We start from the raw sequence: 72,089 nt of genomic DNA on the forward strand, positions 1-72,089 counted from the left end.
TGGCAGGCGGTCTATGTGAGGCGGGCTAGCATACTCGGGAGCTGCGTCATCTAAGTATGAGGAAAGAAAAACATCTTCTGCTGTTCTAGGATGCCCTTTAGGATGCATTTTTATTGGGAACAATGGGGGTGGCAAGTCTTTTGGTATCTCCGGAGTAGCCTTAGGTAATCCCTCGGCCAGGAGGGGATACATACCATTCATAAGGGCATTTCTTTGTCTGTCTATTTGTTCTGATTTCACTCGTGTACCTTCTTCAATTAATAGATTTTCTCGGACTTTATTTGAATTCTCTTTATTTTTCTCTTCCTGTCGAAGTGCTTTTTCTGTACGTCTATGAGATTCTTTACGCCATAACTCAACGGCGTCTTTCTGTGACTGTCTAACTTTCCTTTTCCATAACTCTTCCTCTACTTTCATGATGCACTCTGCATCCCAGGTCCCAGCTGCGGGCCACCTCTGACTTTCTGGTAATTCCTTGGTGTAGTCTACCCATAAATCAAGAAATAATATAGCGTCTAAGCCATGTTTATGATACATGAAGTACCCTGGAGTGTCCCTAGGAGGAATAGGAACAGCTTCTTCGAGTACCCCTTTTCTTGTTGTGATCTGTCTTAATTTCGAAAAGAGCGGCATATTGAGAACTGATCTGATACTTGATCTTGAACAAACTTAATACAAATAAACACAATAATGAACAGTCATTCATACCACAATATGCAGAACGTATTTAAAACATTTAACATTTAACATTTAACTGAGCAACGCTGATGATGACGATCTAAGGAAACTGAATCACTAAACATAATACTCGACATTAACTGAATTATTCTGAATTTATATACTTGATATACTAGATATACTGCTAAACAGTACAGATACACTGCTGAAACAGTGCAGACCGGATTTGTGTACCCAAACCCGTCTTGACCGGCACAACCTATGTGCACGTCAGAACGCCTCCCCAGTAATGGTACTCACCGGGTAGCTCGGAACGGAAGGCCTCGGAACTGAACGGAACTGGACCGGACTGGACTCGACTCGAAAACTTCGGACACTTCGGGACTTCGGAAACCTGGTGGGCCTCTGTATACCTCGGATCTTGCTCTCTCAGCTAGGCTCTGGTCGGGATACTTCGCACTTCTCACCGCCTCGTCTGGGTGTTGATCGCAGCCTCAGTCGCCCCCGCTTGACCGGAGGGAGATACAGGAAATCCTGCTGGTACGCGTTGTTGTCCGTCCAGCTGTGGCAGGAGACCGGGCCTGCAACGCACCGCCGGCGCGTGAGATGAGAAAGTGTCCCTGTTCGGGCGCCATTCATGTGGTAAATAATTTAATTACCGGGACTTAATTTGATACAGAAACATAATAAAAATAGCTCAGTAAATAAGAGGCAGAATCCGTGGTATTAGAGGTTCGGAATGGGCTTTATTCCAATGGACGATTCGAATCGGTTGCTCCAAGTTCCATCACCACGAAGGTTCAGGAAGTGAAGTACATACTTTATTGATAAGTAAACACTTTTATACATTAGGCATTACAGTGAAGCAAATGCAAGAGGCGTAACAATTGATAGTGTAGATAAAATATACATACGTAGCAAAAAGTGGGCGTAACTAGGTGTGACTAAAGAACGTCATCAGGTGTGATGTCATAATAGGGTGGTTCCATGAAAGAATTTCGCAATGTCAGCAGAAATATTTGGCAGAAATGCGCGCGCAGCAACATGACGTGTGATTGACGTGCAACTAGGGGGTGAAGGGGACTTGACATTTAGCTCTACATGTGGCGACAGAAGTCTGGAGGGTCAAGTCAACCTAATCCCAAATCATATCTAACATCCTATGTTTAAAGAACTATGTTATCCAAAAGAAAGGTCTTCTTAGAGTAGAATCTTATTCTATACTGACTATACTGACTGTTAGTGCGTGTACAAGCGTCTAAGTGTCTACACTAGATGCGAGGGCAGAAGTCTTCCATAGTAATAGGGCTATGAATTACTTGCATAAAGACAGAGAAGCCGGGCCTTTGCTCGGTAGCTGGAAGAATGTTTACTTAAACTACTAGACAGGAATGCATTGGGCAGGGAGCGGAGCAGATAATTTCGAAGGTGAAATACAGTTTTTGGCAGGCAGGCAGGCAACAGGCTGATGTCAGACTTCGTGAGCCGCGCAGGGAATGAGACAAAGTTCATGGTCACAGATGCAGGCTCAGACTGGAGCTTTCAGAGGCAGAAGGCAAGAAAAGCTTGATGACAGAATCAGGGCCTACTTGCCTGGACTGTAAAATGGCATAAGTGAACCATATAAAGCCGGTGGCCTTTCATACTTAGGAATGGAATATCCGGCCTATTCATGGCGGATCTGAAAGAGGACATGTTGACGGTGGACGCACATGTGTTTGCGTCTTCATAACTGGAACTGGAGGGAACATACATGTACTTGTGATTCATACATGAAACCGTTGGGGTCCAAGATAGGGGACATAACTGATCATAAAAATCCATATTTCCACAGAGGGAACATCACTTGAAGTCTGCAATGTTTTCTATAGTAGCTGAGGGTCTACCTAGTGCCTAAAAGAATGTCTGCCTTCTGAAACAGGGAGTCTGCAGGACTGCAGAAGGTGTGACTGTCTAGGAGGAAAAGCCTAATGTGTTCCCCTATTAAGGAACAAACAGAGAAAACTAGGAACAGACTGATCTGTGAGTGGGTGTCCTAGTCTCTCTCTATGGTATCCTCTGATAACTGTATCCAAAAGACTGCTCAAATTCCCCTAAGCTGCTGTAGGCTGTGATTTTTTCCTACAACCACTAATGCTGTCCAAAGTTGTGACGCTGCTATAACCGTGACACTCCTAAGGGAGAGGCAATCAGCCTAGAAAGGCTGTGACTGCTGGGAACAAACACCACCTGACCCATATGCCCACTGGGCTCATCTGCAATCAGTCAGTATAGGGCTGCAACCGCTGAAGAGGCTGTGGTCACTGCAACAAGACCCACCAGGCAACATTCACCAGTTAACCCTGTTTCACAGGCATGCTATGACTGCCAAAGACGCTGGCTGCACCTGACCACCCCATCAACCACAACAGAACCAATATGCAAGTACCTGGAACGAACTACCCCTCAGCATACGATGAACCCCCACACTGCAAGCATTCAGGAAGAGTCTCAAGACCTGGCTCTTCGGATGTCTCGGAGCTGCCTGATATACCCCCCCCCTCCCCTCCCCAGCGTCTTGAGACCCTCACGGGTGAGTAGTGCGCTTCACAAATCCCTGATTGATTGATTGACCGCAAGCTCCACTTGTGGTCAGAACTAAGAAACCGCAATGCTGTGTCTTAATTGTGAGGACTTGAGAATGTTTATGCCCACATCAACAATGATGATAAGAACCAGCACACTGATTGCCCATTAGTAATGTGCAGAACGTGCAGTGCACCCATGCTTAATTCATGCATCTGCCAAAGACTACCAGGCACTATAACTGATAGAGTCACCTGAATGTGAGAAAGCGCAGGAGCGATGGCTGGTGTAGGACCCACTGGGATGGTCGGGATATTTATCACAGTTATCACCCTATATTTGCAAATTTGTTTGTGTAGTATTTAGTTCTGCTATGTGAATAAAAAGCTCTTTAAAAACAAAAAAGACAAGCACTGGGTTGGAAATAAAGGACCAGAATTATGATATGATGGGCAGCCCGTTTCTCCACCAGGGTGACAGGGTAAATTATTCAATCGCCCTGGTGGATTCAGAAATGCAGTTTGAGCCCTTGACGTAGCCCTCACAAAACTGTTTTCATTTTTCTTTTCGAAAAGAAAATACCGAAGCAGGATTTTCTTTTCGAAATGTAAAAAGGAAATCTTCCTCTCGCCATGGGAGTCCTTTCCCATGACGAGGGGAGCATTTAGCAGTTCTAACTGCCCTTTAGCGCCAGATTTCAATTCCATCTAAATTAAGTGGGTGGAAATAGTGATCTGCCTCAGATGGCCCTTACTCCACAGGGCTGTCAGAGGGGTTTAATCACTGCGGAAACTGAGTAGTTTCTACCGTTACTAAACCAAAGGTCCGCCCACATCTACATTCGGTGGGTGGACCATTATGTTGGCAGTAACCATACTCCGTAACAGTTGCGACGGAATATGTTTACTGCCAACATATAAATCTGGCCCTAAATTACTGTGCTTGTTGGTTTATTATTAAGGTCTGAAACCTTCCTCTCTGAGAAACCTGTGGCTGTTTGTGTTCATTACTCCGAGAGTCAAGTGCGGAAAGGGTTGTATTTGGCCTAGATCGCAGACCCTTTGTTGGATGGACCCCAAGACACCAGTGGCCAATTACTTCAATCACCATGGTGTGCTCAGTAGCCCCTGTCTGCCCTGTGCATCCCCATCCCCAAATGAGGTATGACATGAAGGTTGGGCTTTTCCATGATGTTCCAACCCCAAGATCACTGTCAGATAGCCTCACTCATCCATCCATGTAGTTCTCATATGTCCATGAAATTCACATAGCAAGTCATTCTCTTTTATCCATTCACTCACCCATTTCCATCATCCATCCAACCATGCACTCATTCTACTAAACGTGCACTAATTTACCCACCATTCATGGCTCCTACCCCATGTATTGCAGCTTCTACTCTACAGCCCTTCCCCACACCATGCCGCCTTTATTCCCATCATATATATTCAACAAAAATTAAATGTCGGTGGAAATGCAATATAGTTGATCATTTAGGCTGCCTTAGGTTTAGTTAATAAATTAACAATCAGACCTCAGAATGAGGCTGACAATGCCTATGTGGTTTGAATATATTCTTTTAAACTTTCTAGTGGGATGTGCTTTGTGCATGCATATGTGCTTGCAATGAAGCAGCAGCAACATGAAAGATTAACATTCTTTTAATTTGTGTGCTTCTCAAATGTTCCCCCACAAGTAGGTGAATCCTGTGAGGTTGCTAAAGTTGAGGGTACACATTTTCATGTCGGATACAGATCCTGCCATGCCACCTGTGCACAGTTGCCAGGGTAAAGCTACCCCCCTTGACTGTCTGGCTCTTGGAACTATTGGACTGAGTGGCCTGTGGGATGTGCCTGTGATCTGGAGTGGTAGTAAGCCCGAGAGACACTGAGAAGCATCCCACTCCCCTCCAAACCTACTTTTTACTCTCTGCCGATGTTGGCGAAGACTCCAAAAACACATTTGACCAGAGCTACAATGCACTGGCTGTATTAACCCATGGCGGACACTCTACTACCTGTGATTAATTTAACGTGACTGTAATGTTAAACTGCATCTACCATATTTTATCTGGGAAAACTTGCTTTTATGGCAAGCAGTATATTCCCCTTCCCCTCTTAAATGTAAAGGTCTTATGCCATGCCTGTTAACTTTGCCAACACTTGTATTTAAGGAAAGGTGTATATTCTATGATGTATTGTTCTTATAATTGTATTGGAAAATCAATTGAATCTGGCTTATAAGTAAAAATGCAAGTCAAACCTGTTGACTTTGTAATTTTTATTCAATATCAGAGATGGACATCTCTCCTCATAGCGGCTAGGATGAAGTCAGGCTGGCAACAGCAATGACTGGGCTCAAGCCAGCAATTTCTTTGGTATGGAACTCTGTAGCAGATGGACTGGCTGGCAGCAGGCTAAAGCAAAAGATGGAAAACTAAAGAATTGTAACAACTCAGTCAATTATGGGGAGCCATTAAATATATCTCTGACAATGATGCACCAGCATCACGAAGAAATGCGTAATTTTGTAAAGGCTATTTCAGAGAACACCATCTTTCATTTAGCTTTTTAAAAAATAAGTGAAGTGTATTCAGCAAGAATTAGAAGCTTTTCAGAAACTGAAGATTACCTGAATGGATCCAAAAGTATTGCCTCCCAAATCAGCTAAAGACACCAGAGCCCTCTTAGTATAAAGGTGTGACTTTCAAGGTAAGGTTGAAGATCTTGAATCTTTGTAAAGGATACATTATTTAAGGGTCTATGAAATATAGGAAGGCAGTGAGAAACGGGATCCTCAAGATTACATGTCTGATCTGAAAATTATGGGCCTCATTTAGAGTTTGGTGAAGGGGGCACTCCATCACAAACGTGACAGATAGCCCGTCCGCCATATTGCAATTCCATTGGTGCCTATGGAACTTGTAATGTGGCGGACGGGATATCCGTCACATTTGGAACAGAGTAACCCCTCTGCCAAGCTCTTAATCAGGCCCTAAGACTTTTCCTGACTTAACAAACTACACAATTTCTAAAGAAATTCAGAAAACCCACCAGTGTCTAGCACAACTCTGGAAAAACAATAGTCAGGCTCATCCCTTTCCTTGTATGACTTTGTTTTACACAATGTTTTATGCAAGACAGCAGGCCCAAGGAATCAAGCATTTTATAGATGATGCACATTTCTTCTTTAGATCAGATTTCCCGCTTGTTGCAATGTAGTTCAAAAGGCATGATTGCAAGTTCAAGATGATGGATGCTAATGTAATTCTACAACAGCCTTTCAGTTTGAAATTGGGGTAAACGACATTTTGCTACCTAGAGCTATGAGCTAGTGCTGAAATACTGAGATTAGAGAAAGACAGGAAAACTCTACATGGGGTGGGTCTGATTACATGAAGAAGTAGGGTTTGTACTGAAGGATATGGAAAAATGCAGCAGTTGATCTGCTAGAGGTCAACTATATCTATGCACTGTTTCTCCTAAAATGTGAGTAATAATAAAATGCAGGCTAAATGATGAAGTAAAATTCTGAGAACTGTAAGTAAGCCTTGCGGTAAGTAAAATTGGGTTTGTTGGACAGAAACTGTTGGAGCGTAGCATCGGTAAGTACTATAGGCCACTGGGCATTGATAATGCTTTTAATGGCATTGGCCTGTTTGCTGTAGGGTGATATGAATCTGCAGGCGACCTCTTCTGAATTATTAGGAGACACAGCCTCATCTGCAGTTACAAGTGGAGAGATAGCGGTAGTAGCTGGCCTGCTGTAGGATTTGAGTAACGACTGTCTATCCTTGCTGTTCGCTTTTTTCATGGCTATGTCCAATTTATTGGAATTATAACCTCTCTCCATCAACCTCTCTTTGGCGGCATTCTGTGCTGTGACTAACGTTTCATTGGTGCTACACGCTCTGCGAATACGTAGAAACTCAGCATAGGGGAGACTAGAGATAGTATGGTGTGGATGAAAACTTGTGGCATGTAGCAATGTATTGCCAGCTGTAGGTTTCCTGTACAGACAAGTTTCAATTGCTCCATTTTCAATATACACTGTGATATCTAAAAAATGTATGGATGTGGAATCAATGTGCTCCGTAAAGTTTAAATTGTAATCATTCTGGTTTATCTCATCAATGAAGCTACAGGCCTGAACATGTGTTCCCTTCCAAATACTGAATATATATATATTTATATGTATATGTATATATATATATATATATATATATATATATATATATATATATATATATATATATATAACCTACTGGCGGTCGCCAGTAGGTAGTTATAATTAGGACCAAGTTTCCATAGGAAGAGCATTTTTTGTTTAGCTTATAACTTTGGCGTCGTTTGATGAATCTTCATGAAATTGTCCAAACTAATTCTTTGTTCACATCAGCTCCTATGTTGAAAGTTTGGGGGTGATTCGTCAAGGGGGGGCCGAGAAGAAAGGGGGGTCCCAAACCGTGTTTTCTCCATGCAACTTTTCGTAGGAAACTTTAGACAAGGCAACAGGTCAAACGGGTGAACGGAATTACCCCAAGTTTGGTAGGGAGAAGGGTCTTGGTCTAGAAAGCACTCTTTTGTTTATTTGGTGTGAATCCGTTCAGTAGTTTTGGAGAAATATCGAAATTTACAGATATCGATATTTGGGTGTTACGAGCACGAGATTGCTGGTTATTGGCTGCGAGCGGTTGCAACTAGGAAGTGTTGGCAGCCATTTTGTGATTCCGTTGAAGGGAGTAAGGGAAAAAAAAAGGGCGAAAAAATTAGGAAAGAGGAGGGTAGGAGCGCTGTGAGCTCTGTGGGGCTGTTAGGTTGTGCTCTACAGGGAGTGTGAAGCGAAGTATTCACCCTTACCGGTGTGAAAGTGCTGTTTTGAGTGAGGTGGTGCTGAGGTGAGGTGCCGGTACACTCGGGGATGAAACCATGAGCAGATTGCTGTAAACTGATGTGCTCTGGGCGCTGTAGCATACTGGCCGCTGTAGCATGGCTGTGCAAGTGGTGTTAGACTATAGCGGGAGTGAGAAGCAAACTACTCACCCCTACCGGTCTGAAGACTCGAATGGAGTGTTTTAGCAAGCAGGAATAAAGAAATAATCCTGAAGAATATAATGCAGAATGTTGCAATGACACAGAAGACAAATGGTGAAATCAGGTGTGTTTAAGTAAGTGGCTGTGTGTATTAAAGCGATGGAGTCTGCAAGTTATATAAAACGTGTCTTTATTTAAGTGCCATTAATGGACCCACTGGTGCAAGAGCTAAGGCATCCAGCAGGGGCAAACTCCAACCGCTTCTGCTGCATTCAAACCTAAGCTCCTGCATCAGTCAATTCCACATTACATGTTACAGTTCCATGTGACATAAACAATACCTATTAGACATGAATGACTGTAAATTGTATAATGAAAATAAAGGTAGGACACGATTACCACGCTGTGCCGACCAGTTCCTAAACAATGCCGTGTTTTTTTATCTTGATCGCCAGCTCGTGAGCAGAGACTGAGGATGAGCTGATTTGTGTGAAAGGGCTTCGTGGATAGCAGGCAGGCAGAGAGACGTGTGCACAAAGAATAGACATGGTTTCAAAATGGATATCGGGTTTAGGCTAATTTAGTAAGTAAATAGCGTATTTGCATAGGCCATAGATCACCCATCCCTGGTTAGGCTGGAGACGTAAGGGGCAATAATGAAAACAGAGTTCAAATGCGTAAGCATACTTAGAAAGTTATTATATGAGAATAGTTCAATTGAAGTGTATTAAAAAAATTTATAGGAAAAAGTCAAAAAAGTTGGAAAAAATAAATCCAAGAATAAAGTGAATTTCTTACAATTCTTGGAGATTGCAGTCCAGAAGTTCTTCAGCGGATTGAGATGCGTAATGTTCCAAGAGGTGATTGTTGCCATTGTGTGAGAAAAGCGAAGCGATCCAATTCATATCCTCGAAGGGACAGTAATGTTCCTCGAATGTTGGAGAGGCAATTTGAATTGGCAGGCAATCTGCGATGTTGTCAAAGGTCGCACATTGCAGGAGATCCTTCGTGGCTGCGCAGAAATCCCATTCCGCCAGGATACCTTTTTGCGTTGCATCCACCATTGCTCCACAGCCCGAACAATAAAGTTCATGGTTTTCAAGATACACCATTACCTGCTGGATATTGGGAGCGAATGTTGGGATGTTGGCAAGGCATAGATCCATTCGCCAGTCGAATGGGCAAGTTTTGTAATAAAAAGATGCTTGCACGCAGATTGCATATGTATAAATAAATGTCAAGTTGTGGCTGATCATAGATAGAGGCAGGCAGCCAAAAATGTGTTCCATTTTTTCACAGTATTGATGTAGCTTCGCGTAGAGGCGTATTCTGTCGGACATGTTTGTTACCATAGGGAGCGCAGCCATTGTTTACAAACAAAAATAGTAGTAGGATGGCCGCAAACAGGGCGAGAATTATGGGCACTGTTCCTGTTATTCCAGAGATGATCAAATGAATGAAATCTGGTATTATACCAAAACCATTTTGAAAGCCTGTGACAAGGCCAGAGGAGACAGTGTTAAAAAAGTGTGCCAGAGCTTAAATATCAGATGTGTTGAAAATGGTGTAACAATTCACAAAGTGTAATAGGAGGTTCATATTTAAAAACGACTGTATTTTACTTGAAGTTCGTGCTATCTGCAGTCGATAAATTACTTTTGCAGAAGTGAGGGACACCTCTGTTTGAAACAAAAGCGGTTTCAGTTTGCTCAGTTTAATAAAATCTGCTTTCAAAGTAGGTATTGAAGGCCAAGTTGAACTGTGGGAGTTACTTTGTGTGGGTGGGAATAGACATTGCCACAGGAAGTTGTTCGGTTTGAAACAGTAAGGACATATGGTATGCCAGCTCACATTCCATAGGAGTCCATGTTATTAAGAACCAGATAACTGCAGTTAGAAAGCTGTGTGAAATGTTGGTCTGATTGTGGGAGTTGGCGTGCTTTTAAGAAAGCACGCATGATTGGGGGCTGTAAGCTTAGAAGCGTCGTGCAGTTGGACATTCTTGCATAGTAATGAATGACTGCCATTGTGGTCGCACTTTTCACCTGTGAGAAAAACTTCTGTATCCTCTTTAAGACAGTGATATGTAAATGGGAGAAACCACTGCTTGTAAATAAACGCGCTACCTTATATAATCACATACAACATGACAAACAACATGTACACCTAGCAGACACAACAACACTACGTACTCTGGGAACCGTGGCTAGACATGCCAACAAACCAAACATGGCATAGCACCTCTGTCACACAATGCAGAATGCGGGGAGAGATGGGAGCAAAGTATGTGCGAAGGTCGCAAGTGATTCTCGATTATAAAAGTATACAATGCAAAGTGTTATGGGGATGGGCCGGACAGACTTGAGTATGCAGAGCACAGACATGTACATGTGAAGATACACTGGTGGTCTATTGAGTGAAGTGGACGCAACCATGATAGTACAGTCAGTAGGGATGATTACGAAAACATAGCGCTTACGGGGCCCCTCGCCCCCCCCAAATCTTTAGCATAGTGGGCTGACTTCGGCATACGCAAGGCTAGCGTAGGGGTATGAATAAAAGGCACATTTCTCTGGGTGTGGTTTTCTTCCGGAATGGCGAACATGTCCACCAGGTCTGCGCAGCTTACACCGCCACGAGGCTGACGCCGTGAGCGAAGGTGGCTGCGTGAATAGTGCTCTCAGCCTGCTGGTACCCAGAAACCACCATGGCCGCTGCTACGCACATATGCCCCACAGTTCACCTTTCGAAATCGCCGTATGTGAAAGAGGGCCCACCACGTGACGGCGGAAGCTTTTGGGCCGAAGTCTGCAAGCTCGGAAGGCTCCTGAGATCAACGCTGGCTACCGCGACACAGACACACAGGGCCCAGCCTGAGGCCCAGCACCGTGGAGTGCTCTGTATACTACTAACACAGTAGCCCAACAGGTGCCAACAGTGGAACGGTGTCTTGATACCACAATGGACGATGTTAGAACTGCATCTGTGAGTGGAGATGAAGGTACTCCCTTCGACCAGGTGCAACCAACTCTAGGTCCCAACAGTGGAACGGTGTCTTGATCCCACAATGGACGATGTTAGAACTGCATCTGAGAGTGGAGATGAAGGTACTCCCTTCAACCAGGTGCAACCAACTCTAGGTCCCAACAGTGGAACAGTGTCTTGATCCCACAATGGACGATGCCCGATATTACCTGCCGCTTGCTTTTCACAGAACTCCCTCCGTTGAGGTGCATCAGACTCTGTACTTTCGTAGTTAAATGCTGCACATGATCATTGGGCTTGGCTGACTGCAGTCGCTAGAGTACACCGCGGTACTGCAGGTCCGAACAGCGAAACGGGGTCTTGATCCCACAATGGACGATGTTAGAACTGCATCTGAGAGTGGAGATGAAGGTACTCCCTTCGACCAGGTGCAAACAACTCTAGGTCCCAACAGTGGAACGGTGTCTTGATCCCAGAATGGACGATGTACGATATTACCTGCTGCTTGGTTTTCACACAACTCCCTCCGTTGAGGTGCATCACACTCTGTGCTTCCATAGCTAACTGTTGCACATGATTATTGGGCTTGGCTGACTGCAGTCGGTGAAGTACACCACGGTACAGCAGGTCCGAACAGTGAAACAGGTTCTTGATTCTGTGATTGAGGATGTCAGAAGTTAAAGTCTTTGACGATTGGTGTGTACCCCCTCTGATCAGGTGCAACCAACTCCGTGCTTTCGAATCCAACGGCACGTGGCTGTGAGGCGTTAATGACCACTGCCTCTGGCCTACACTGCGGTCAGCAGGGCTCACAATTCAGATCGAGTGGTGATTGTTTAATTACAGAATCCAGTAGGAACTAACTACAACGTCTATTGAAATATACACAATATCCTTTTAGTATACTTGCTTGAAGAACTTTTTTTAGATGAGTTATAGGTTTAGTACAATGACCAAATTCTTCTTGGTAGTGGAAAAGAACACTGAATAACAGCATACACTGTGGACAGCAGAGAATGCAACTCAAATTGTTTTGATTTATTTATTGCAGAGTTTTTTGTAATTTATGTTGTTGTATTTTGTGAAGAGGAAGTGAGAAAAAGTATTCATGGATGACTGTGCTGACTACTGCCTTCAATTTACACTGCAGACAGCAGTGTTCGCAATTCAGATCGAGTCGCTATTGTAGATGACGCAGTCCTGTAGACAAAAGACATTGCTCCAGTGCGCTCTGTCCGCACCACGCATACGCATCATTGCAGGGTCCGCACACGGTTTTTGTTGCTTCGCGTATGGCAAACTGTGCAGCTCAAGTCAACGCCACGTGGCTGTGGGCCCTTGCTGACCGCTCTCTGGCCTACACTGCAGACAGCAGTGTTTACAATTCAGATCGAGTCGCTATTGCAGATGAGGCAGTCCTGTAGGCAACAGACATTGCTCCTAGTATGGCCCGCCCACAGCACAGATCATCGCTGGCTGTGCACATGCTGAATGCTTTTGATGTGGCTATCTGAGTGCACTAGAACTGATGGACCCTTTATGATACAATCTTTTTGTGTATTATTTCAGATTTAATGCCTGTATCTCAGTATACCACAAGTTATGGTCCCTACCTTACTGCAGCACAAACTATGGACCCTTTTATTATTGAATCTCTCTGTGTGATCCAATGATTATTGTAGTTGATGCTAGCCGCAACCATTCCCTGAGGGCTGGTTTACACTCACCCCACACGCATCCAGCACAGACGTCACTGGATATGTGACCCTGGTAATAAAGAGGAGTCGAGCGCACGTGCCCATACCCACTTCCACTATCTATCTGTGTCCGCGTGTTAATTATCTATGCATGATACTGCCCCTGGGCCATACCACATTACCTTGTGCTGTGGACAGCGTATGCAACCATGTTACCTCTGGCAGTGGGGAAAACTTTGGGTATGTAACTTTTAGGAGCATGGCTATCACAGGTGGAAGGCTACTTTACAGCGCATGAAAATTGATGAAGATGATGGTTGTGTAGTGTCAGATATGTGTACTTAGCAAAAAGTTTTCAAAAAAGCTCTCTAAGCAGAAGAGGAGTTTCTCATCAAACGCTGTAGAGAGAATGACTAAAATGGGTGGGGTCCTCCAACTGTTACAATGGGAAATGTTATGAACCAATCAAATGCTTTTCTTTAAGGTCACATGGCAAACGCGCACCGAGCTCGCAAGGAGGCCGCACCCAACGCGACTTTGAGAAAATATATTTACCATAATATAAGTTTATTACAGTTAGAAATATATAAATGTTTAAAATATTTTAGATTATCGCTTGTCCTCATATACACTTTAACCTTATTTAGATATAGTTTTGAGACCAAAACAAATGAGGGAATGGTGTACCCGGCGCGACACCATACGTCTATGATGTAACACAGGGCCTGGCAGCGTGCACTTGTCGCATACACAACGTGCAGCGTGCGCGACCCCATACGTACATGACATAACGCATGACATAACGGCTTGGTACTGCATATCTGTCGCATACCAAAGTAGCAGCTGGCGCGACCTCATACGTATATGATGTTACGCGGGACGCGGTGTCACGAACTCGTCGGATATGAGATGCGCATCATTTACGAGTTTAGCAATATGGCGGATAGCGTGCTGATGGAGCTTGGTACACTACCGGTACGGGACTCCAGTTTTCTAAAAATAAAAAAAAAAGATAAACATTTTTTTGGAAGATATAAAACATTACATAATTTTTAAAAGTAAATAAAAAAAGGATAATAGAGTTCCAAAATATTACACACAAAAAATAGAAAAAATATAGGTTTAACAAATATTAAAATATGAAATTAACATTTAAAAAACCTTCGAAATTCACTGAAAAAAAACCATAGGTTTTACAAACGTTATAGTTAGGAATTAGCATTTAAAAAAACCTTAGAAATTCACTACAAAGCCATAGGTTTCAGGGACATTATAGTTGGTTGGACATTTGACTCATATAAAACCAGAGAAATTCGCCCGTTATAGTTGTTTGAGCTAACTATAACTCGCGCGCCTGCAATGCACTAGTGATGACCTCACATATTACATCACTCATGACATGGTCAGTGACATCAATGATGACATCACTGATGACATCTCAAATGACACAAAGGTGTTGAAACAAAGTCATGATTGATTCAGTTATATACTGTATATTTAAATAAGAATTTATCGTAATCAATGATTTAAATACATGATATTTGTGTACAATAGCATTAAATGATTAAGAATGTAAACCATTACAAAATGGCGTGTGCGACAAGTTGGCCGCCATCCCTCTTTTGTTTCAATGCCCAATCATATGGCGTTTAAAAACATGGCGCCTCTCAGTGCAATATGTAAAACACTGATGAAGGATTGATTCCAAAATGCGTTTGTTTTGCTGCGCTAAGAAATAAATCGAAAACTGCTGTAACTTATCCCCCTGAGTGCTGGTATCCTTTCGTGACAAAAGAGGAACTTTGGAGCAAGAATAACTTGCGGAGCACTGCCGCGACAGAGCACCCACCCTAAGAGTGATGCGTTACATCGGTGCATGGGAGCAGAATATATATATATATATATATATTCACTGAAAAAAACATAGGTTTCAGACATGTTATGGTTAGGAATTAGCATTTAAAAAACCTTTGAAATTCACTGAAAAAAACATAGGTTTCAGACATGTTATAGTTAGGAATTAGCATTTAAAAAACCTTAGAAATTCACTGAAAAAAACCATAGGTTTCAGGGGTGTTATAGTAAGCTGGACATCTCAATCGTACAAAACCATTGAAATTCCTTTGTTATAGTTAGTACTACTAACTATAACTTGCGCGCCCGCAATCCACTGCTGATGATGTCACATATTACATCATTCATGACATGGTCAGTCCTGTGCATAGTACAGAGAAAATCGTTCTTTTTGGTCCTTAATTTTGCCTTTTTTCTTCGTGAAAAATCTAAGCTCGTATATACAGGACAAGGGAGGGTTTTTAAGAACACTTGCAAACATCGCATGGAACCTAAACTTGATTATGGCAATGATTGACGTCGATTCACTATATACCCCAATAGAGCACAATATGCGTCTACAAGCATGTGCATATTTCTTAAAACAAAGAAAGATCACGGAACTTCAACATTTAGCCATGTTGCTGACAATGACCAAAACCTGTCTAAGTAACAACATCTTCCTCTTCGACCACCAGCGATACCAACAGCTCTGTGGTACTGCAATAGGCATTTCCTTCTCCCCAAATTTTGCTAACCTCACGATGGAGTGGTGGGAGAAGGAAATAGCCTGGGGCCCTGAGAATCATCTAGCTTTGGAGAAAATCATATTATGGATACGATATAGAGGTGATTTATTTATAATTTGGGACAGCAAAAAAGAAGACTTCATGAAATATTTCAATCAACTGAATGAAAATCAAATAGGATTATCCTTTACCTGCACAACAAGCAAAACATGGATACATTTCTTAGACACCACAGTGTACATAGATCAAGGAAAAATACAAACTACCTTGTATCGGAACAAAACAGCTACAAATAGCATTTTACATGCCAAAAGCTTTCATCCCCAATCACTCTTAAACAGCATCCCATATGAGGAATTTTTGAGAATTAAAAGAAATTGCTCAAAGGAATGTGACGCAACTGCCCAAATAGAAACCAACACCAAAAGGTTGAAAAACAGAGGATATAGACAAAGAACTATAAACAAAAGTAAAGGAAAGGTAGAACAAAAAACACACGAGATTCTGATGTCAAAAACAGAAAAGGAACAACAAAAGAAGACAGAACAAGAAAGAGACAAAGCAGATGAAATCTTGCCTAAAAATGAAAACAATGAAGAAGCGGGTAGGCTAATCCTGACGTACAGCAAGGAAAGTGCAAAAGTTACTAAGATCAAATATTGGCACTTATTAGTACAAGATAATGACATTGGAAAGATAATTGGAGAAAGACCACAAGTCACGTATAGAAAAGCAAGTTCAATAAAGGACAAAATAGTACAAAGTCACTTTCAAACACCAACAAAAGAGACATGGCTCACGCAACAGCAAATGGGTTTAAATTTTTTTTCCAATTGCAAGGCGTGCAAAATTGCCACAAACAAAAAGGAGATAATGGACCCAGATGGGAAAATCATAAAAATAAATCACAAAATCACGTGCACAACACAATTTGTAGTGTATGCAATACAATGTGCATGAGGCAAAAAATACATCGAAAGTACAAAGTGCATGCTTAAAAAATGAATATTGGAACATATTAGAGCCGTGAAGAACAGAGATACCAACTATGCAACATCAAAACATCTTGCTAAGTGCCAAAATAATGATTGGAGAAGGATGGAATATTTTGGGCTGGACACAATCCCGCCAAATGAAAGAGCAGGGGATAAGAAACTGCGACAATTGGAGTCAAAGTATATCATACGATTGCGGACGAAGACTCCTAAAGGTCTTAATAACGACGAGAAAATGTACATTCACTTGTGAAGCACAAACTGAAACAATTGGAACAAGAACTTTAACTTCAATCAGGAAGGAAAAGATCAAATTTTACATTACAAGAGTAGCAACCACTCTATGTTTATTTTATGGACATAAATAAATGGATACTAATCCAATACTAGCAGATGAAAGGAACAATCGGTATATGAAAAGCAAAATTATGTACTAGACGAAAAATGACAACTCTGAAAGGCAAAATTAAGGATCAAAAAGAACGATTTTCTCTGTACTATGCACAGGAGAAATTGAGGATGTCTTGATACTAATCAAAGAAGAAAAGTCAAACATATACAAACAGTTCCACGCATGTGCAAAAATACAAACATGTCCAGTACTAGGTCAAAGTACTATACAATTGATCTTGTCATGAAAGTATACATATAAAATGCAATGTCACACTAATGTCGTAATATAACTAAAATGTGTTTTCTGTCATTGGGATACAATGTTGAAAATCACTACAACTCCCATAATGCAATGGGGTTGGTTTTAAACAGGAAATACTATAAAACGGATGATAGTAGTGTCTCCCTAGCGTGACAAAGGCCGCCAGGCCGAAATGCGTCGGTTGACAGACTGGCTCTGTTTTTTAAATAAAACTTGTGAACAGGAAGGATTGGCGTGTGCGACAAAATTTTGCGAAAAATTGATTTTTGACCTTTGGTCCGGCCTGTAGTCTTCACCCGCTGCTAAGCGCTCTGACCACATTGTTGTTGAATATATATATATATATATATATATATATATATATATATATATATATATTCACTGAAAAAACCATAGGTTTCACACATGTTATAGTTAGTGGAAATTTTACTGATAAAAAACCAATGAAATTGCCCCGTTATAGTTAGCGCAGGCAACTATAACTCACGCGACCACAATCCTCTGCTGATGCTAATACTGTATTTAGACACTTATTTGCCCATGTCTTCTTCCATACATTTTTAGCTATACATATATTACAAATATTTTTTTTTCATAAAGACACATATGTCATCAGCAGAGGATTGCGGTCGCGTGAGTTATAGTTGCCTGCGCTAACTATAACGGGGCAATTTCATTGGTTTTTTATCAGTAAAATTTCCACTAACTATAACATGTGTGAAACCTATGGTTTTTTCAGTGAATTTGCAAGGTTTTTTAAATGCTAATTCCTAACTATAACGTGTGTGAAACCTATGGTTTTTTCAGTGAATTAGTACGGTTTTTTAAATGCTAAGTTTTTTTCCCTTATAATAAGCCCTGTACATTTGGTGGCCTACGGCCACCAAAAGCACAGGGGGTGGGGTAAGTGTGGATAGTGTTTTTTTCCATTGTAATAAGCCCAGCACATTTGGTGGCCTTCGGCCACCAAAAGCACAGGGGGTGGGGTAAGTGTGGATAGTGTTTTTTTTATTTTTATTTTTTTACCGTACGCTTACCGTAAGCGTACGGTAAGCGTACCCCGCGAAATTGCCGAAAAAAAAATAAAACCGTTTTTGCACTTGGGGGATGTTTGGGGACTCCCTCAACATGACTATGTGGGAGGGAGTTGTCAAAACAGCCCCTTTACATGTTTTTGGGCTTCCGATTTTAAAAATCTCTCTCAGTGCGAGAGACAAAATGGCGGCCGCCGCTTCCTGGTTTCGGCCGATTCGAATGTTTACTAAGATCTAAGAGCCAATCAGAATCGCGCTCGCGCACGCCACCGTACGCTTACCGTAAGCGTACGGTAAGCGTACCGTAAGCTGGCTCAGATATATATATTGATTTAAAGGCTATTTTCTCAGAATCTACTGAACAGATTTACACCAAACCTACAAAAGGCACTTCCTTGACCTAGGGACTACCTCTCTGCCAAATTTTGAGTAATTCTGTTCAGCCATTCGGGCTGTAGCTCGTTCTAAAGGTCCTATGGAAAAATGCATGGGAAAAACGCGTTTTGGGACCCCCCTTTTATCTCAGCCCCCGCTTGACGAATCCCCCCGAGACTTTCAGGGTAGGAGCGGAGCGTAGCGCCCCACCTATTTTGAGAAATTCGCGAGGATTCGTCGACCGGCGCCAAAGTTATTCAAAATAGAATGTTGAGGTTTTCCTATGGAAACGTGGTCCTAACTATAACTACCTACTGGCTATCGCCAGTAGGTAATATATATATAGTGGGTCCCCTGGTGCCCACTTGGAGAACCCACAACCTTTTTCTAAAGTTGGGGGTCATGGTACTCCTTCCATGGCTTCCGAGTCTTCTACCAGCTGCCCAGCCGGCACCCATAGTGAGTGCCGGTGGGAACCGTTATTTTATTTTAGCACTGGGTGGCCACCTGGCACCCCCAGAACATATTATGAATCTGAACCTGCCCGTCAGCTCCACTTACATTATAGTTGGCTGCCCCAATTGTCATCTGGGGCACCCAATAATGGCTCCCTCTTTGGGGGGTAGACTGGTAGCCCTAAGGCCCATACTGGATGCTGGAGTGAGCCAACTCCATCACTTTGTTCTTGCCCGGGAAGGAGCAGCTTTTATCTCTGCTCATGCCTGGGCAGGAGCAAAGCTGTATTCCTTTCCCTGGAGAGTGCGGTCAGGGAATTGATGTCTACTCCCTGCCCGCACTCTTTGGGACAAGGAACGGCAGTGTTCTATGGGATATAGTTCCCAGAGCACTGCAATCAAGCTACGATCTTCAGGGAGGGTATCTCTATGCATGCCCTCTCCCCCCAAAAATAAACTGGCTCCGAGGTATAGGATCCCTGGGGCCTCTTTGAGGCACCCCTCCCCATTTTATTAATACTGAGCCCCGGAGAAGGCGTCCCTGGGGCCTCACCAAATCTCTGGGAAAGATACTGCATGCCCACCTTCCCCAAAAATTGCAATGCGCCGTCCCCGTGCCCTTACCCACCCTGGGATTTTATTTTAAAAAATGGCAGGAGACAGCTGGTGCCGATTGAAAAAAAGAGTAAATAAATAATGCAGTTTCTGTCATATGTATATATATATATATATATTCCAAAACCCAGGTTTCTCGCTCCCCAGGAACCTTTTACAATAGAGCGCACTCAGAGCCATCAGCGTTTCGTAAGCAATATTTCCATTTATTTTCGTCTCAGCTGCTTGCAAATAGACAAACGCGTTTCAGCGTAACCGCCTTCGTCAGTGTCTATTCGATAATTGCATTGTGAGTGTTTTAAATAAAGTTTTCATGCAATTCATAGAAATGGAAAATAACGTTTTTAAATAAACATAGAAGAAGATCCAGTGATGCAGACATTTGTTTTGTTAAAACAGCGGCCATCTTTGAACGGTCAATACATTACATTCATGTATAGGTTCATAACTTGAATCTGCTTATATATATCACTTATTAACATTACATATGATTATTATTCATCCAAATAAATTTGTAAATGATATTATGGTTTATTCGGCCGCATTTCATACCAATTACGCCCTGTATGGGCTTATCCTCAAAGAAGTCTGCATTATTACATCAAATGGACAATACGATCATTTCTGTTATAACCTCTTCATGGGATGCGGAGAACCATCAATTTAACTTATATGGACCCACATTTCCTCTTCATTATTGAGTCCTTTCGGTATTTTAGTTTGCAACTTTATGATATACTTGGATTCAAGAATACGTAATTTCTTCACCTGGTCTCCTCCCCTTTCAGATTTGACAATCTGGTCCAGGCAGAAGAACCTGAGAAGATTACTGTTGCTTTGGTGTTCCATTTCAAAATGACGGGCAACTGGGTAATTATGGTCTTTATTAATAATTGCCCGTAGGTGTTCTAAAATTCTTTTTTTTGTGGGATGTATCGTACTTCCCACATATTGTTTTCCGCATGGACACACCAAACAATACACTGTATGATCCGAGTTGCAATTTAAAAGCTTTGAAATCGGGGTTCTCCCTGTTTTCCCTGGTATTGTATAATCCTTCACTTTGTGGCTGTTTTTACAAGCTTTGCATTTCATGCAAGGAAAGAAACCTTTGACAGGTATAGGTTTCTTCCTCTTAGCTACATAGTGACTTTGAACTAAATGATCTTTCAAAGAATTTCCTCTCCTGTATGTTACCAGGGGATTGTCAGTTAGCATTTTACCCACTATAGTGTCAGATTTCAATATTCTCCAATTTCTTTTGAGAATTTGAAATACCTCAGGTGATTTTTCAGTAAAATTAGTAATGATCCTGATTTTCTCATCTTTGCTTTTAATCTTATCCACAAGTAAGACGCTTCTTTCAATAGAATTGCAATGGAGCTCCGCTTTATTCAAAATTCCATTGCAATACCCTCTTTTCTGAAATCTCACTTTGGCCTGACTAATTGCTTTGTTCAATTCCGGGGTCTTGGAACAGTTTCGTTTCATTCTCAGAAACTCCCCAAGTGGTATGTTGTTAACTACACTCCTCGGATGACAACTTCCTGCATGCAGGATTGTGTTTCCTGCTGTGGGTTTACGATAAAGGGCTGTTTCTATAGTGTTCCCTTCAATATACACTCTGAGGTCAAGATATACCACCTCCTTACTGCTGATGCAACTAGTAAATTGCAAGTTTTGGTCATTAACATTTAGAGATTTTATGAAGTCCTCTGCATCGCTCTGTGGACCACGCCACAGGATGAACAAATCATCAATGTACCGTGTCCACAGAGCGATGTTATCCATCCATTTAGCATTGGTACCGGTCCAGGCAACGTGCTCCTCCCACCAGCCCACGAACAGGTTAGCGTAGCTGGGGGCGAAGCACGTTCCCATCGCCGTACCTTGTCTCTGCAAATAAAGTTGTTCAGAGAAAATAAAGATGTTATTTGTTAAACAAAACTCCGTCAGTTCCATCAGCATCTCATTGTGCTTTCGATATTTCAGTGGTCTCCTCTTCAGAAAGAAGCTTATAGCCTCTAAGCCCTTGGTGTGATGGATCGATGTATACAAACTGACAATGTCCAAAGTTATCAATAGCATACCAGGTTCCCATGTAATGCCTTGTATGATACGTAGAAAATCCTTAGTATCACGTAAATAAGATGTTAAATCCCTCACCATAGGAGAAATAAAACTGTCTATGTAAACGGAGGTATTCTCCAAGAGACTGTTCTTAGATGAAACGATTGGTCGTCCAGGAGGCCAAGTTTTGCTTTTATGCACTTTCGGCAAATGATAGAAAGTTGCCAATTCAGGGTGTTCACATTTCAAGAAGTTCCAATCCTCCTGATCTAAAGTTCCTTCGTCCCTCCATTTTGTGATCAAAACGTGGAAGTCCGAAATACTCTTAATGTACTGCTGTTTACTGATCGGAGTGTAATGCTCCAACTTCTTCAATTGGGATAATGCTTCATCTTCATATTGTGTTCTCCTGAGGATAACTACATTCCCCCCTTTATCAGAGGGCTTTATGATGATGGATTCATCTTTTTTTAAATCCTCAATTGTTTCCCATTGTTGTTTTGTTAGATTTCTTCTTTTGGCATTGAATTTGCTTTTTTGAAGATTTTTTAAGTCTTCGATGACCATATCCTGGAAAGTATCAATCGCATCATATGCTGTTCTTGGTATCGTTTTGGATTTATGTTTGAGATTACTTTTACATGTTTTTTGTGGGATGCCACTTTCTTCCAATCTCTGAGTTACGGTAATATCTTCTTGTTCATCTTCTAACTCATGAAGTAACACAATGGTTGAAAGATCGGCTCCTGTCAAGTCGTCATCAGCCTCCGTTGCTGTTATTGGCGGCAGGCTCGCTTTGGGATGTAGGAGGTGTAATTTCATCAATTTCACTTTTCTGATTCGTATCGAGGAGGAAGACGAGGAGGGGCAAAAAAAGCAGAAATGGAACGTTCTACCCCGATAGTAACACGCAGCAAATGAGGGGGACGATGGAATTAAAAGAACAAACAGTGATTAATCTGTCAGACAGGAATCTGACAGATACCGAATTGGATATTTTGAAATTAGGACTCACTTTTTGCCCCACACCAGCATTCGACTATACGCAAACACGTATAGATATCTATAAATTCATCAGAAAAGTAAAAAATTGATGAAATTACACCTCCTACATCCCAAAGCGAGCCTGCCGCCAATAACAGCAACGGAGGCTGATGACGACTTGACAGGAGCCGATCTTTCAACCATTGTGTTACTTCATGAGTTAGAAGATGAACAAGAAGATATTACCACAAGAACAATCTGAATGATTTAAAATATTTTGTGATCGATGCAGTACCTAAACCGATCAGAGGAGGCAATAGAGAAAAGCGCCTTAGGCAATTGGAAACCCAATATATTATTTTATTAGACACTAAGATGCCTAACGGCCTTAACACAGGCGAAGATATGCACACTTTTCTTTGAAAATTAATCCAGGAAATTACATTCCCTGTGTGCACTAATAAATCTACTGGAAAAATTTCACTGCAAACTCTACTATACTGCATTAATCACATCAACTTTTAGATGATCATAATCTACTCAGCCTACATCTATAACTGCTTTATGAAGATTACTCCTGTTAATACGTCTACCCTTGGGGTTCCTTTTGGGGTACATTCTAAATTCTCGCCTTGGGCCTGATAATGTGTTGAATTGGTATGTATAAGTAATGAAAGGCTACTTCGAAGGTTTTTTAGTCTTGCAGCCCCTGTGTACATGTGGATTTTACTTACTGTGTAAATTTGACCCGTCTAGTCAAGTTCCATTCTCTGTTTCTTAATAACTTTTTTGTGCTGCTATACTACTCTGCTATTTGCACATGTGTTGCCTATTTTGCACTAATGCACTTGCACTTTATTTCCAGTACTGTTGTTTCTAGGAGAAATTGTCTGTAGCAGGGCCATTTGACTATTGTAGGATTTATCCTTTATACCGATCCGTTACACGTATTGTTTATTTTGTGTATTTGCACATAAAACGATCGGTGCCATACATGTCTTTACTAGCACTGAGGCACTAGCACTTTATCTAGGACACAGTATTTTAACAATGCATTATCTATTACAGTTTATTTGCATTTTATAATTCTAAACTGGTTTTATTAGTTGCGTGCAAATATATAAAAAATATATATCAATATTTATATATGCAGGGATTTTCATGTGTAGATTGATGTCATTTTGTAGTTCGCTGCCGATTTTGTATGAAGGAACAATTGAATAATACAGTATATATCTAGAGGGGAATTATCGAATAATGGTCTACATCAATTTTGCATTATGTACATTATAGGGCTTTATAGGTTTATGTTGAAGAGGTTCGTCCGCATGTAGTGATTTTTTTGTTACATAATATTTATAATTTTGAAATTTTGATTCCTTCTAGTTGTCTCATATAAGGCAAATGTTAAGGATATGCGAGCACATTGTTTTACTTCAGGGTACGTTTTATCTGTGTAACCACTATGGTATAATTTGGTTTGATTTGGCTATCCAACATGTTTCAAAATTTTGCACAGTTTGAGTATTTCTTCTCTTTTTTAGATCACCCTTGATGTAATGTGGAAGTTTGCTGTTTTGTATGCCGCTATCCCACTGGCTCATATATGAGGGAGGAGTCAACATTTTACTATATCTGATGTGTATGGTTCTTCAGGTGTCATGTGATCAAGGCTGTGGCAACACGGCTGAAACGCGTCATGCCTACTGACTCTAACGAATAAACCTGTTCGTAATACATTTCTCAGCGTGTGGTGGTCTGTACCTGTTCCAGCTATCTACTGGAGTCTGGGAACTCCTGTTGTTATATATCTATATATATATATATATACATACATACATACACACACCTGCGCAGAAGATTCATCAGCTGTTCGCTATTAGGGCATTAATAATATGAAATATATTTTGTTGATGTAAGACACTAAAGGACACATTTAAAAAAAGTGAATTTCATGATTTAAATGAGGTATGTCTGCACACACAAATAATAATAACCAGGAACTGGAACAACTTTCCATTGATCATCAGTTCTGCCCCCAAACCCTCCTCACAGATGACACACCTGTTGAAAGAAAACTAATTCACAACCAAGTAAGAGTCCTCTTTCGCTCTCTACTCTTAACTGTGTTTGCCTTTGACCCTGTACAGTGCTCCAGTGTCTTTTGAGCAGTTATGCACCATACAAATACTACAAGCATGCATACAACAGCTTATATCTGCAGATATGACTCTGCCTTTCAGTCTATGCCTCTCACATTAACCCATCAACCACTTCCTGCCTAGAAGGTCTCCTGCTGTCCCCTACCACCAAAGAAGACCACTGATTCTAGGATATGCAAAATGAAGGTTTTATTCGAATGCCAAGCAGCATAAGGCAGGAACAGACAGGTAGTTCACACAGGGAGATGAGTTCTGTCTCCTCGGCTTAGCCTTCTCCTGGGTTACCCCAGCTAGTGGTGGAACCACAAGCATCCGTCAGATACTGTGAGTGCTGGAGACAGGCACATCGGTGGCTTCAGCGAAGCGATGCAGGGAATGAGGAGCTGCAGGATGGACCTGCTCCTAATCATCAGCCTCCAGGGGTTCTTCTTCCTGGACCTCCCTGCGATTCAGACGGTATTCGCAGATAAAGGCTTGCTGCGTGTTGCAAGGTAGGTCGTTCCATTTCCCTGTATCTGAAAAAGAAATACTCAGTGTGAGGCAGGACCAAACATCTAGGGGCAAAGAAAGTGTAGGAAAGGGCTTGGAGATTGGGGTTCTAGAAGGATTGGGGGTTCTAGTAGAGTGTGGGTTGGACCGAAACCAAGAGGAGAGTGTGTACCAATAGTGACATCAGCTTCACTGAAAAAGGTGGAGAAGGCAGGAAGCAAAAGTGAAAATTAGTATAAAGATGTCTGGAGATGGACTGATCATAATATGTATGTAAGGCGAAAGATGGAGAAAATGAAATACTTGTCTTGAAAGAGCAGATATGGTAAGTAAATCCTGGACTTAGATCTTTATTATCCAATGTAGTGAATCAGACATGCACAGTCGTACATACACACATGGGCACAGTCATGCATGAGAATGTGGTACACGCTGTGCAACCCCACTCATAACAAAGTAACGTGTTCATTCGTGGGAACCCTGGTCAACTGTTGTGATTCGGATAGTCGCCCTGTGTATGGAAAATAGATATTTGAAGCTGTTGGTGCATCATCAATTTTATAGCTATCTAGAATGCCATTCCCCAAATTTTGGAATGTTATTTTCTATTAAAAAACAAAGAAACAAAGGGTTGCACTAAGATGGCGTCCTAAACCAGCCCTTTTAACATAATTCAAGCCTGGTCCAAATGAAAAAATATAGCTTTTTTCCCCACATGCTAGTAGCTGAACAATTAATTTCTTGAGTTCTTCAGTAACTAAAGTCAAAGTCAAGCTGGGTCTCCATATTAGTGTCAGCCGCTACAACACCATCTCTTTGCTACTTGTGGGAGGTTCCATCAGCAACTACACCTCTTCTAATGAAAATTAATGAAATAAGGAACTGTGTGTCAGCGACTGCCCACCAGTCAGCTCCCGATCCGGGGGCATATTTGTGAAATGTTCACATTACGCAGCACGCCACTTCGCTGCACTGCACTGCACGAAAGGGAGAAGGCAGGATAGGATCGTATTTAACATTATATGGCACATTCTTGCTCTCTGCCTGCGCTGGTGCACAAACTGCTTCCTAGCACCAACGCAGGCACTCTTGCACTATGCTGCAAAGGTGCCTGCGTTATAGGCAGAATTGTTTTTGTGCAGGAAAGGACACCACAGAGGCATTTTCCTCTTTCTATGTGTACTGCAGAGTGCAGCACAAATAGAAAGAGGACACAACGAGGAGAAATAAGCATATTTCTCCTTGTTAAGCCTTTCCTGGGGAGACGCAGCATTTTTACGCATTCCCAGGTCAACCACTAATGGTAAATCTGGGAATGCGCCAAACTCCATGGTTGGATGCATGGGAACACCCACGGAATGTCTTTCTGGGGCAGAGCAACACAAGGCAGTGACTCAAACTGCCTTGCGCTACTCCACATTTACCAAGTCAAGCAGGGCCATGCAAGGTGGTTTGCGTGGCTTGGGAAATGATAGTCTAGATTTTGCGTCCCATTGCCTGGCGCAAGGGCGATGCAAAACCAGGATAACTATGGCCCCCTGAGTTCTCCCACACAGGTGAACAATATCTTATCCTTAGCATACACCACCCCTGCCAAGAGGAACGCAGCCCAAAACTCCTGAAAGAATATGCGAGTATCTCCCTTTCAAAAATTCTAATTTAGGGGCATATTATCAACAAACGGCGTTAAAATCATCGCCGCTTTAGCGGCAGAAAACTGCCACCAAAGCGGCGATAATAGGCTTGATAATATGCCCTGGAGAATTCCCATAGAAGCCCATGTTCTGGTGTCAACATGGGCTTCTATGGGATTTCTCTGCGGCATATTTTAAAGCCCATTATCGCCGCTTTAGCGGCAGTTTTCTGCTGCTAAAGCGGCTATAATTTTAACGCAGTGCTTGATAATATGCCCCCCAGAGCTCTCTAATGTGGGCACAGTTAGACGTTGCAGTATTAGCAATAATTCTAGGGAAAATCGTTGTCACTCAACTCCAGTAGCATTTAAACAATGACATTTATCATGGTTCTGGGCTGCTTCTCCCGTCTTCCATCAGGCTCCCACTCAAAGGACAGCACAGGAAGTGCTTGGATAGGTTCCTGGTGCTGATGCCCTTCAGATTGCGTGGATGACGTCATGTCCGCCTCTTTGTCATGTTGGATCGGTTTACTGCGTTTGACACCACGAGAAGGCTGTCTACAGTTGCAAGAGCGGAGATATCACCTTCAGATAGTTCACACCTTTTCTCAGCAAAAGATCTCAGAAGGTCTCCTTGCTTCGTTTTCTTTTTTAACAAGCATTTGCAATGCAATAGGTCTCGCATTAGTTAAATGGAGGGCTATTGCCTTTGCAAATGGAAAGAACTGTGGCGCCCGCATGCATTTGAAAGCTCATTACAGCATGGGTGACACTGGTTGACACTTCATGTTCCTCAGTTCGCATAACTGGAGTATGCAGAGAAATAGCTGGGGATGGATGAGTGTTGTGCTAAAGACATTCAGCCTGAGCCTAACGAGACAAGGCAGCATGAGGAAAAGAGAAGGAGGAAAGAGGGGCAGAGGAAGGGAAAGGGGGAAGCGAGGGGGAGTGAGAGAATAAATGAGGCGAGGCGAGAAGAGAAGCCCTGAAAAGAGAGCGAGTGAAACAAAGAGACTGGAAAGATAGTATTGGATCTACAGTTATGAGGGAAATACGCATGCTAACGCACAGGGAGTAAATTGGTTAAATAAATACCCACTGTAATGTGTAAGTAAGTAACAACATATGGAAGTGGTCTGTGAGCGAGATGTACCATGAGGACTCCATGGAGGGATGCAACTTAGAGGGGTGGGGGATGACGAAGTGAAAGGGATAACAGATGCAGAAAAGGAGAGGGAGGGGAGAAGGGAAGCAGAGGGCGGGAAAGGAGGAGGGCGAAGGAGTGCACAATGGTGTTCAATAAAGTGTGAGCCGCTCTCACTGAGCTGTCCTACAGCCGGAGTGTCAAAGAGGGGCAAGGGGTGCTGTGTTGAAAAATTATGGATTTCAACGACTCGCTGTAAATGAGGTCAATAGGTCTGATTCATAAACAGTCCGGGCCAATTCCAATCAATCCAGTAAGGAGGAAAATTAGCATGAAGCCAACGTTGTAGACAAACCTCACTGAGGTGTAATTGCGGCCATAAAATAAGGTCAATTTAATGAGGTGACATCAAAGAAAGACTCTTCTATGGACATTTTCGGGTGCTTGGTAGATGGCAGGCCTTTGCAACAGAAACACTGAATATGAATCACTATTATTTTCCGTACACAACCATTACCAAACAATCCCATGTGTGGTAAGTGTGGTGTATGGGTGTGTGTTTGCTGGATTTTTTTTTGCATGTGTGTATGTGCATAATGTGTGCATGTGGATAAGCGCGTGAGCGTTAAGTCTTTCTGTATGTGTGTTTGGTCGGTTCATGTGTGTGCGCGCGCGTTTACGGCTATGTTTTTTGCATGTTACTATACGTGTGTGCTTGTCTGTATTCGTCGTGTCTGACTTGCAATATGGCTATGGATGTGTGTATTTATAAGCAGGATATATGTGGCGGTGTGATATGCATTGTAACTGTTGTTGCTTGTACGTGCGTATTTCTCAGTGTTTATATATTTAAGCGCATGTGTGAATAAATGCCCCATTGTATTTGTTCTACGTGTATGTGAATATGGGTGCATGCGTGTTTGTTGTGTGCATGCAAGAGTACGTGTTTTGTTTATGTATATATGATAATAAAAATAATATTAATAATATGAAAAAGGAGTGTGTGCCTGTGTGTTTTAGTGAGGAGTGATTGTGTGTGTGTGCACGTGTTTGTGTGCGCGCGCGCGGGTGGCGAAGAGGTGACTACAAGGACAGACATTAGTTGCTGGATTCAATCATTGCAAAAAAATATGATAATTGTGGCGGGCTCTAGGTGAACAGACAGCCGCATCCAACAATACGGGTAAACAAGGCCCGGATGCGCGCTCCAGGTGCATCGCCTCAGGCTGCGCGCTCGGAGAAGGCTTTCCGTAAACCCATTTTCCGGGGCAGAAGTGAGTCCAGGGCAGAAGTGAGGCTTCCATCTTGGTTAAAATTATGTGTTTTGTCCCTCCTTTCCCACCCGCCCGCCCCGCCACTGTGCTTCGATATCACCCGCGACTGAAGGGATCAACATGTGGGTTGCACCAAAGACCCTCTCTCACTAGTGTTTGCAAAGGTGCTTTATCGGTTGTTCACAGAAGGTCTAGAGCTAGCTGCACTGTCAAGCCAGATAAAAGGGATTTTTTCTTGTAAGCCAAACTTACACATGCAAATAGTTTTGCGACCCTTGCCCTCCGGGTAATACAAATCCCGCGCACCCTCCCTCCCCTGTGGCTAATTAATGTTATGGCTGAATCTGATGAGATGGTAGCATTTTAGGAAGACCCCTCTATCTACCGGGCTTTATTATTCCTTCTCTGACGTTCCTTCCTTCACTCGCGCCTTTAAACCTTTTCATTTCTTCTGACCCGCCCGCCCTCCCCCCCCCCCCCCCCCCCCACCTCAAGAGTTTTCAGGCGAAATCGAAATCGCAAAAAGCGCTGTACAGTTAATTAGCATAACTGTGCACTAGGATTTCGACAGGCATTCAAGTCATGGGGAGCCCTCTCTTGCTTCTCGGAGTACTATAGAGATAGGATGTCCTTTAGGTTAAAACATTTTAAGTGTGTTGCCTCGAGCAGTGGGAAATGCCACAATTTCCTGGTTGGCGATATGAAACAAAGATCCACCAAGTGAATTAAACAGGCTGTTGAAGAAGTTGCGAAAGAATGGCCAGAAAATGATTAACAAAAGTGTTCTCTAATGCACTGGGTATGTTTTAACTGGGTGCCGACCCCGTGGCATAAAGGGTACCAGCAGCTAATCCTGGTTTTTGGCCGAAAGCTCTAAGCATGCTGGGACTTGCAGTTTAATGCCCTTGCTAAAACACAAGTGCCTGCAAACCAGCATGCTAACAGTTACTGGCTGAAAAGCCGAGCCTGGGTGTTACGAATCCAAAAGTCACGGGGTTTGTAGACAGCTATGCAGTGCTGGTCACAGTGATAAAATAGACTGGGAGATTGATGTATATCCTGTAGACGTGTGTGCACTCTGCAAGGCACACGTTTAAAGCCCAGTACAGTAGACTCCCCCTTTCATCTGCCTGGCGTCCATTTAATGACCGCCATTAAGTTGAACTAGGCGCCGGCCTGGGTTCATGACGTGAAGGGCAATAACTAGTGTTATTGACTGTCTCCAGTAGCAGCCTGGCAAGTGTGCCACGGGTTGTTGTGCGACTCGAGGCAAGAAAACGGACCGCACCACCCGATTCAGGTGTAACAAGACGTCAGCGGTTCTTTCATTTAGTTGCTTCCCTGGGAAATGGATCCAAAAACAGAATAATCCCGCGAGTGGTGGGCGCATGCGCGTCAAAGCGAGACTTGTGCTTTCAATTATCGCGCCCGTGTCTGGGCACGATAATTCAAAGCATATGACGGTCAGTGCTCGTAACAGACACCAATAGGCCGTGGGCGGAGCAATGCGCCCGCCTTTGGCCTATTGCATGCCGTCTTTGTGAAAAACACGCACGCAAAGGCCAATCGCGGAAGCCAAAAGGAAAAGCAAACGTACGAGTGTGCAATTCCAGGCTCCGTTTTGAAACCCCATACAAAAGGGCTCTCGCTGCGCGAGCCCTAAAAATGGCCACATCACTGTGGAACACCTGACAGCTCTCCTCTTTCACTCAGAGATTTTTTAAGGTCTGGACAATTTTGACATTGTCCAGGGCCTCCACCTTCCAAGGGCTCCCCTGTTGAAAGTGAACATTATCACTATTTGTTCCCTATCGATTCTATTTCTCTCTCTTTAAACACCTCTCTCTCTGTTATTCTCTACCTCTGACTCAGGCCCTCTACCCAGAGTCATCTTAATGATTTTAGTGTTCTGGGTAAAATATATTTTAACTATCACCCTGTTAAAGCTCAACATATATTGTATCATTGTTTGCCACCATGGATAGCATGAATTATCAGGAAATTGGCTATTAATATTTTTTTGCCCGTACATGGACTCTAAAAACATGTCTTGGCTTGTGCCCGTAAAGGTCTCAAGATGATACTGCTCTCACTGCCTAGTTCATCCCCTTGTTCAGTTGTTTCAGACTCCAACAGTGTGGAATACTCTGCAGGTGATGCTCAAGTGGACAGAAAATCTAGCCAAGAGAATTCCTCAGTAGAGTATCCGGGGTAAGGCGCACTTCAAGAGCTTCAACACTGAACTTTATTTTCCTGATTCTCTCATCTGCGTATTCACTCTCTTTCTTTCACTCACATCATAATAGCTAACGACTGATGACAAGGTGTGTGCCTCTGTTTACTTACTGAACCTCTCCATACAGAATTCCCTTCCATGCTGGTTGTTGGGTTCTCCGGGAGTCCAGTTCTGATAGTTGAAGTCAGTACCATCAGTCCAAATATAGGATTTCCCCTATAGATAGAAAAAGAGAGAAGATGCTTAGACAAGAAGCTCACAGAGGTCAAGTGAAAGGATGAAATGAAAAGACCAGCAGGAAGATAGCTTTGGAGGTTAAGTCTTCCAGGCCTTGCAGTGATTTGGAGACTAATTGTAACCAAGAGGACAGATAAAGGTCACAGGAAAATTTCTTCATTGAAAACATCTTCTGCCACATATATTTATCCGCTGGAAAAGTAACCTAATGTAACTGGCACAAGTAGTGTCTATTTTGGACCTCTCCTAGCGGTTGGTCTTCCACTTGATACCCATGATTAGATTTTTTTTAGACTAATTTTGTCTGATGCACTACCTGGTGTTTTCCAGTCCTGTGATCTGTCTCTAGAACTACACTGGCTCTATTTTATTATCAAAAGACGTATTTTGAAGGATTGTTAGCATTTTACTGACACCAGTGGCCATGTTTTAATTTTTAAATTTCAACCTAATGAAAGTGGCTTAATTTGCTATACATACCCTGAATATTGACTGGAGGCTTAAAAGGCTGAAAAACATTTTTACATTTATAGAAATATTTGCAGTAGTACAATTGCTTTTATTTTGATGTACGTTTGGTTTTGCACAAAATAAGCCACATGCAGGGACACACTGGTACAAGTGCATGAACGGATGTGTATTGATACGTATTCATAAACCTTGGTTTGCATGAAAACTGGTGGGCTTTTGTGATTGAGCGTTCAACATATTGATGCATCCACACACAAATGTAACTTCTGTTCGGTTCTTGGCGCAAGTGACAGCTCACAGGTAGTAAGGTCAATTTTAAAGTTGAGCCATAAGCCTGATTCATGAATTTTAAATGTACCCATTAAGTAGAGCTACAAATATACATGCTTGCCTGCAACAGTAGTCTTCTATTGGAAATTACTGGGCAGGTACAAATTGACTGGCGGCAAGATACATAATGTAAAGGAGAGACATATTTAGCTGGCCATTAAGAAAAATGGGACAACATGCAATTGTGGAATGGTGGCCATCTTGTAATGGGGATGCAACACCTGTGAGGCATTTGCATGTAAGTGCATTTCCAGATGTACAATAGTTTGTACAAAAGCGACTGTGTGAATTATTTACAGGAAAAAAACTGTAAAATCAAATTTCAATAAAAACATTTATGTTATTTTAATATTCAGATAGGACATGCAGAAATCAAACTTCTGTTTGAGGAGCTTCAGGATATGACTGAGTATGGGTTTAAAGCACATTACAAATGTTTTACTCATTTCTGAGAATACATTTTTGTAAATGTTCATGATCTTCCTTTTGGTGATTTTTAAGGCCTGCGCTCATTTTGGACTTCTTTTGGAAGGCCTTGTGCTAGCTTTAGGCTGCTTTTATGTTCAAACCTGGCAACACACCAGCAGTTGACAAACACCAGCAAATAGGGAATGCAGCAGACGGTTGCTAGCTGGACCCCAGAGGGAGGGACATGTACAACAGACCAATGGTTCTTGGGAACACCATGCTTTGGGACACTTGCAAGAGGTTAATTGAGTAATGGGGTTTCTGTGGAATGGGGAAGTGAAAGCAGAACACAAGAAAGTAATGCATCTGGATTATTCAAAAGAGGAGTTCAGTCTGCTGCTTGTGAATAAATACACTTGTTCATAGTACTCTCCCAGCAGAGGTGTTTCAGGCATAGTTGTTTATTGTTCCCATGGCCCCTTCAGCCACACTGATATTTGACTCGCCTGTACAATGTATCTTGGGAATGGTAGTTTTGATTTTTAAGATGCTAAGTAGTGTTTTAAATAGGCAGGGTTTTGTCTCATCTGAGCCCTAATTTCTGTAAGTTACAGTGCTGTCTCAGCTAAAAAAATCTTTAAGCTAAAAAACAAAAGACTCTGGGTAACAGGATTAGAGGGTGTAGCTGAAAAAAGGCATTGTGGAGGGGGTCTGCTGGGGAAGGAAGGAGTTGGACCAGTAGGAGCAAGTAGGAGAATATAGGCCAGAAGGAGGATCACAAGGAGGGATAGTATGACAACAGCCACAAGGAACAGGACAAGAAAAACCAGGCTCAGGGAGACCTAATCAACAGGAATCAGTGTTATCAATGCCAGAAGGGACCAGGAACAAATAGACGATAAGGAACAGGACAAGGATAAACAGGACTCGGGCATCAGGACCTGGGTGAGAAGGATAAAGAGGGCCAGGAGGATATGGAACAGGGGAATCTTGACCCAGTGGACAAGGACCCAAAGGAACAGAAACACTAGGGGTAGAAGGAACAGAAGGCCAAAGACCATAACACCAAGGAGGGCTAAGAGGGCCTGGGTCACCAACCAGCACCAGAGGGACGCGGACAACCAAGGCCAGGAGTAGCAGACCTAGGTAAACAGATCAAAGAGGACCAGTACCAGGAGACCAATAGAAAAAATGATCAGAGACAGGAGGGCCAAGACAACAGAGATCAGATCAAAGAGGACCAAGGGTCTAAAAGCGAATGGACCAATCCCAGAAAGTCTATGATCAGAAAGGGCCTGGGCTAGTAGGACCAAGAGACCCTATATGAGAATGACCAGGGGTAATATAAAGGACCAGAGGGGCCAGGATCAGAACGTCCATGAGGGTCAGACTCGAGGGCGATCCTATACCATGGTGACAAGGACGACATTAACCAGTGTGACCGTCAACATGGTTTCTGATAACACGCACAATAGGACAAGAAGTACCAAGACGACCAGAACCAAAAAGACTAAGCATAGGATGGTTGGTGAACCAGGACCATGAGAACTAAGCCCAGGAGAAACCAAATCTGAAAAGCCAGTACTAAGAGGATCAGGACCAACAGGTGCATAATCTTGAGAAAGGCTATTATAAGCAAGAATAGTGCGACCATGGCCAGGAGTGCCAGAGTCGAGGGACACAGGAAACCAATCAATCAAACAGGATTTGTAAAGCCCTTCTATTCGCCTGCAAGGGTATCCAGGCACTGCGAGCTGTGCTGCTCGGGAGGATTCCGTTGAAAAACTAGGTCTTGAGTCCCTTTCTGAAATCCTCAAGGCAGGGTGAGGTCCAGAGGGGGAGGCTGCTTCAGGACTTAGCAGCAAGGTAGGAGAAGGAGCATCCTCCACTGTTGCTTCGGCAGATGCGAGGGTCTGAGCAAGGGAGAGGGAGGCGGAGCGCAGGGGTATGCAGGGCTGGTGGAAACTTATGCGGTGGGAATCATTTTGTCAGTCTCGGGGGAGAAGCTTTCCATAACTGAAAACCTTTTTTACAAACAATCACTGGTTCTTTTAAGGAACATGGGCTGCTTTAAAAAAAAGAATGTTTTCCATTTTGGAATTCAGTCACAGAGATGATGATATGCTGACCCTTGCAGAACAAGATGGATGCGTAGCTTCTAATGGGATGTTATCGCAAATATAGGAATATCCATCGAAGGCATGCCCAGTTGATCACGCTTGGTCACACTGTGGGAACACATTTCTTCACTGTGGCTCAGAACGTTCCCTATTTTGAGCCCATAAACTATACAGAGGCAATCCTTTACATAAATGAATCTATAATATCTATACATATCCTTGCCGTGGCCCTGCGTCTAATTGGATAAGAAATCCTGAAGCCAATATATATAGTAAGTAGGCCTGGGCGAAGCACTACGCTACGCTCGCGTAGTTTGCGAAGTTCGCGCTACTTCGCGCTACGCGAACTGCACGTAGCACAGTGCGAACAGGCGTAGCGTAGTGTTGCGTAGTGCTGCGGTCATTTTTTGCTTGCTCGCGGTCCTCAACGTCAAGTTGGCGACCGCGAGCAAGCAAAATGACATCCTGGCGAGACTTTTTCCTTGTTCGCGATCGCGAGCATGGAAAATAAACCTCCCGGCGAGATTCCCAACGCGAGAAGGTCAGGTTTCTCATTGCGAGGGGTCGCGTATGCTCGCGACCGCTCGCGATGAGAAACTACCAGTTCGCGTTGAGAAAGCTGCAGCTCGAGTAAAAATCTACTCGAGCAGCAGAAAACTACAGCTCGCACTGTGCAAGATGCCATTTTCAATGATTGCACAGTGCCGGTTGCTTGTCCGCACTGTGCAATCATTGAAAACAACATCTTGCACAGTGCGAACATGTTACTTCGCAGTTCGCGAAGTGCTACGCGTAGCTCGCGTAGTGCGAACTTCACTTTGCGTAGCTTCGCGAAGTGCTACTTCGCGAACTACGCCCACCCTTAGTCACAGGAAAGTTAAGTGGACTGACAGCCACTTGTGGAATAGGCACTGCTCTCCCACGTTCTATCCAAACCTGCGCATTGCAGGAGAGTTGGGATTTATCCCACAGGAAATTTGTACCCCCTTTGTATTGTATGGGTGACATTTTATTCTATTTGGGCAAGGTCCTGATGAAGGTGGTTTACGTTGTGTGTTAATCCACCACAATGTGCGTCGACCTCGTGTGTCCAGAACTTATTGTTTTGGTTATCGATTTTGTCTTTGGAAACGTTTTACATCTCTGTGTTTCCTTTACACCCAGATGTGTATATGTGTCTTGTATGACTGTGAACTATTGTGAGGAATGAATGAGTTTGATATAAGATCGATTGTTTAATTGGGGGTCAACATGTTTGTATACATTTTTGTATAAAAAACTGGAATAATGTTTGTATAAAAAAAAAATATTTTTTATCTTCACCAAAAAATGGCATTAAATGCATTGATTATAAAGGAAAAAGTTAATAAGCATAATAAATAAAAATCAAAAAATGAATATGTATATTTGTATGTTGTAATTATGTAACTTTGCAAATGTATTCACACCCATGCTAGATTCAATCATTGGTAAATAAATATAGGTCAAAGGGGAGTATTCTTATTCTAGTTGTCCTGATATTCATTCCCCTCTTACTCCCTGACCTCACACGCCTCTTAGAGGGGGTCCCTTGCTTTACGATTATGCTGACTCATGCAAGCCACCATCTCTGTGATTACAACCAATCACAGAGGGTTGCAAATTGGCACCTGACTAAAAAATATTATGGAGGCAGGTCATTCTGCAACTCCCTGGGATTCAGTGTTTTCTGTACCGACTGAACAGTATATATGTACACTTTTTGGAAATAAAATAGTAATGCTTAAGGACCCTAATTTTCACAAAGAGATGGATGCCAGTTGTGCCCACTCCTTGTTTGAAGTTCAATCTGGTGTAAGTACCTGTTGAAATCTGTATAAGGTATAAGAAAACAAAATTACGCTGTTTAGATGGCAGCTGGGTAAATAGTGAAGTTCCTCTGCTACGTGCATGGCTACTGCCCAAGTTGAGCACACTGTCTACTATTTAGCCAGCAACCAGGTAAATGGGGGAAGTTTTTTGTTTGCTTGACTGCTGGCAAAATAGTGCAAAACCTCTGCTATTTAGCAAATGGACTGATAAATAGTGAAGCTCCTTTTTATTTGCATGGCTGCCAGGCGAACACTGCAGGATCTCTACTATTTAGTCACCAGCTGGGTAAATAGTGAGGTTTTCAGCGATTTGCATGGCCTCCAACTAAACAGTTCAAAATCTCTACCAGTTGACTCCGTAAATAGTGAAGTTTTTCTGCTATCAGCACAGTCGTTGGCCAAATTGTGCATATTTGCTTTTATCTAGCCAGTGGGCGAGTAAATAGCACAGAAGGTTCACTATTACACAGCTGACAGGTAAAAAGCAGCGACCTTTTTATTGATGCATTAAACAAAGAATAGTCACCCGTATTGTGCTTTTGAAAAACTGCCAGCTATCGCAACTTTGCGGGGTCCGTGTAAAGGTACCTGCTTGCGCTCGTTAGCTTGCAGGTGTTCCTGCTTCTAGGCTAAGAATTTTCTAGGATTTGATCGAGAGAAGGTAAGGGAGAGAGACATGCAATGCACAGTTCCCGAAACATCCTTACATTCTGGCTTGTGAACTCTTCCTTGAGTTCCAAAATACACAAAGTTTTTAAGACATTTTTGCACTTAATGGACTTTGAGTGAATGGAGAGTGGACCACAGCTATCATTAGGAAATTCGCAAGAGGCGTACAGGGAGTGGGGGAGGAAGGGCCGATAAATAGCGGGAGAGTAGAGAAATATTGATTTTTTGCACAAAAGGACAATGAGGGACGTAAATCATACAATTTGTAATACCCTAACTATACACGTATGCTTTACAGAATGTAGAATTTACAGGCAACAGTTACATCTTTTGCTCTGAATGCAATATATATGTAATGTTGTCTGTTATGATATATTTCCATCAGTATTGCCTTCGACATAACATGCATAGTTATAGGACAAACATGTTTCTGATTAAAGTGAAAGTGTAGACGTAAAGCACTCACATCACAGTATGCAAATTGACCGCACAGGCTTCAACCAATCTCAAAAGATCTAGAATGCCTCCTCCCCCGCCCCAGGTGCTCCGACAGTAGTGCAGGTGTGAAGTTAAACGTACCTGTTGTAAGTAGAGTCCTCCAACCCAGGCACGTGTGGCCCCATAGGGGTACAACCTTGAAAGTAATTGGTTTTCCCTGCGGGAGTGTATGGAAGCCAGGCGACCACCCCTGATGCGCCTCCTGCAGTACAACTGGCAAAGAAAGGGGGAATGAGATGTTAGCACACCACGTAGCACAATCGGATAGTCCTATAAGTGCAGAGGAAGTTCTATAGAATAAGAAGCAGTACACTTGCATTGGAGGCCTTATCTTAGACCGATTTAAAACACTTCTCTCAAACAACTCACTGGAATTTTTCTCCTACAAGGCTGTATTGACAGCGCCCCTGTTTGCGCGGGCGCACCGTGTTGACGCAAAGACGCACAGTGCGTCATCCCACGTGTCATACAGACTGAGAGGAGCACTCATAGAAGCTCCGGCCCTTCTAGCCCGCTGCTCCATCTTTCAATGCAGACAGGGGCAAGACTTCACCAGGCCCTGCACTCAGCTACACTGAGTGGCTAATTTTGGCCGCAGGAGGAAGGGGGGGCTTTTTAAAGGGCGACGCATCTGATATAAGGTCTGCTCAAAGCAGTCTCACGCCAGTACCTTACAAGACACTTTTAAATGAGTCCCACACTTGTTTAAAAACATCACACTATGTAGTAGCTCGACGTGTGTCTCGGCTGCACTATTTGCATTGCGTTGATCGATATACGCTCTGAGTAGAGCAGTCAGGACATCTACCAACCCTCTAAATACCCCTTAAATCCCCTCTCCCTAGATCAACCTCCAAGGAGGAGAATGTGATGGTTCTAGCTCCAAAAGAGCTTCCCTCGCTGCTCGACCCTCTGCGCTTCTGGTCATCAATGGTGAACCCCTTTATGGTTCACTTGAAGTACGTGCCCTAAGCCTAGGGACGTTCCCTTCATCGCCTGTGACTAGGTCGCCCTTGAGGCAAGGATCCTGTTTGCTAAGCTGAGTTACCTACGCGCCCAAAGCCTAGGGACTGGTTCCCTTCATCGCCTGTGGCTAGGTCGCCCTTGAGGCAAGGATCCTGTTTCCTAAGCTGAGTTACCTACGCGCCCAAAGCCTAGGGACTGGTTCCCTTCATCGCCTGTGGCTAGGTCGCCCTTGAGGCAAGGATCCTGTTTCCTAAGCTGAGTTACCTACGCGCCCAAAGCCTAGGGACTGGTTCCCTTCATCGCCTGTGGCTAGGTCGCCCTTGAGGCAAGGATCCTGTTTCCTACGCTGAGTTACCTAAGCGCCCAAAGCCTAGGGACTGGTTCCCTTCATCGCCTGTGGCTAGGTCGCCCTTGAGGCAAGGATCCTGTTTGCTAAGCTGAGTTACCTAAGCGCCCAAAGCCTAGGGACTGGTTCCCTTCATCGCCTGTGGCTAGGTCGCCCTTGAGGCAAGGATCCTGTTTGCTAAGCTGAGTTACCTAAGCGCCCAAAGCCTAGGGACTGGTTCCCTTCATCGCCTGTGGCTAGGTCGCCCTTGAGGCAAGGATCCTGTTTGCTAAGCTGAGTTACCTACGCGCCCAAAGCCTAGGGACTGGTTCCCTTCATCGCCTGTGGCTAGGTCGCCCTTGAGGCAAGGATCCTGTTTGCTAAGCTGAGTTACCTAAGCGCCCAAAGCCTAGGGACTGGTTCCCTTCATCGCCTGTGGCTAGGTCGCCCTTGAGGCAAGGATCCTGTTTGCTAAGCTGAGTTACCTAAGCGCCCAAAGCCTAGGGACTGGTTCCCTTCATCGCCTGTGGCTAGGTCGCCCTTGAGGCAAGGATCCTGTTTGCTAAGCTGAGTTACCTAAGCGCCCAAAGCCTAGGGACTGGTTCCCTTCATCGCCTGTGGCTAGGTCGCCCTTGAGGCAAGGATCCTGTTTGCTAAGCTGAGTTACCTAAGCGCCCAAAGCCTAGGGACTGGTTCCCTTCATCGCCTGTGGCTAGGTCGCCCTTGAGGCAAGGATCCTGTTTGCTAAGCTGAGTTACCTACGCGCCCAAAGCCTAGGGACTGGTTCCCTTCATCGCCTGTGGCTAGGTCGCCCTTGAGGCAAGGATCCTGTTTGCTAAGCTGAGTTACCTACGCGCCCAAAGCCTAGGGACTGGTTCCCTTCATCGCCTGTGGCTAGGTCGCCCTTGAGGCAAGGATCCTGTTTGCTAAGCTGAGTTACCGAGCCCTCGATTGAGACTTTGGCACGGAGATTGGTTCTTGCCTGGTCTCCTTCCTTCTGGAGTCTGGTAGAGACACTGAGCATTGGACCACCCTTTAGATGCCATATTATTATGTCTCATTGCTTAGGGTAGCAATCAAAGATGACATTGGCATATCATTTGCGCCTCTATCTACAAAATCATTTTTGCAGGCACAAAAAGTACTGTCCAGATTCACTGGGAATGTAGGGTGTGCCCTTGGGCACATTTCTAGGCTGTCTTTATTTACAAGCAGCGCTTGACGTGCTTAAAAAATATATGTGAAATTCCATAATGTAAAAGAAAGTATTTCCATCCAGTTAGCTTGCACAGTGTATAGGGTAGCAAAAGCAAAAAAAACGGAAAATATGAGGCAGGTAGATGGTGGGGCACTCCAGGTGTTTTGGACGAGATCCCTCACTCACCCATGGGTGACATGCTTCATCATTGGGTCCCTCCACACACCGGGACCGCAAGGTACCCAGTGTGGGACACAACTTTCCAAAAGGAAAGGAGCGGGAGTGTTTTATGCGGCACGTCTATGTCCTAATACCACCGGGGTAGGCTGAGGGGCAGAGTACAAAGGAAAATCCGTTTTGATACAATGTTAGTGTTGGCTCCCGTTGTCTTACCACAGCTGCCCTGTGAGCAATTACCACAGTTACTATACACTATGGGCCTCATTTATGAAAAGTGATGCATCGCTGCATGAAAACAGCGATGCGTCACTTTTCATTGCGCCCTCCTTGCGAAATGATGGATGTGTCATATTTACTGTATGACGCATCATGTCACAAGGAATGACAGATACGTCCGTTTTACGGACGTATCTGTCGGCGCATAAATGATGCATTGCTGGAGTTGTGTCTAAAGTGTGATTCAACTCCAGCAATGCAGGGGAAGGCCTATGGATATAGCACTGCGTCAACCTTACGCCTGCCATTAGGCAGGCGTAAGGTTTTGATGCATTTGTGTCCTAGAAGCAGCAGCGGTCCGTGGAGGGAGTTCCGTGGGGCGGAAAGGCGGGGCGGGGAGGGGCAGGGTGGGTGGCACTAAACACCGGAACATGGATAATTGGAGGTAAGTAAACAATTAAATAAATAAAACGAATTTCGTAGCGCGCCCTGCATCACAAAATGCGGTGCAGCGCGCGCTACGAAATTCGTTTTATTTATTTAATTGTTTACTTACCTCCAATTATCCATATTCCGGACCGCTGCTGCCTAGAAGTGACGCAGTGAAATCTCACTACAAGGCTTACTTGCGTGGGAACGCCCCCCCGCATACATTATACCTGACGCAGGTATAATTTACTGCAGGGGTTTACAAAATGAGGCATCTGCTTAGATGCGTCACTTTGTAAATAGGGCGCACCAGAGTCATGGTTTACACCAAAAGTGACACAACAGCAGCGCAAAACTGACGCAAGGCCTCATAAATAAGGCCATTTGTAGCTTATTTTGTCTATGGTAGTGATAGGACAGCCCTCGGCTTGACGTTCGGGTTGTTTGGACTTGGATACTCAACCCGGCTCAACCGATATATGTTCTTCCTATTTCCCATTATACAGAAAACAAATATCACAATAAAGGTGAAAGCGCCCACCTTTGTTGTCATATTTGTTTTCTGTATAATGTTATTTGTTTGTTATGTCGTTTCTTAGTTTCATATTGATGTATTAATGTTATTTAGTCTTGGTCTATTTGTTAGTTAGTTGGTCATCTGTATATCTGTATAGCTTCGTCAATTCTCTCTTCTTTTCAGGGTTCCTCTGTCTCGTGATTATTTGTTCATTTATACATGAATGTTGTTATTTATTATGTGTTCACACTCATGTATCAAACATATTTATGCATACCATATATTTGTCTAAAAAATGTATATATAAAAGCAATGAACTTTGAAAGTATGATGAATAAATAACTATGATATTAGTTTTTCTGTGGGTGACATTTTTATATTTGGAGTTATTGCCCATTGAAATTGCTTGCAGTGGGGGTATTCGTTCATGTTTCTCATTGCCCTCATACAGGGTGAACATCCATTACCCTGTTTCACTGTGCTTTTAATCTCTATCCCTTAGGTCATAGGAATAAAGTTGTTTTGCTCCTATTGAGATAGTTTTAATTCACTGTTTTCCTTTGCACTCTGCCCCTCAGCCTACCCCGGACGTATTAGGACAAAGACGTGCCACATAAAACACTCCCGCTCCTTTCCTTTCGGAAAGTCGTAGCCCACACTGGCTACCTTGTGGTCCCAGTGTGTGGAGGGACCCAATGATGAAGCCATCCTTGGGTCAGTGAGCGATCTCGTCCAAAACACCTGGAGTGCCCCACCATCTACCTACCTCATATTTTCAGTGTTTGTTGCTTACCCTATACACTGTGTGAGCCTAGTTATCTTGGAAGTTGTATAATACAGTTTTTAGGAGCACATACTTCCCTTCGACCCCTTGTGTAAGATACATCCAGTTAGCTTAACATGCATTTATTTTTCCTTAAAGGTTTCTGCATTATTTTATATGCAAATAACTGAAAGTGAAAATAAGTCACTTATAGAATAGTTTGTTCTTTTTCAGACACATTTTTGACACTGAATTATTTTACATTATGAAATGTAATTTGGTTAATTGGATCACTGCAGATGTGGGGAATTGTTACTTGTGTATTTATAATGCTATGAGGTCCCAGCCTGGAACTGAAAGTACTGTGAATACGTAAGTCATGATTATAAAATTGTGTTACACCCAATATAAGATTGCAAACTGATATGGTCTTTTAAGATAACACAAGTGTTTTCAACATATATGGTTTGGTAATCGGTAAACTGGACCTAGTGCAAACTTTGTTATCGTGTCTATTAAGAGTACATTTTCTAGAACTTAGATTTTAAGACCCTGACATTATATATCAGAAAGAATAACTTGTTGCCACCGTGAAGCTTCGGGACACTCCTACAATAAAGGCATATTCTGGCTTCCAAGCAACCTTTGCATTTGGCGATTACCAAGTTGCTCAAATTTCCATTTCCTTTAGGTAGCAGGCACTCTGGTGAGAAGACCAGTTTCTTGGATAGCTCTCTGCCCCTCCCTGAGCCTCACAGCACAGGGAAACCCCTCTCCACGCTTCTCCACCCAACCCTGCCCTCCCTTCACTGTCTCATGGAGGCACCTCAAGGGTCTCCATTACTGCTCAGGAATGGTTGTTTTTTAACGAAGAATGTGAGAACTGCTTTTGTAAAATTAAGAAAGCATGGCCATGTGTGTCTCCATAGACCCTGCCCACTCCAATGTCTGTTTCCAGGTAGATGTCCTTTAAGGTAAGTAGAGGGGTTACAAGGAGAATGAGTAAAGTAGTGAGATCCTTGGATAGCATCGAAGAGATGGCCCAAAGGAAGGGTCTGTATATGGGAGATCATTTTTTTAGTTTACAAATGGCAGAGCAGCTTTTCTCTGAAAGATGTCTTTAGGAAGGTGGGGAGTTATTAGGGCTGTTTTTTTTAAGTGCCATTGGTGCAGCAGGTGCAGTGGCTCTTGCGCCATGGTTGAGAGTAGCCACCACACCCCAGTTTAGTCTGTGTTACTAGCAACAAGGGGCTGGGAGCAATTTTCCTTGCTAGCATTAGGGGTAAGGTCACTCTTGTTCACAGGGAAGAGGGACCAAGCAACACAGGGTGGGAGATGGAACTTCCCTCCCTTTTTAACAGAAAGGGGAGACAGGCTTCTTTGGGCCTCAGGCCTGGCAGTGACAGTCCAGGAGAGTGGGCAGAGGACACAACCTACTTTGCGGGACTGCAGTTATCATTACTGCTGAAGGTGCAGTGGCACCAGGGCCCAAGGGTTTGAAGGACCATATTAACCCCTGATGTGCTATGCTGCCTTGCTTGCATTAGGGCCCAGTGCACATTTTTTTGCCAGTGTTGCTTTGGACCTTGGGCCAATGGCCCAATGGAAATGAAAACTGAAGCAGAGGAGATAACTTTGCTGGGTCTCATAGAGACGGCAGAAAGAGAGGGCGGGGCAAGATGGTTCCCATGTTTTTTAGCAAAAGATGGAGGAGAAGTCCATTTTCTCAAGGCAGGAACAGTCATTAGTGAAGGTGGAGCCCTGGCACTGGAGCCCCAGTCTGTGAGGGCCCCACTTGTCACAATTATGACTGTCTGCCTTTACAAAAGCGGCACGGGGGCTTGTTTTCTTCGCTAGTGTTAGGGCAGAGGGCCCCTTTGCGGCAAGGAGGGGGCAACACTTGGGATCTCATTTTATTCTCAGAGACAGAGTTTTTATTAAGATTGGAATGATGGCTAGGCATGCCGGAAGGGGTGAAAGAGGCAGAGGAGACAGCCTGCTTCTCAAGGATGCAGCTACCATTAGAGCAGCAGGTGCAGTTGCATTGGAACCCAGGCTCACAACACCCCAATGGGGCCTAGTGTTTTTGGTCACTTTCTGTTTTTGTTTGATATATTTACAGTTGTAGAAGTCTCACATTCAGTGTGGATTGTGGGGTACAGAAAAAACCCTGAAATGATGTCCTAAGCTCTGTCCCCGGCACACAGCCTTGCCCCTCATGCTCCCCATATTTTTGCCATAAATTTTGGAGGGGGGCCTGACTTCAGAACATTATGCTTAGGGAGGCTATGAGCAAAAACGTTTGAAGACCTCTGCCTTAGAGAGATAATAACTATTTCCAGACTACAAGATGTGCTGTTTAAAGAAGAGAGATGTGTAGACGCGATCTTTACATACCTCAGCGCTGGCGAATGAAACCCTGGAAGTGAAAACTCTATAGCAAGTGTTGCCAAACCGGCTCCAGTCATGGATTCCACACACAGGGCACACGGTGGTATCAGAGGTGTTCATTTTCTCACATGGTTCGGGTGCTGAGGCCTCCGCCACAGCATCTTCCATCGTTATTTCTGCGGAAATCAATGGTAAAGACACTCACATTATGCTGCATTGACCTCTGGTTCTACTGCGTGGCTTGTGCCATGGAATATCCCCACCTTTGCAAATGTCCCTAAACTGGAGTCTCTGGTCCCCAAAGGGACTGTTCCAGAAAGGGAACAACTTTCACTTTGATTGACCTCCTGTAAAGGCTGCTCTCATTAGTGAAGGATACTTACATTTGAGTTCATTTGTTCCCACATGCAACTCAGTTATCAACAATCCCAGCAGTTGTGAGACACTTACCATGACCCGTTCTGCTGCCAGTCTACCAGGTGAGGCTACACTCTTGGGGGGCACTGGGAGGGAGCTCTACCAGAATTTCAGAATATCCCTGTCCCGTATTGGCACCCTGGACATTTGTGGGGATGTAGGAGTGTGCACGTGCTTATTAAGGTTTCAACTACCATCTCAGGGGCATTCAGATACTCTCAGCACAGCTACTCCTCACTCACAACAGTGGGCATGGCCTGATGGGCAGACAAGGTGAGGCCACCAACACTTTCTCTGCTGTACTAAAGAGGAGAATCGAGAAAGCAGGATGTGGCGCAGCTTCCTTCTCCTCTTGGAAAGAATGTGAACCCTACTTCATTCTGGATGTTGGCATGTTTTAAGATGCCCTCCGCCTCTCTCCGTGTCCAAAGCTTGAGGGACCTGGACCACCCTCTATGGAAGGTTAAGCTCCAGGCTAAGGAGGGCATTACACCGCTCATTCCCCTTAAGGCACCAGATGCCATGTGGGGTAATTGAAAAGATATCGCTCCTTTTGTCACTAAAACCATTGATAGACATTCAATTTAAAGAGCCACTGATCACAATAGACGGATGAACATTTCAACCAAAATCAAACTGTACATAGAGAGCAAAATAATACACGTTTACTGGGCTTCTCTTATCCATGCATGGCACCCCTTCCCGACCCTTCCCTCCATTTTCAGCCCACTGTGTCACCATGTTATGTCCTCCCAACTCATGCTATGCCATACAGAGCTTTATGACACCCTAAGGTCACCTGAAGGTGCTAAGAGGGGAGAAGAGGGATGGAAATGGGGACCAGGAGAATGGAAACGCAGGGGAAATGGAGGAAAAGAGGGATGAGTTTGATGGATTAGTATGTGACTGAACCTAGCAATGTTATAATGTTAGGAGCTGCCTTAAGGCCACCGGCTGCTACGATTGTCAATTGGCCAATCATCAGTGCAGGCCTCTAGGAGCTGAGATAGTGTGTGCAGCTGCTAGAGATTATAAAGTAACAGCAAGGTGGTTTTCCGTTGCATTCAAAACATTAAACACTTGTCCTTTTCACAGATAAAATTATAGATTAGTCCACACTGAAGACGCTTATAAAATGAAAACTATCAATTATAAGACAGATCACAGTGCTTCTATTGGGATACAGCTCAGTAAGAGAATAGCCAATGGAATTACGTCCCTTGTGAATCATACAAGCAGACAGACCAATAGGGAGAAGGGCCTATTGAATTGTACATGGAGATAGGCCAAGAGCCTGATTCAAACACGAGCATTGGCGCTTGTGAATTATACATGAACATGAACCAATAGGGTGAAGATGGGCCGATAAGGTGAAGCGCCTTGCCTATGAGAATGGGCAAAGCACATTGTGAACCTGCCATACCAATGAACCAATGAATGAAGAACTGTGAGATCCTTATGAGGCTTGTCAATCTTTCCACAAGGTTAAGAAATCTCAAGGGTTCTTCTTGAGCTCCCCAAGGCTAAATGGAACCCATTCCTGAATCCATCTTTAACTTAGTGACATGTCCAGTGTTGGACTCATGCTAACTCCATTATACGTCTTTTGAGGCCTCCCTTATCCTAGCATAGTAGGCACCATGTTTTTATGTGAACGTTCCATTAATATTTATGGAACGCCCTTGGAGGAGCCCATGGCAGAGCCCTGTCAGAGTCCTCCTTACCGGTGTGAGCTTCTCATCATGCACGCCACTGGGCATTACCCGGCTCCAGCCTGAAGGGAGTTCAGTACCGATGCCCAATCAATCCTGGGCTTCCCAGACAGAAAGCCAACAAGAGTGTCAGTTCTGTGTCGCTTGTTATCAAGGTTGTGTGGGAAACAATATCCACCAGAGAGTAGACAAAGATCATCAGATACAAGGGAGATGGACCAGGGAAGCCCAGGAAAATCCAGCTCTGGGCCAACTTCAGTGGAAATGATGAAAACAATGTGATAAAGGTGAGGTCAGAGGGCACGGGCCGCACCTGCCTGAAAAGAGGAGACAAACACTTGCACGTTGCTCCACTGCCAGCCTCCCAGAGAAGTATCTGATCACCTTGACAAAATGGCACAAAGATATCAATTTCCATCCTTCTACCTCTGTTCGGATCTGAAAATGACCAGATCATGTGTGCTCATGCTGCTCCCTTTTGCAAGCACCAAATCCAGACCCTAGAATGGAATGCTCTATGCACTGCCAGGTGATTTACTCTGCTGAGTATGGTGCACAATGAAAGCCTTGTCACACTGATTGGGAGGGTATTTGTTTTAAACTCAGAGCTAGTCCATTACACGAGCACCACCATCTCTCTATGTTATATAATTCCTATTAGCAGACTCCAGTGTCACAGCGTCTCACTTTGGAAGAATGGTCTGATATTACTGCCACTGCAAGGTTCTTCCCATGGGTATCTGTTTTTACTGCCATTTCACTGCACTTCACATGATCTCACTGTCACTGCATGTTACTTCACGTGAATGGATCTCACTGTCACTGCATGGCACTTCATATGAATTGATCCTACGGTCACTGCATGGCACTTCATATGAATTGATCCTACGGTCACTGCATGGCACTTCATATGAATTGATCCTACGTTCACTGCATGTCACTTCATATGAATTGATCCTACGGTCACTGCATGTCACTTCATATGAATTGATCCTACGGTCACTGCATGGCACTTCATATGAATTGATCCTACGGTCACTGCATGGCACTTCATATGAATTGATCCTACGGTCACTGCATGTCACTTCATATGAATTGATCCTACGGTCACTGCATGGCACTTCACATGAATCGATCTCACTGTCATTGCAGGACACTTCATATGAATCGATCTCACTGTCACTGCATGGCACTTCATATGAATTGATCCTACGGTCACTGCATGTCACTTCATATGAATTGATCCTACGGTCACTGCATGGCACTTCACATGAATCGATCTCACTGTCATTGCAGGACACTTCATATGAATCGATCTCACTGTCACTGCATGGCACTTCATGTGAATTGGTCCTACGGTCACTGCATGGCGCTTCACATGAATTGATCTCACTCTCACTGCATGGCACTTCACATGAATGATCTCACTGTCACTGCATGGCACTTCATATGAATCGGTCTCACTGTCACTGCATGGCGCTTCACATGAATTGATCTCACTGTCACTGCATGGCGCTTCACATGAATTGATCTCACTGTCACTGCATGGCACTTCATATGAATCGGTCTCACTGTCACTGCATGGCGCTTCACATGAATTGATCTCACTGTCACTGCATGGCGCTTCACATGAATTAATCTGACTGTCACTGCATGGCACCTCATATGAATTGATCCTACGGTCACTGCATGGCACTTCACAACACTTGACACAGTCCCCTGTTCTCACACAATGGACCATCCTAAGGTTTTGTTTTGTATCTCCCAGGCCCTACACGTCTCCCTGCATGCACATTTTATGCAATATATCTTTCAGTGCCTTCACGCACAGCAATATCATGTGTGAAAAGGACAGGATACAATAAATAGCCTGCCACATAGCGATGTATGATAAAATGTGATGCTCCTAAAGTGAGGAAATAGCAACCCGTGAAGAGCTGGAGGTGTCAAGCCATGTGTAGAGCTGGAGATAACAAATGAAATGTAGAGCTGGAAACACTGAATCATTTCTAACACTAGATATGTTTAGTGAAGTCTAGGGCTGGAGTGATGTGTAGACAGTGGAGGCTCACAGAGGTAATGCTATGGGGCGATGAGACGGGGCGGGGCTGGGTGGGGGTTGGTGGAGTCCGACATACGACGGAAAAGGTTCAAGTAAATAAATAAATATCTGCCTTCGTATGTCGGACTCCACTACCCCCGCACCCAGCCCTCCCCCCGCCACGCCTCACCGCCCCACAGCGTTACCTCTGCGAGCCACCACTGTGTGCAGAGCTGGAGACATCAAGTTAAATGTAGAGGTGGTGATGGGAAGTGAAGTGTAGAGCTGGAGGGATTAAGTGAAGTGTAGAGCTGGAGTGATCAAGTGAAGTGAAGAGCTGCAGATATCAAGTGAAGTGTAGAGCTGGAGCTATCAAGTGAAGAGCTGGAGATTTGAACCTTAGATCTGGAGATATCAAGTCAAGTAAAGAGCTGGAGCTATGAAGCGTAGAGCTGGAGATATCGAGTGAAGCGTAGAGCTGCAGATATCAAGTGAAGTGTAGAGCTGGAGGGATCAAGTGAAGCGTAGAGCTGGAGGGATCAAGTGAAGCGTAGACCTGGAGGAATCAAGTGAAGCGTAGAGCTGGAGGAATCAAGTGAAGTGTAGAGCTGGAGGGATCAAGTGAAGTGTAGAGCTGGAGTGATCAAGTGAAGTGTAGAGCTGGAGGGATCAAGTGAAGCGTAGAGCTGGAGGGATCAAGTGAAGTGTAGAGCTGGAGGTATCGAGTGAAGTGTAGAGCTGAAGTGATCAAGTGAAGTGTAGAGCTGCAGATATCAAGTAAAGTGTAGAGCTGGAGCGATCAAATTAAGGGTAGAGCTGGAGGGATCAAGTGAAGTGTAGAGCTGGAGGGATCAAGTGAAGTGTAGAGCTGAAGGGATCAAGTGAAGTGTAGAGCTGGAAATGCTAAGTAAAGTCTAATGCTGGATATACTTAGTGAAGTCTAGGACTGGAGTGATGTGTAGAGCTGGAGCTATTGAGTGAAGTGTAGATCTGGAGATATCAAGTGATGTGTAGAGCTGGAAAAGCTAAGTAAAGTCAAATGCTGGATATACTTAGTGAAGTCTAGGACTGGAGTGATGTGTAGAGCTGGAGGTATCGAGTGAAGTGTAGAGCTGGAGTGATCAAGTGAAGTGTAGAGCTGCAGATATCAAGTAAAGTGTAGAGCTGGAGCGATCAAATTAAGTGTAGAGCTGGAGGGATCAAGTGAAGTGTAGAGCTGGAGGGATCAAGTGAAGTGTGGAGCTGGAAATGGTAAGTAAAGTCTAATGCTGGATATACTTAGTGAAGTCTAGGACTGGAGTGATGTGTAGAGCTGGAGATATTGAGTGAAGTGTAGATCTGGAGATATCAAGTGATGTGTAGAGCTGGAGACATCAAGTGATGTGCAGTGAATGGTAAGGCTGAACATACTTAGTGAAGTTTAGGGCTGGAGTTATCAAGTGATGTGCAGAGCTGGATACACTGAACTGAAGTGTCCCGCTGGATGTGCCTACTAAAGCGAAGAGCTGGATATTCTGAAAGGAGCTCCCTTAGGCTGCAGCCCACGGGAAAATGCCACAGTAACAAGCCTGGACTTTCCAATTAGGTGGTGGCACATTGCCCAAGCATGCTTTGTCTGTGCCACCATAGGTCCCCAATTATTGTCTCTCAGTGCTGGCATGGATCTTCCATTAAACCTCCTCTGAGATGGCCTGGCACCTCCATTAGACACCCTTTCAGCTGGCTCAACTCTTCTATTACACTCTATCTGTACTGGCATCGTTGAACCATCAGTGCCTTCTGACCTGGCGTAATGCCACTCACAGTCTCCCTCTGTGCCAACATGGTAGATGAGCGCATGCTGTATTCCAAAATGGGATCCTCGGTATCAGAAAAAGGGGACCAAGATTCCTTCTAAATTGATTTAAATGCAGCAATTTCATTTTTGTTTAGACAACAAATCATTGAGGCCCCAAAGAGGTCAGAGTTCTGCACACTTTCAAAGTGGGAAAAGTTTTAAAGCCTAGTATTTTGTACTAAGGGCTGCCTTTCAGTACAAAGCCAATGCTAGATTCTTGCAGACACCTTTTGCACTCTGGTGCAAAGGTGTGTTCATGGCACCTGTGTGCATGACACTCAGCAGCCTGGTTGTAAACTGGCGCTAGGGAGACAGCAGGGTAGTGTCATATCTCTGTCGATAGCTCTCTCCCTGTCACGCAACGCAGCATGACAACTTTGGTTGCTGCACTACGTTCTGTGACAGTTTTGTAAATCTGTGCCTCAGTCGTCGCAAGGCACGGGGAAGTGAAGGGCCTATGTCCCTAGGAGAACTTCGTTTTTGGACACCATCAAGTGATAAAACAGACACTGTATTCTTACCCAGAGTGCGGCACGCCCCCAGCCCCAGAAGGGTGAAGAGGAGGAGCAGGGATTTCATCTTGCTAGATGATGGATGGTCCTGTCCCTCTGTAGGCACCTGCAGAAGACGTTTGCCTCAGGAGATCAGCTTTGCCTTGCTCCCTCCCTCTTTTGTGGCAGTCCATTTATAGAAGGAATTTGCAGAAGTGCGTCGTTGAGACACCTACGATAAGTCCCTTATCATCACCAGTATCAGTATCTCCTCTCAGCCAGGCTTAACAGAAGGTGGAGCAACCCTTGCCAACGCCCGAGGAGGTTAGGACAGACCAGGGGCACAGTGTGGAAAGCACCACACACAGGACTTGATGTGCTTCTTATTATCTGATGACAGACCATGGGTGAAGGTCTCCGGCACTTTAACACAAAGGGGAATATAGGTTGAGTTTGTGACCGAACCTGTGTGCAGGTTAATAGAAATATACATTCACTTAGAATATACATTTATCACTACCATTTTGGGCATGAAGCAGTAAACCCTTAACATACGTATACACAGTAGACTTCTTTAGTAATAGAACATGTTCTGTGATGTCCTTAGAAGTGGGGTGCTCATTGGATTGTGTAAGGTCTTGGAGAGATCAGAGGTCACTGGGCAGTGTTCTGTGTGAGTGCTGTCATTTACCACTGATGTTGCAGGCCCAGCAACATTTGCACTCCAGCTAGCTACTCCTTCCCACCGTGGAGAAGGTAAAACATTTACACCTGGCAAGAGTAAAGCGTTTTCCTTGAGGGAGAGGGAGTTTCTCCATGAGAGAAAAAATTTACCCTGGAGAAAAAAGGAATGAAAGCTTGAACCAGTAAATTTGCTCAGTAGATTTTTACTTGAACTAATATCCGTATAGATTTGCTGAAAGAAAAAATGTAATTTACAAAAATGTGTTGGGGCGCCTTCAACTCTCACAGGTTTCCAGGCTCACTTATCTTGTAACTTCATTGAAGTCATAAGTCTGCACCAGTGCGAGGCCATAGAATTGCAGGTGAACTTTGTTTTTTACTTTGAGTTGGGCCCTTTCTAGTTGTACAAGGCCCATATTAGTATTGTACTGATTCTCCAGTGTTATTATTTTTAACATTGGCGTGCATCAAACACGTATTATAAGATGATGCTTTAGAGAATTGTTAGTAAAGTTGTCCGCAGTTTAGTAAAACTGTCTGCAACCATTGCCCCATTATTTCTTCAAATAGAAAATATTTTTGGCTGCAGTATTTGCTTTATAAATATAATAATTCTTTATTTTATTCTTCTGTATGTATTTTCATAGAATAAAGGAGCATACTGGAAGCATTCTAAAAAGCAAAAAGAAATAGGGGTGCTCAGAGCACAGGCAGATAGAGTCCTTTGACAGTGGCCCAGTGCCCACTTTGATGCTGTGACCAGCATAGCTTGCAGTGGTCTAATACCCTCACCTCAAGCACTAACTGTTGTCCAGAACTGAGGTCCCGTGAGGTCACAGCCATCCCTGCAGACCTAGGGTCTCTAACACACAAGGGGGCATATTCTCAAGGACGTATCGCAGAGTTATCAGCACTTTATCGCAGCCAAAAGTCGCGATAAATGTATCACCTCATTCACATGCCGGTTCAAACAGCCGATATCACCAGTATTCCAGCGATAGCATCCTCAAAAAACATCGCCACGGATGACCCCGGCAACTATCGCTAATGATATGCAGAGTAGGCGTTCCCGAGAAAAAAGCCGCGACAACACCACACCTCAACATTCTCAACGACAAGCCATATCGGCGATAAGATCACAAAACATGCGCTAGCAGCAGGAAATTAACACCTGCTCTGACCTGGTGCAAAGTTGGATGGCAACCGGTACCAGAAAAGGGAGCCCAGACCATAGCCACACCTGAAGAACAACAGATGCCATGGAGCCACTGATCATGCAGCTTGGAGCCCCAATAGGGCCACAACACCCACCGCCACCACACCCAGGACCGCCACTCCCTGTACACCCCCTGCCCCTCCCTCCCCGGACCACCACAGAGGCAGCGCAGACCAAGACAGCGGACCTTCAGAAAACGCACCAACCTCACAGACCCAACACCAGAGAATATCATTGCCTACTACAGGCTCAAAAGGACAACCATCCTACACATCCTGCCCACCATTGCCCACAGGCTGAAGGTACCAACACAGCGGACAACCAACATGCCTCCGCAGACAAAGCTGCTGGCTGTGCTGCACATGTTGGCCTCTGGGACCTTCCAACCAAGAACCGCCAGAGTCGGATGAGTCTCACAGCCAGCCCAATAAAAGTTCATCACACCTATCTTGGATGCCATCATCAGCTTGGTACCCCAGTACCTATACTCCCCCCACACTGCGCAGGAACAGCTGGAGACCAAGCAAGGCATCTACGCCATAGTGGGCTTCCCAAACGTGTCAGGGGGCAATTGACTGCACACATGTCCTACTTGTGCCCCCTGGTGACACTGCACACAATTACCTCAACAGAAAGCACACTCATTCCATCAATGTGCAGGCAACAGTGGACCACCTGTGAATCGCCACCAACGTCGTCGCCAACTACCCAGGCAGTGTGCATGATTCCTACCTCTACCGACAGTCCATCATCAACCAGCGCTAACAGGATGGCACCCATGGAAATGCACTGCTCTTTGGCAAGTACCAAATGAACACACCACCACCCCCCCCCCCAACACCACAATCATGCAACTCACAACTCTGGGAATGCACACGTCATAGACTCATATTCAACATGTCAAACAACATGCCCACCCACCAGACACGACAGCATACCTTACTGTGTCAACCTGGGCTAGCCATGTACATGAGCCATCAACGGCTTGGCACCTCAGCCACACAATAGCGGAATATAGGGAGAGGTGGGAACCAGGCATGTGCGACAGAGGCAAGTGACCCATGAATGAGAAAAGGTACAGAATTGCAAGTGTGGCGGAGATGTGCTGGACAGACTGCAGTATGCAGACCACAGACATATCCATGTCCACATGCACTGCTGGTGTATGGAGTGTAGTGGACAGTGGACGCAACCATGTCACCCCAGCCAGTGGGGAAGATCCCGGAAATGTAGCTTGTGACGTCCCCCCCTGTAAGCGTGAGCGGAGTGGGCCAGCCCGGCGTATGCCAGGCCGGCGTAGCGGTGTGAATAAAAAGCATGCAGCTCCGGGCGTGGTTCCCTTCCGGAATGCCCAACGTCTCTGCCAGGGCGGCACCTCTCAGCCTGCCACGATGCCGTCGCTGTCGCCGTGAGCGGTGTTGTCTGCGATCCTGTGTGCCTACTGTACCCTGGCACGCTTGTCCCCAAACCCGTCTTGCCCACACCTGTGCACCCAGGTCTCACTGCTCACCTGCCGACACCGGCGTGTGTCAAGGAGAGCCCACCACATGCCGGCGCAAGCCACAACCCCGAGGCCCGCGAGCTCAGCAGCCTCCTAAGACAATCACGGCCTCCGCAACACAGGCCCGCAGTACTCTTTTCTCGTTGACATACTCCACCGGCCTACACAGCTGCCAAGTTGCTCACACATTTGGAACTGAGTCTTGATTATGCAATGGCAGAGTACACACTTTATGGTAGATTTTATGTCACTGTACTCCCTTCGATGTGGTGCCACCAACTCTGTGCATAGCATCTGCACGACACCTGTCTGTGGTCCCTTGCTGATTACTGCCTTCGGCCTACACTGCAGTCAGGTAGGTCACACAGTTGGAACTGAGTCTTGATTTGTGTATGGCAGAGTTCATATCATTTAACGCATGGAGAGGAGTAAGAGGAAGACGTGGTGCAGTCCGGAGGAAAAAAGGATCCTCTTTACGGAGGTGATCGAACACTTCCAACAACTGCTCTGGTGTCACTAACTCCATGCATCACGAGCCAACGACACATGGCTGTGGGCCCCTTTGACCGCTGCCTCAGGCCTACACTGTGGTCGAGTAGGTCACACCTCAGTCTTGATTTATTTATGGCAGCTTTTATATCATTGTACTGGCCTCATCGCAGACTGCATACCCCTTCAGCTCTAGTGCCACTAAGTCTGTTCCCCGACAGCCATGGACACTTTCTGGTTGAACTTTGGTGAGTCTATGGACTGGGGGTTTTCTTCATCATCATGTTCGTGATACTGATTCTTTTGCGAAAACGAGGCTATAGCATTCCACTCCTCAATTTGCTGCTTCCGGATGGCTTCTACCGTCTGCATCATGCCCTGGAGGACACCTTCCACTGTCCCACGCAATCCTCCGCCACATTCACCTTGGACATCGATGAGGACCCGCTCAGCTCGCATGGCCCTATCTCACTGCACCGCAAGTTACCGTCCCGTGGTGGTGTGTCTGTGCCTGCCGCTGTGCATACAGGGCCACTAACTCTGTGCAGCTCAAGCCCGTGACCATGTCCGGAGAGATATTGGATGGCCCCTGAGATGATGGCCTTGGGGTCATCAACACCATGTGTCTGTGGCCGTGCACTGTCCGCTGCCTCTGACCTCAACTGCGGTCCACCAGGGCTCACACATCAAATCGAGTTCTCACCGGCCCGGACGTCGCATCACCGCAGGAGGCACACGCCACCACTGCCAGAACCACCTCCAAACGCCAACTGCCAGAGTCGAAACAGTCGTACTGGCAGACTAACGGAGTTGCTCACACCTGTGGTGGATTCCATCATCTGCCTGATACCCTTGCTCAGCACTCCAGGGGCCACTAACTCAGTGCACCATGACTCATGGACCATTTCTGAATGAGTTGTGTGCTGTGGTGAGCTCATGCAGCAATGTCACCTCAGGCAGTGTGGGAGACCTGGGACGATGATGAGGAAGATGATGCATGTGTAACGCACCCCACGGCAGCTGCACCAGAATTAACCGGAAGGGACACAATCCTAGACATTTTCTTCACATGTGCACTCTCAGCTCTAGTGCCCCAACCGCAGTGCACTGCAACTCACGGACACTTCTGTTTGCAGATTGGGTGACCTCTGTACTTGCTCTGGCTACCACCATGATGCTCCGCAGTTGTCTCTGTAATGCTGGTGTTTTCTGTTTCCATTTTAATGGTGTTCACTGTTTAAGTTGTTGCCAGCACCAACCACTCCATGCGGGCTGGCTGACACTCATCCCACACCCATCCAGCACCGGCGTCACTGTACATGTGACCATGGCAATAAAGGGGCCAGGCGCACGTGCCCATAGCCAGTTCCACAAACTATCTGCGTGTGTCCTTGTGGTCATGATGTATGCAACATTACATTGTGCTGTGTACAACGGACGCAACCATGTCACTGCTAGCAGCGGGTAAGACCTTGGACATGTAGCTTTGTCGTCACCCACTCAATACGTAAGAGGAGTGGACTGGGCCGTTGTACGGAGATCCAGCGTGGGGGTGTGAATGATGATTCCAGGGCTCTGGGCGTGGTTCATTGCAGGAAATGTGCAAATGCATGTCTCTGTCGCGGCGTGGGTCTCCTTTGTGGGGTGTAGGTGGTCCCTGATGGGACTTGAACACCCACGTATGTGATCTACTTCGGCTTCCATGAGCTCAGACCCCACTCGCACCTGTCCGGCCACCTCATTTTGGCATTCTGACACTTGGCATTGGAATACGAGATGTGCCTTGGTGAACTGTTGGGAGCCAGACGTGGTGGCAGGTGCTTCCGCTGTGTAGTCTGTGCAGGGGCTGGGGTCTCCTCTATGTAGCTTGGCTTATCTGCTCCTGGGGGTGGGTTGCCTAAGATGTCATGGGCTGTTGTAGGGCGTCGGTGTTGAAGGTGTGGTGGTCCTCTCCAGTATCACTGATGAGTAGTCTGGTCTGCTCTGCTGGAGGTGTTGTTTGTCCCTCTGCAATGTGAAGGGGAGATGCATGTTGACATTGTGTTGACATGTATGTTGGCTCATTGTTCTAGTTTACATGCAGACTGTATGACAATGTACATTGTGACTGTTTGGGAGGTGCTGTATATTTGATACGGGACAGTGGGCATTTGGACCACATGACGGATGTGTGGTTGTACATGTGCATTTCCATGTCACAGTTTCCTGCTATGTTAGATGTGATTGGCCTGTTTCTACGCATGTGCGGACCCAGTTGTGTCCTCTGTTCTGCAGTGTCGGTGTTGCACTTTGTGCCACATAGTCATCGGATGTGCTGTTATTGCTATGTGTTGCAGTGTGCCACGGGGATCAGGGACATGATCCAGGGTCATTTTGGGTGTGCAGTGTGCTACAAATCATTGTGCATGTTTGCCATTGTGTCCATATCCCCCAATCCCCCCACGCCCTGGTCGTTTCTCACCCTGTTGGTGTTGTGTCAGGTCCTATCGGGCTGTGTCCGGATTCCCAATTCCTTGCGCCATCTCCACCCTGATGACTGTGGCCTCCGTTTCCTCCGGCTCCTCCTGTGGCGCAGGACTCCCACCTCCTGTCGCCGATGCTGCCTTCATTTTGACAGCGGATTTGTGCTTGGTTTGGCTTTTCACATCATGTCAGCACCTCTTGTCCTCCTCCATAGACCTCTTTGACACTCCGACTGCATTCACGTTTGTCATACTGACGTTCAGTGGCTGGTAGGGTTCTGTCACCTCCGTGACGCTGATCTGGTTTCCCTGCGGACCGCACCCCGTCTGCCTCTTCCTCTTCTCCTTGGCCTTCCCCGAGCACGGGGTTCCTTGCTGGTGGTCTGTGGGGCTTGTGGGGTTTGTGTTGGCCTCTGCACATTTTTACATTTACTTGGTCCGGGTGCATCCATGGTGCTACACAGTTTCTTTTTTTCTCCTTTTTTTTGTTTGCTTTTATAGTGCATTTTCCCGCATGGGAATTGCAGACCTGTCGCTGGTTTTCACTGATATTTGTATCGCGATTGGCCTCATCGCAGCTTTTTTTTGCGTTCAGCTTTCGCATTCTTGCGGCATCGCGCTGACTTTATCGCGGACATTTGGTGCATTTTCGTGACCCTATCGCATGGTACCGCTGGCTTGTGAATACCACGTTACCACGGTGTTACTTTCCCATGATAGACTGCGATGTGCAAAGTTGCGTTTAGCTAATTTTGCGATGATTATCACACATTCCTGAGAATATCCCCCAAGGTGTCTGTCGCCGGAATCTTCCAGATTGTTCATTAGGTCATTCCAATCCCTGCAAGCTGAGAGCTTCTAACATGCAAGTTGCCCCTCTGCTGAAGTTTCCATATTAAGGTATTGAGTCACACCCATGCCTGCAACCCAGGGCCTCAAACACAAAATGTTTCTCACCTGAAGCTTCCATATTGTTCCAGTAGTGAAGTTACACCCAGGCCTGCAACCCAGGAACTGTAATACAAAGGGTGTTTCCCACTTGAAGCTTCCAGATTGTTCCAGTAACTGTTGTAACACCAATGCCTTGCATGCCAACGACCTCAAACACACAAGGTGTCTCTCGCCTGAATCTTCCAGATTGTTCCAGTACTTAGGTCATACCAGTGCCGAGCAAGCCGAGGGCCTCAAACACACAAGGTGTCTCTCGCCTGAATCTTCCAGATTTTTCCAGTACTTAGGTCATACCAATGCCTGCAATCCAACGGCCTCAAACACACAGGTTACCCCTCTCCTGAAGCTTCCATATTGTTCTGGTACTGAAGTCACACCATGCCTGTAATCACAGGGTGGCATTCACCTCAAACAACCATATTCTGACAAAACTGAAGCCTCACCCAGGCCCGCAAACCGCCGGGTTTTCTATGCCGGTGCCTCATTTGCAGTATTAATGTGTCTGTGGCACTGGGGCACCACATACCCATGCGCCTAAATATTAACTCACAGGATATTTCGCTTTTCATGGTTGTTACATGGTCACACCTCTGACAAGGAGTCTGGCTACAGTCCTGGACGACCTAGCTGACTTAACTGTGTGTTGTACAGTAAGATGGCAAAGTCCTAAGGGCGCTGGCTGTCTACAGAGGTGAAGAAAGAAGTGCCAGAGAGGAATTGGATGGCATCTTTCATACCTTAATGGCCGCCAATATGATCCACTCTGTGGAGTGGGCAGCTCTCACTTGAGTCACAGTACTGCAGACTCAGTGTGATACCTGTGGACATTGCCCGGGTCGTAACATAGCGGAGACAATTCTTGATCACCTAATACCACTCCCTATAACATTACTCTAGCACTCAAAAGAGTCTACTGTCAGTTGGCTCTGACTTCCAGGGATGGAGCTGAGCTCTACTTCCCCCGCTCAGAGACCCTTCATAGCACTAGTATAGTGCCTTGGAATCTTCAAGTGCCGCAAAAGAGGTAACAAGCTACTGAACTCTACTGTTGAGCATGTGTAGAGCATGGAGCTTCTTGACCTCAAACCAGCCCTCTCCACCTCATCATAGATCTGCAAGTTTGGTCTGGAGCGGTGCAGGTGGCAGCGGAAACTCAAAACTATACTCTTAGGGCTGAGCCCATGGCCTCCAACTTTGCCCCAAACTCAACTAGTTACTTTTTTGGTGAGTTATTGTGAGCAAAAGTCTTTATTTCAATGAAGTTTGATGAAAGTGCCAAAAATGTAATGACCTGTCCTGTCAGCTGTACAGCTGCTGAGCTGCTCAAGAAGATGTCGTATACAATCTCTGTGGGAGATAAACTAGGGAGCCCAAAACCCAAAGCTCTTCCAGTGACCTCTGAGACTGCAAACTACTCTATGGAGCTGAACATGGCCCAGGGAGTTGGCTGTGTGATCTTACTATGGAGTCTGGTGTGCATACTAACTATTGAAGTCAGAATATCGATGGTACTAAATATTGGGGACAAAATTCTAAAAACAAATCAACAGGTTTGTAAGTCTAGATTTTATATACTAACTCCATATTTATGAACCTATGCATTACATCTGTCTTCAAAGTATCTAGAAGTGAAGTTAGGTGTAGTAAATCTATACTTCCCTGTATGGACTTATTTTTCAATATTTTGTCCCTCGCTCTTATGTCTTCGGAATTCTTGTAACTCAGTATTCTTCATGCCAGAATTCAGTAGTATAATCATGGAGTAAGCTACCTGTCCAATTATGGAGAAGGTGACCAGGATGGCTTATAATTGAGTGTATAATACTACTCAAATGTGTAACTTTGTGTGTGGTGAGACTATATTCCATTCCTAATGCACAAACATTTGTTTCAACCACTTACTTCGTAAATCGAGATATAAGGGGTAGAAAAAAGGATCCTCTTCCTTACAGTGGGCGATGTCGCAATTCCACATTTATAGGTCGGAGAAATTAATTTCAAAGTCCATAACTGAAACCTAATATATGTTGAACACAAAGAATAGAGTTTGAGGCACAATCAAGCTATATCTCACTAACCAGACAGTTATTTTGCCGCAAAATATTCACCCCATTCCTGATAGTATTCTAAACTATGGTCCTAAAAGTGTGTATCTCTTTTTGCTTTATTCATAAATTATTTTCTTAATAGCAGCTTTTGAATTTCAGCCCATCTTCTCAAGTTTTGAGAAAGCGTCCCTAACATAGAATTGTAGCTCACTGCTGTGAGATACAATGGCTCTTAAAGTCCCTCTGAGATTTTGGCCTAAAAGGAGGGAAAGGGCCTATAACAACCAGCATAACCAGAGGCAGACGGCATATAATTCTACTAGAACATTACACCAATTGAGGGTAGAATGTTCAAATTTAAAAAAGGAGAAGCAGGAAGACAAATCCTGGACTGCTGGAGCCATAGGTCTGCCCAATAGGCTCATAGCTCGCTGCCGAGGGCTATACGGGCCAGTGATTCGGGCCCTGTTATAGGCCCAAACTGCTGGTGAGGGCCTATTATGAGGGAGAGGGCCTTTAACAACTGGCATAGCCTGTGGCAGAAGGGCTAAAAAGCTATTAGATCATTCAACCCGCTGAGGGTGTAATGTTCTAAATTAAAAATGGAGTAACATAAAGACAAACATTGGAATGTTGGAGCAGAAGTCTTATACCAGCCGTAATAGGCCAGGAGCTACTCCTTTGTCTTTGATGGAGAGCTCAACATTCCAGTGTTCTGATATAGCCTCATAGACCAACATAGCGATCTATTCTGGCCATTAAAGTCCCACTACAGTGTTATAGGCCCCAGCCGAAGACAAGGGCCTTTAAGAAGGGAGCGTGGCTTTAATGCCAGTATAGCCCGCATGTGTAGGCACAAAATACCCTCTAATCTGAATTTCAATTGTATCTGTGGAACATGGCCTTTTCACGATATTTAATCAACCAATTGAAAGCTCATATTTGACTATGTCAATATGAATAAAATTACCCTTCAATGACTAGGGAATCCTTCTCTATCCTCAATTTATGAAACAGACAGGATGTTCTCTATCACAATTGAGAAGCCTTAATTGGCTTACTCAGAGGATCATCTAATTTAGTAGGGTATACTTTAATATGTACATTCTAGCAGCTAAATGAAGATCCCCTCCAAGCTGCTCTACTGCTCTGAGAACCTTAGCCACCGCCAGGCGATCAAGCTTAGGCCTCAGCTTATCATATATAGCTTCTGCTCTTCTCATGAGATGCCCTCAAGGAAATCCAATCCAGTAGAAGAGGGAGAGCATTTAATGATAACTATTTATGACCTCACTATGTGCTGCAGCACAGTAAACTCTTTCTGAAAACCCACACAACCACCCCAGTGGCTTACAATATTTTCCATACTACATTCTGGACATTAAGGGTGGTAGAAATAGCCAAGTCTGTAAATATATTGCAGCATGCACACTAGTTAAGTGGGACTTGTGTCCATTCAGGCAATATCTCTTCTACACGAGAAACAGTTGGGACTGTCACTCGAGATTCCAGTATAGATTTCTTTCCTTGTTGATTTATTTTCAATTGGAATGTAAGTTTGGACTGGGAGGCAACTTACTACTTCCCTTCTCTGCCCCCTTCTCCTGTATTTTGCAAATCTGTAGAAGCTTTTTAAGAAGGTTGGTCCGACTCGCGACCCACATACTGAAATGCACTCTGTAGCCTCCCTTGCATTGGAGACACAGTTTAAGGTGGACCATCATCACACCATAGAACTCCCCATTTACAGACTACCAGGGACCTCACTCTCACTAGAACACAGAGTCAGACACCAGCTGCAGATCAGAACCAGAACCCACGGTCACTAGAACTGAGGGTCAGACACTGGCTGCAGATCAGAACAGGAACCCACGGTCACTAGAACTGAGGGTCAGACACTGGCTGCAGATCAGAACGAGAACCCACGGTCACAAGAACTGAGGGTCAGACACTGGCTGCAGATCAGAACCAGAACCCACAGTCACAAGAACTGAGGGTCAGACACTGCCTGCAGATCAGAACCCACGGTCACTAGAACTGAGGGTCAGACACTGCCTGCAGATCAGAACCCACGGTCACTAGAACTGAGGGTCAGACACTGGCTGCAGATCAGAACGAGAACCCACGGTCACAAGACCTGAGGGTCAGACACTGGCTGCAGATCAGAACCAGAACCCACGGTCACAAGAACTGAGGGTCAGACACTGCCTGCAGATCAGAACCCACGGTCACTATAACTGAAGGTCAGACACTGCCTGCAGATCAGAACCTCACTGTCACTATAACTGAGGGTCAGACACTGCCTGGTTATGTTGCCACCTAGCGGCAGCTTATCCTGCCTGACTCATTCAGAATATACACTTAGGCAGCCTAGGCCTGCTTTTGTGAAATTTAAATGTTTAGAGGTGACATATAGGGCCCTGAAAAGAGTGGAGTGTGGGTCAAACAGTTCCCTCCTTGTGAAGGTTCTGCTCAGTGCTTGTGTAATGTGGGGCCTCTAAATTTCTTGGGTGCACTTATTGCACATGCCACTTTGGCTTGATAGATGCTCTATATTCATTCCACTTGGCCATCATTGGTCCCCTGTAGTCTATTTAACCCACAGATGGCACTAGGACTGTACTTAGCTGTAGGAAATTGGGTTACTTGTAGAGTGGGGGTGAAATCCTACTCAAGCACAATCCACAATTCTTATCAGGGTGAAACACAAGCAAGTCCCAAATTAACCTGTGCTGAACCCTCTGCTAGCTTGGCACAAAAGCAGTCAAGCTAAACTTAGAGGCAGTGTGTAAAGTATTGATGCAGTACAGACAGTAACAAAGTGAAAACCCCACACCAGTTTATACATATAGAGTAACATATAAAAATAATTTGACACCAAAATGACAAAAATCCTATGAATTGAACCGGAGAAGGTTTTTGTGAAAATCGAGTGCTAAGAAGCAAGAAGCGGCAACTATGCTTATCTGGTCGTGGTGGACCGGGTCCAAGTCACAAGTTCCGGCCGACTAGAGAGAGTGGGCTGGATAGAGGACAGAGATCAGTCCATTGATAATGTGCCTTGTGGCATGGGCGTCGAGATGCAAAGTCCTTGTCATTTTTCTTTTTTTTGAAGCCTTTTCAGTACTTTTGCGGTACACATTTACAAAGTAACGCAGTTTTACAAATAAAATGTTAGATAGCATAGAAACAGCATCAAAACGACACACAGTTCCCATAAACCCTGAGACTCTACATCCTTCCCCCTTAGCCTCCCATGATGGCCCCCAGTCCATCACGTCCCAGCCATTCTGCAGCACCATTGGTAGTGACATTGGAGGTACATAGACCCTGCGATAATAATTCCACTGTCCCCAGATCTTCATCCATTTATACGCGCAACCCCTGCCTCCGTAGACAACCCTTTCTGCAAACATTTACCAGTCCATATCCTGTTTACAGGCAACTAGTTTTGGGGCTTGACTTGCCCACCATAAACGTGTTATATTGCGTTTGGAAATCATCCAACCCAATGTCATGCATAGTTGATCCTTGAGGGTGAGGTCAGTGGCGTCCCAGATGTTCAGAAGGCACCACTTTGAAGCGGCTCCCTCCTCACCCCCACAGACATTATTTAAACAATGGATGACTGCTTCCCAATAATGTTGACTGGCCAGGCACTCCCAGATCATATGGGAAAATATACCCATATGCCCACAGTTCCTGAAGCACAATGCAGATGCCACCCTTCCCATTTTTACCATAGTAGTGCATTCATAGTAGGATCTGTGTAGAATCTTTAGTTGCACCAGACAGAATCTAGAGTGAATGGCCACCTCTCAGGAGCATGCCAGTCCTTAGGCCATTCATCATTTTTTATACCTCCAAGATCCCTCCGCCAATGTTCACGGAGACGTCCCAGGGCATCTGGGGAATTATTAACCTACTTGCAATAGGTGAAGAAGATCGCTTTGCTAGGCAAATAGTAAATAATCTATCTTCTAGTGGTGAGTATTCGGGGAGTTCCTCTCCCCTCAGCAGAGCCTTTTGCAGGGCATGCCAAAGTTGTAGATAGCGATAGGTTTCAGTGTGCACTCGGTGATATTGGTCTTGGAGCTCAGCAAATGTGACGACCCTTCTGTGAGCGCAGAGGCTCCCCACCTTAGAAAGGCCAATAAGGTCCCATTTATCAAAACCTGGGTTTGTTCCCAATGTACCCAGTTGTGTAGTGTCCCAGAGGGGTATGGCCTGTGAAATTTTGCCACGCCAACCCAGAGCATTAATCGCCATGTGCCATAGGGTGAGTGCGCCTGCTGTCGGATAGGGGAGAAGTTTGCGATGTTGCGCACCGTAGATGGCCCTGAGGTAGCCTCCGGGTTGCAGAACACATCTGTCGTACCGTAGGCTGGTTCTGATAATGGAATACAATCCCATTGATTGACAACAGAGAGTTGCGCCGCCCAATAATACTGCTATACGTCTGTCAGAGCTATTCCCCTCTCATGCATGCCCCCTAGTTAACTTTTTAATGACAATATGTGAAGGACCACCATCCCACAACAGAGTGCAGATTTCTCTCTCTATTGCTCTAAAGTAGGAGTGGGCAACAGAGGAGGGCGTTTTTTGGAGTGCATAGAGAAAGCAGGGTAGCACCATCATTTTAATCAGGGGCGGTGCGTCCATTGGGGCACTGGGGCGTTGCCCCACTAACCACATGGCCACGGAGGAAGATTAACTTCACCGCCAGGCGCGTCCTGACTCGAAATCCGAGTCAGTCAGGAGGACGCGTCGCTGAAGGGGGTGGGGCAGCACTGGAGGGTTGGGCCAGTACGCATGTTCAGGTTTGGGCTGATCATTTTTCTGACCAGCCCGAACATGCGCACTAGTATAGCCTGCAGTGCCCTGCATTAGGAGAGCAAGCGAGGGCGAGGGCTGCTACTGGCCAGTGGCCGCAGCCCCCGGTCTCCTATGGGCAGAATCAGTCCGTGCTCTAGCCAGTACTGGCGCTGCTGGAGCAGCGTCTGGATTGGTTGAGAGGGGTTGCATGGTGCACCAGCCACTCACGAAGGCGCCACCCCGGCCCCCCACCCTCGTGTGACCCCCCCCCCGCACGACCCCTGCACATATTGCGAGACACAACTTCCCTACATGAATACCACAGCACTTGGGCTCAGCTCATTATGTGCATTAAGGACTGAAAAGTGAGATGGGCAGGCTGCCTTTCCTCGTGAGTTGGGAATCGCAAGGGTCCAAGGAAGACATGGCTTGGCAGTTCAGGTTGGACTGTTCCCATGAGGCACAGGGTCAGACTGATTTGCATATGGCCATGTCTGAACTGGGGTGGTGGAGTGAGCTAAAGAATGATGATGGATTAAACCCAGATCAGTTGACTGGGGGTGAATGTTTGATTTGCTCAAACGCTCCATCCATCATCCCCTTTGGTATCGCTTTGTTCGCCCTAAGTTGGCAGGGTATGCCCAGACGTGGGTCCCTTGCTCACTTTGCCACTGGATTCAAGATAGCCTGGCTGATGAGGGTTATGAACCCGAAACCAGTCCCAGGATGCTTGTTTCCGGTCCAGGGAAGAGATGGCTTGGCAGTTCGGGCTGGACTGTTCCCATGAGGCACAGGGTCAGACTGATTTGCATATGGCAATGTCTGAACTGGCGTGGTGGAGTGAGATAAAGAATGATGATGGATTAAACACAGATCAGTTGACTGAGGGTGAGTGTTTGATTTGCTCAAACGCTCCATCCATCATCTTCTTTGGTATCACTTTGTTCTCCCTAAGTTGGCTGGGTATGCCCAGACGTGGGTCCCTTGCTCACTTTGCCACTGGATTCAAGATAGCCTGGCTAATGAGGGTTATGAACCTGAAACCGGTCCCAGGATGCTTGTTTCCGGTCCAGGGAAGACATGGCTTGGCAGTTCGGGCTGGACTGTTCCCATGAGGCACAGTGTCAGAATGATTTGAATATGGCCATGTCTGAACTGGGGTGGTGGAGTGAGCTAAAGAATGATGATGGATTAAACCCAGATCAGTTGACTGAGGGCGAGTGTTTGATTTGCTCAAACGCTCTGTCCATCATCCCCTTTGGTATTGCTTTGTTTGCCCTAAGTTGGCAGGGTATGCCCAGACGTGGGTCCCTTGCTCACTTTGACACTAGATTCAAGATAGCCTGGCTGATGAGGGTTATGAACCCGAAACCAGTCCCAGGATGCTTGTTTCTGGTCCAGGGAAGACATGGCTTGGCAGTTTGGGCTGGACTGTTCCCATGAGGCACAGGGTCAGACTGATTTGCATATGGCCATGTCTGAACTGGCGTGGTGGAGTGAGCTAAAGAATGATGATGGATTAAACCCATATCAGTTGACTGAGGGTGAGTGTTTGATTTTCTCAAACGCTCCGTCCATCATCCCCTTTGGTATTGCTTTGTTCACCCTAAGTTGGCAGGGTATGCCCAGACGTGGGTCCCTTGCTCACTTTGACACTGGATTCAAGATAGCCTGGCTGATGAGGGTTATGAACCCAAAACCAGTCCCAGGATGCTTGTTTCCGGTCCAGGGAAGACATGGCTTGGCAGTTCAGGCTGGACTGTTCCCATGAGGCACAGGATCAGACTGATTTGCATATGGCCATGTCTGAACTGGGGTGGTGGAGTGAGCTAAAGAATGATGATGGATTAAACCCAGATCAGTTGACTGGGGGTGAGTGTTTGATTTTCTCAAACGCTCCGTGCATCATCCCCTTTGGTATCGCTTTGTTCGCCCTAAGTTGGCAAGGTATGCCCAGACGTGGGTCCCTTGCTCACTTTGCCACTGGATTCAAGATAGCCTGGCTGATGAGGGTTATGAACCCGAAACCGGTCCCAGGATGATTGCTTCCGGTCCAGGGAAGACATGGCTTGGCAGTTCGGGCTGGACTGTTCCCATGAGACACAGGGTCAGACTGATTTGCATATGGCCATGTCTGAACTGGGGTGGTGGAGTGAGCTAAAGAATGATGGATTAAACCCAGATCAGTTGACTGGGGGTGAGTGTTTGATTTGCTCAAACGCTCCGTCCATCATACCCTTTGGTATCGCTGGAGTTATCATCAGCCTGGTGCTTCTATTGGTGTACTGGGGAACAGTCTGCATTTTATTTAGTTATTGAGTTTTATATAGCGCGAAAATGACCCTTTTGGGTATCAGTACACTTCAAAATATGTTTATTGTGTGAGAATGTGACACATAATCTCAAGTTTAAAATGTATCTTTAATGTATGGGAATTAGAATTTAGTGGCTCTAATCTCATTGCTCACAATGCACCTTCTGTGCCCAGCCATGGTTGTGAAACTGATTTGTCGTTTAGTCCCATACATTTTCACTCTATTTTATGACACATCACACAAGAGTGTGGTTGCCCATAGTGATTCTCGTTGGTTGCTTATTCTGGGATTGTGCATGATATCATTTGGAGTGGCTTGAAACACCTGTTACATTTACTGGATTGATGTGTAAAATGAGAAGCATAAGTCTATTTTTGCCATCAGAGAGTGATGGACTCATCTACTCACTGCTTTGTAATCTGTGCTGTCCCTGTGCATTAGTTTGTCCTCTTTTCAATTGCTATATGTTTGTGTAGTGTATTCCATCTCTTGGGGTGTTACAGGGTAGGTTTGTGCTGTTTATATTTTAATTCTGGATGTGAGGGAACTCGATTATTGCAATTCCAATGCAATGTATTGTTGTGTTTGTTTTTTAAACCTGTGTTTAAGATTGTTACTGTACACGCAAACGCCCTGCTTGATACGAAAGCTCATGCGCACCTCCACAGGGGCCCTACTTTAGGTGTCTGTTCGGTGCTGGGAGTGTTCCCCATAGTAAGGGACTGCGTTGGAAAGAGATAAGAGGTATAATACATACAAAAATCTAGAGTGGCAAAAGTAACTGCAGATAATTGTTTTCGATCACCCCCAGTCCTTTATAATAAAACAGTTATTTTTTCTTAAATGTGTATTATGAATTAGACGGTTATGTTGTGTGGCTGTATGACTATGAGTACAACACTGGATGAGCTATATGTCCTCATGAGTGAGGGTTGAGTTGAGTGGTGTGAATACACTGGATGAGTGGTGTGCTCTTCTGAGTGCAGGGTGAGCAGTCTGCTTTTGTGAGTGTAGGGAGAAAAAAACAATGTGCATCTGTGAGTGCAGTGCAGCATAGGGTGAGTGATGTCTGTGTGAGTTCAGGTTGAGCAGTGTGCCGGTGTGAGTCCAGGGTGAGTTATGTGGATGGGTGAATGCAGGCTTAGTGATGTGTCAGAGAAGGGTGAGTAATGGGTCTATGAGTGCAGGGTGAGTAGTGTGCCTATGTGAATGCAGGGAGAGTGATGTATCTGTGCAAGTGCAAAGAGACTTGTCTGGATACTCCCAGAGATGTGTTCGGCAAGCCACCCCCTTCTAAAATTTGCTTGAAAATGCACCATTTGCCCACTCGCTCGCTCGCCACAGTGCAGTATTTACGCCCCACCACTTTCAAATGTCACCAGCCGCCTAAGGCTTCCCTGTCAAGAAGGGACAGGGCCAAGGTCAGCCAATGTTGAGCATCTTGTTTTAGGCACGTCACTGGTCTCTCAAGATTGTCAGCAACATGAATCCTGGCTAGGGCAAAGTCCTTGGGTTGAGCTGCACAGGTCAGCGTTGAGAAACTGTTGACAAGGAGCTGTGATGCGAGGTCAGGCGTTGAGATGCGTAAAAACAGCGATAGAGTTGACGACTATTGACAGGTATCTGTGATGCGAGGTCCAACATCATTGTAATGGAAGCCGGTGGGGCTCGTGGAGACTTGCACTGAGATGTGTGAGTGCAGGGGACGAGTTGTGTAGCGCTGGTCCGTTGTCTGAATCGAGTTGTTTCAGCATCAAAGATGCTGCTGGGGCTTGCGAGGACTTTCGCTTAGATGCATGGGCAACGAGGAGGAGCTGTGGCACGCTGGGCCAGAGTCGATGGCGGGCTGTGTTGCACTGCATGGAGATGCATCTATGTTGAAGAAGTCTGTTATAATCCCTGTTGATTGAACAGGGAGCCAGCCAACTGACCCTAGGAGATTTCCTGGAGTTGCGGGTCCACACAGGCAGGCTGGATTCAGCAGGGCAGCTCACAGCAGCAGCAGGACTTTGGCAGCAGGACAGACTTCACAGCTGGGCAGTCCTTCTTCCTGGCAGAGACCAAAGGTCCATACGTTTTCTGAAGAGTTGGGTCTGATGCTCTATTATTTATTCCTGGTACCCATGTTGAAGAGGGAGAAGCTACTAGTGTTCTCCCCCTACTGATTGTCTAGCATTTTCTTCCTCCCTGCCCTGGCCACAGCTTGTCTGTGGACACAAAAGACTAGCATGAAACCCTTTGTCAGTGTGCTGAGACAGAGTCTTTTTGATGTTCATGTGTGGTAGGTGACTACTCCGTCACCCTGTAAAGTCAGAGATGGCCCATCCTGCAAACACCTACTCCCCCTTTGTCTCACTGTTAAGGAGCAATACATCAAGACCAACTGCCAGCTACACCTAGTCATGTGACCCAGGATACAGGCTGCAGGCACCAAATAGTTTAGAAAACTTTCTAAAAGTGGCATTTTTAGAATTGTGACTTAAAATCCAACTTTGCCATTAAAGAGAGTTTTAAATTACAATTCTTTAGAGACCAAACTTGGAATTCCTACCTGCTCCAAATTGAAATGTATCAAATAATAAATCGGAAGAAAACAAATTTGAGAGTCCTCAGTTACTAGGAAATGTAAACGTTAAAAGCACATGTCCAACTTTTTAAATACAGTACACCCTGCCCTATGGAATGTTTAGGTCCTGCCCTAGGCAGGGCTTGAAAAATCATAAAAATGATACTAGACACGCAGGTCGAGTAACTTGAAAAATCTACTCGACCTAATTGTAATGTTATGTTATGTTATGTTATATTAGGCTTATATAGCGCCAATTCACCTGCAGGTCTCTAGGCGCTTTGAACCCATGACTAACAACTATAGATCAGGCCCTGAACGCGAGAAGAGAAGATGCCCTACGCAAAGCTATTTTAAGTGGCAAAAAGCCTCTTTGAAAAAGGAGCGTCTTCAGCTGCTTCCTAAAACATAGAAGGTTGCCCTCTCTCCGGAGTGATTCCGGTAATCTATTCCAAAGTTGTGGGAGCAGCACTGAGAAGGATCTACCTCCTTTGGTTGACAACCTGTATCGCGGGCAGGCTAGCAACTGGGCATTTCCCGATCTAAGTGCTCGTTTAGGCTGATAAAGCTCTAGACGTTCCTTGATGTAGACAGGGGCCTGTCCATAAATCGCCTTGTGGGCCGTACAGAGGCTCTTAAACTCCACTCTCTGCACAATAGGGAGCCAATGTAGTTTGTGCAATAGGGGAGAAGTCTGTGCTCTTCTAGGGAGTCTGAAAATCAGTCGTGCGGCATCATTTAGCACAACCTGCAATCTCTTAGTCAAAGACTTTGGTAGGCCTAAATACAGGGCGTTTCCATAATCAATCCTAGATATTATATTTCAGAAACAACTGTACGTAGCATGGAGAAGGAAAAAAAGGGACAAGCGTGCGTAGTTGTCTAATCATGCCAGTACAAGTCCCTACAACCGCAGAGATCTGATTAGTCATTGACAACTCGTTGTCAATCTTTATCCCAAGACTTTTTAATTGTTGGCTTGGGATCGGTGTAGGACCCAAGTCCTGGGGCCAATAAAGGTCACCCCAAGGTGAAGCTGTAGTTGAGACCACCAGTATCTCGGTCTTGTCTGGATTTATTTTCAGTAAATTTACCGTCATCCAACTGACCGTATGTCTGAGGATATCTTGGGCATTGGAATGTACTTGACCTCTGTCTCTAAAAGTCGAGCAAATGTGACAAGATAAAATTTAAAAACATCTTTATTGCTCATTCACTTTGTGAGCAATAAAGATGCCTTTAAATCTTGTTATCTTGTCACATTTGCTCCACTTTCAGAGACAGAGGTCAAAAGTCTATTTGACTTCATACT

General features: G+C 44.9%; 1 protein-coding gene across 1 annotated transcript; it reads right to left on the bottom strand.

Annotated features, from left to right (window-relative positions):
- Positions 1-25,057: 25,057 nt before the first annotated feature.
- On the bottom strand, positions 25,058-51,901 carry LOC146829655 (C-type lectin-like). Its single transcript, XM_085608328.1, has 5 exons — positions 51,761-51,901; positions 45,239-45,408; positions 38,329-38,460; positions 31,775-31,880; positions 25,058-25,400 (listed from the first exon to the last, which is right to left on the bottom strand). Exons 1-5 carry the CDS (start codon positions 51,816-51,818, stop codon positions 25,288-25,290), a joined length of 579 nt encoding a protein of 192 aa, XP_085464454.1. The 5' UTR covers positions 51,819-51,901; the 3' UTR covers positions 25,058-25,287.
- Positions 51,902-72,089: the final 20,188 nt, after the last annotated feature.

This window comes from Triturus cristatus, chromosome 5_2 (assembly GCF_964204655.1).
Source record: "Triturus cristatus chromosome 5_2, aTriCri1.1, whole genome shotgun sequence".
NCBI lineage: Eukaryota > Metazoa > Chordata > Amphibia > Caudata > Salamandridae > Triturus > Triturus cristatus.

What these genes read in the sequence shown, in the direction of transcription:
- LOC146829655 (XM_085608328.1), bottom strand. Translation starts at nt 51,818, where the DNA reads ATGAAATCCCTGCTCCTCCTCTTCACCCTTCTGGGGCTGGGGGCGTGC. An exon ending in GGGGGCGTGCCGCACTCTGG is followed by an intron (nt 45,409 to 51,760) that starts GTAAGAATACAG and finishes TGATTTCCGCAG; the next exon opens with AAATAACGATGGAAGATGCT. An exon ending in GAGGACTCTACTTACAACAG is followed by an intron (nt 31,881 to 38,328) that starts GTACGTTTAACT and finishes TTCTATCTATAG; the next exon opens with GGGAAATCCTATATTTGGAC.